Source organism: Schistocerca americana, chromosome 7, assembly GCF_021461395.2.
Source record: "Schistocerca americana isolate TAMUIC-IGC-003095 chromosome 7, iqSchAmer2.1, whole genome shotgun sequence".
NCBI classification, from domain to species: domain Eukaryota; kingdom Metazoa; phylum Arthropoda; class Insecta; order Orthoptera; family Acrididae; genus Schistocerca; species Schistocerca americana.
Window position 1 is genome coordinate 157,468,654 of NC_060125.1, and position 72,089 is coordinate 157,540,742.

Sequence of the window (72,089 nt, forward strand, 5' to 3'; positions counted from 1 at the left end):
CGTATTACCCTCCTGAACCCACCGATTCCATAGTCATTGGATCTCGACCAACGCGAGCAGCAATGTCGCGAAACGATAAACCGCAATCGCGATAGGCTACAATCCGACCTTTGTCAGTCGGAAACGTGATGGTACGCATTTCTTCTCCTTACACGAGGCATCACAACAACGTTTCAGCAGGCAACGCCGGTCGACTGCTGTTTGTCTATGAGAAACTTTCCTCATGTCAGCACGTTGTATGTGTCACCACCGGCTCCAAGCTTGTGTGAATGCTCTGAAAAGCTAATCATTTGCATATCACAGTGTGTTCTTCCTGTCGGTTAAACTTCGCGTCTGTAGCACATCATCTTCATGGTGTAGCAATTTTAATGGCCAGAATGGCCAGTAGTGTACAACCAAAAGTCTGTCACAGAGAAACGACTTCACGTGCTCACTATGCCGAGAGCAAAACTTCTCGAAATGTAGTCGCCAGATTCTCCACTGTGGTTCTCGTCAGTGAAGTATGTACCTCGATCTCCAGAGAGAGAAAACTGTTTTCAGCATTTGACGATGCCACTATGGTTCCTGTATATTAGGACATGTTTTTTATTAAAAAACGTATGCCTCTTCATATTTAAAGAGCACAAATGCTCGTTCATGTTAGTAATACTTTTCATTAGGGTCTATTTTATTGTTTTAAGCTGTAGACAATCTGCTAGCGTGATTGTGTTTTTCCCATATTGTGCTGCACATCTGAAGATGGTCATTATAGATCGAAACCGGTAGACTGATGAGAAAAAGATTTGTGACCATACACGTGAAGTAAAGGAAATCTATTCTATATTCAGGTCACTGTTCAATTCGCGACCATGTCGCAACTTGTGAAATTGTCTTCGATTGATCCAGGCAAGGACGTGCCCTTGATCGATCCCCAGAGGAGAGCCGCACTCACGCTGTAGTCCGCTCTCTCCTGGACACGCAACTTCTATGTTTGCGATCACGTGACGAATCAAAGCGATAGCGACTTCTGAGGAATGCGAGTTCCACTTCGCCTTTTCTGTCAGTGCTCAGCCCTAATTAACTCTCAGACGTGCAGCACTACAGAAACTGTCAGTATGTGGTGGTAGTCAGTGTGAGCCAATGAAATGATTAATAATCCGACAGTGAATCGTAGACAGTGATTTAATATATATAAAAGTCTACGAATACTAACCGGCCAGGTTAGCCGAGCGCGCTGACGCGCTGCTTCCTGGACTCGGGTAGGCGCACCGGCCCCGGATCGAATCCGCCTGGCGGATTAACGACGAGGGTCAGTGTGCCGGCCAGCCTTGATGTGGTTTTTAGGCGGTTTTCCACATCCCGCTAGGTGAATACCGGGCTGGTCCCTACGTTCCGCCTCAGTTACACGCGTCCCAGACATCTACAACACGTCCGCACTATTTCACGATTTACACTAGCGCAGACAGTTGGGGTACACTGATTCCGTCCTGGGGGGTGGTATGGGGTGGTGGCAGGAAGGGCATCCGGCCATCCCTACCACAAACACTGCCAAATCCGTTGTAACCACGCCGACCCTGCGATCGCTGCGGGACTAGGGCGTAAGCGAAAGGAATAAGTTTACGACTATTCAATGTATGATGGCGAAAGCTTGCGCCTTACACACTTTTCGTTGGTGTAATACCTCTAGCTGTAAAGAACTAAATATGTAGTGTCTTTTTGAAACTGAGAGTAAGATCATTCACAAACAACGAAAGAATATTAATTTTAAGAACATTATTTACAATTTCCTCTGTTGCTCTATGTATATTGAGGCTGATCACAATACTAGTTTTCATCCGCAAAAAATTTAATTCTGCTTTTTGTATGCTAGATAGAAGATTGTTTCGTATATGACAAACCATAGAGGGCCTAAGATTAAACCTTTTGAAACTCCATAGCTGATTCCTCCCCCCCCCCCCCCCCCCCCTCGCCACAGGAGCGTCATCTGCTGAGACCACTGGCTTTGCGTATACCAGCTTTGTGCAGCATTATAGTAATAATATACTGGACTTTTTCGTAAATTATCTGTGTTTCCTTGAGACTTTTTCTTCTCAATTCATGTAAAACAGGGCCCAAAAGTACATGTGTCCCTCCAACCTTCCATTTAAGACGTCTTGTCGAGCGGTAATTAAATGCAGATTTTGTTCATCTAGATTAGAACGTATCAGAGGCCTCTGTTTTTTGTGGCAGTAGCTGATCCTCGGTTTGGCCCTGCCGGCCAACGTGCAGGGCCAGGACTACACGGTGGGCGCGACCATGAAGATCGACTACGACCTGCCCAGCAATGCGACACAGCTGTTCGGTCAGGCGGCGGAGCGGGCCCTGGGCAGGCTCACGCGGTGGCAGCTGTACGCCACCGCCGAGGCTGCACTGTCCAGGTGAGGAGAGTCATGTCTAGCGTCACAAAGTCTTCTACCTTTATTATATTATGTTTATACTGTGTCGTGTCTTGGACGTTCGCTGAGTTTTTCTAATCTGACGTAGTGTACACTGCCCGACAAAAAAGAAGTACGCAGAAGACATGCTCTGGTGTCTTCGTACAAGTACGCACCTCCAATGGTTGTCTTTATGATTAGAGTTTCAACGTTCTGTGAGAGGTAGAATGGCCACGGAGTATATTAGTGTCGTTAGGGTTTAGTGTCATCAGAGTGATAGTGTCGTTACTAGAGCCGGAAGACTGTTAACAATGTTAGACATTGAGTAATCATTGTGAAGGACGTGAAGATCACACATACTCGCGTGAGACAGCGTTATCAGCAACTGACATACTTTGAAACGGATCTCCTTCTGGGTCTCCATTTGGCTATATGGTCGAATGGGAGAACATGCAGATTCGTCGGACATTTGGATGTGACAGTGGTCCGATGTTCAGGGGACGTGGAGCAGGCGTACTCGCCCTCAAGTTCGACCATGTCTGACCTCGACAACGGAGGACAGCCGTATTGTGCACCAATATTATTGTAACCCTTTCACATCTGCACGTGCCAAAGGAAAACAAGTAATGGATCCCCTGCACCATTCTGTGTTGTCCCACACCACTGGTCAGAAATGGAGAAGCAGGACTAGAGAATTATCGTCCCATGCATAGGCTGCTGTTAACACAAACTACTGCGTTTTGAGTGGTGCCATAGCCGGGCAGTGTGGACTGCCGACGGATAACGTCGCATTGCGTTCAGCGATAAGTTGTGGTTCTACACTATCTCGGATGACCATCTGCAGCGCCTATGGCGGTGACCTATGGAGACGTCCCCATTCTTCCAATGTTTTGGAGAGGCGTAGCGTTGTACTCCTGGTGTCACGATATGAGCAACCCTCGGGAATGACTTCAGGTCACGGCTGTTGGTTTTTCAACAGGGCAACGCTCGTCCACTCATGGTACTTGTCTCTATAACCTGTCTGCGTGATACTGAAGAACTTCCGTGGCTAGCAAGACACCCCGATCTGTCCCCAAAAGAACATATGAGAGACCAGCTCGAATGTCAACTCCGTCCATAGTGCCAGTAACGGGGGTGTCGAGGATTATCTGCAATTGTTGTAGGTCAGATTGCCCCAGTAAACGATACAAAGGCTTTATGACGATCTGCAATTGAATCAATCGAGAGAGGAAGCAGTGACGTAAGTGGGCCCTGCAAATATGACTTTATTTAGTAATCACTTAAATAACCTCACAACCCCACTTATCTCATGAAGTTTCGTTTCCTCCTCTCCTTCTGGGACCTTCACTTTTCTTTTAGCAGACAATGTAATCACAAGAGTTACGAAATCTTTGTTGCCTCACGTCCAATGTACAAGATTAAACGGAAATCCACGGGCTAAATTTCCAGCTGTCGTTCAGGAATGTTCTCTTATTGTTCCGGTGTAAGGAACTCGTGGTCTCCGGGTCTCGTTAGCAAAGTAATAGGATAACTACGATTTACACCCTTTGTTACATCAATTCCCTTCTGGTGACAAACAGACCCGAACTATTTGAAACAGTTAACGCAGAACAGGGAAACAGCGATCATAAAGCGGTTACTGCATCGATGATTTCAGCCCTAAACAGTAATATTAAAAAAGGTAGGAAGATTTTTCTGTTTAGCAAAAGTGACAAAAAGCAGATTTCAGAGTACTTGACGGCTCAACACAAAAGTTTCGTCTCAAGTAGAGATAGTGTTGAGGATCAGTGGACAAAGTTCAAAACCATCATACAATATGCATTAGATGAGTACGTGCCAAGGAAGATCGTAAGATATGGAAAAGAGCCACCGTGGTACAACAACCGAGTTAGAAAACTGATGCGGAAGCAAAGGGAACTTCACAGCAAACATAAACATAGCCAAAGACTTGCAGACAAACAAAAATTAAGCGAAGCGAAATGTAGTGGGAGGAGGGCTATGCGAGAAGCGTTCAATGAATTCGAAAGTAAAGTTCTATGTACTGACTTGGCAGAAAATCCTAAGAAATGTCAATGCGGTAGGTGGATCAAAACAAAATGTCCAGACACACTGTGACCAAAATGGTACTGAAACAGAGGATGACAGACTAAAGGCCGAAATACTAAATGTCTTTTTCCAAAGCTGTTTCACAGAGGAAGATTGCACTGTAGTTCCTTCTCTAGGTTGTCGCACAGATGACAAAATGGTAGATATCGAAATAGACGACAGAGGGATAGAGAAACAATTAAAATCGCTCAAAAGAGAAAAGGCCGCTGGACCTGATGGGATACCAGTTCGATTTTAGACAGAGTACGTGAAGGAACTTGCCCCCTTCTTGCAGCTGTGTACCGTAGGTCTCTAGAAGAGCGTAGCGTTCCAAGGGATTGGAAAAGGGCACAGGTCATCCCAGTTTTCAAGAAGGGACGTCGAACAGATGTGCACAACATTAGACCTATATCTCTAACGTCGATCAGTTGTAGAATTTTGGAACACGTATTATGTTCAGGTATAATGACTTTTCTGGAGACTAGAAATCTACTCTGTAGGAATCAGCATGGGTTTAGAAAAAGACGAAACCCAGCTCGCGCTATTCGTCCACGAGACTCAGAGGGCCATAGACACGGGTTCCCAGGTGGATGCCGTGTTTCTTGACTTCCACTAGGCGTTCAATACGGTTCCCCACAGTCGTTTAATGAACAAAGTAAGAGCATATGGACTATCAGACCAATTGTGTGATTGGATTGAAGAGTTCCTAGATAACAGAGCGCAGCATGTCATTCTCAATGGAGAGAAGTCTTCCGAAGTAAGAGTAATTTCAGGTGTGCCGCAGTGGAGTGTCGTAGGACCGTTGCTGTTCGCAATATACATAAATGACCTTGTGGATAACATCGGAAGTTCACTGAGGCTTTTTGCGGATGATGCTGTGGTATATCGAGAGGTTGTAACAATGGAAAATTGTACTGAAATGCAGGAGGATCTGCAACGGGTTGACGCATGGTGCAGGGAATGGCAATTGAATTTCAATGTAGACAAGCGTAATGTGCTGCGAATACACAAAAGGAAAGATCCTTTATCATTTAGCTGCAATATAGCAGGTCAGCAACTGGAAGCAGTTAATTCCATAAATTATCTGGGAGTAGGCATTTGGAGTGATTTAAAATGGAATGATCATATAAAGTTGATCGTCGATAAAGCGGATGCCAGACTGAGATTCATTGGAAGAATCCTAAGGAAATGCAATCCGAAAACAAAGGAAGTACCTTCCAGTACACTTGTTCGCCCACTGCTTGAATATTGCGCACCGATGTGGGATCCGTACCAGATAGGGTTGATAGAAGAGACAGAGAAGATCCAACGGAGAGTAGCGCGCTTCGGTACAGGATCATTTAGTAATCGCGAAAGTGTTACGGAGATGATAGATAAATTCCAGTGGACGACTCTGCAGTAGAGACGCTCAGTAGCTCGGTACAGGCTTTTGTTGAAGTTTCGAGAACATACCTTCACCGAGGAGTCAAGCAGTATATTGCTCCCTCCTACGTATATCTTGCGAAGAGACCATTAGGATAAAATCAGAGAGATTAGAGCCCACACAGAGGCATACCGACAATCCTTCTTTCCACGATCAATACGAGACTGGAATAGAAGGGAGAACCGATCGAGATACTCAAGGTACCTTCCGCCACACACCGTCAGGTGGCTTGCGGAGTACGGATGTAGATGTAGATGGAGATGGTTCTGTGAAAATACCTTCACAACAGTGAGAAAGCCTACTGTATGCAATCAGTGTAACATGGATCGCGTGTCCCGTAGGCGTCCATGTACAGGTGCAAAACTTATGATGTGACTGCAGTCGCAGCTTAATGTCGTTTTACTGCTCTTCCACTGTAGTCAGTGACCCCGCACCCGAGGTGTACATCAGTCAAATTATCATCAGTGAATCTGTCCGCACTGTTCCGCATGACAGTTAACGTACAACATTGCCGCGAAAACAAATCTGACACGGAAACCGTGGTGAAGAGAATGAAAACGTAAGGGTGAAGAATAAAGTGACGTTCCTATCGTCAACAGCAAGTACTTCGAATGGAAGGATCAAGTTTCTTTCCAAACAAGACACACACGACATATAGTCAGTATCTGCACTGTTCTACAGACATTTTCGCTCAAATACAGTTACAAAAAAAAGTGGCGGTAAGAAGAATAGGAAATACAGTTACTCTAAAAGGAGCAGACGGAGACCACGCTCTCCTTACACCAAAACACTTAGAAAATATCACTGAAAAAAATATCAGTGTACTTCCTTCCAAACGCAAGTGTAAAATAAAAATGTTTTCTTTGAGTGATAAGTATCAAAACAATCATCTTGCCCTAAAACGTTGCAGTGGTCACTTTCAAGAAGAACCTTATACATAAGTACATGGAGATCGCAGAGGCAGATTAACACCGATATTTTCGTTACTCACCTGTGTAATGCTTCAGTGTGGATGCTTCCGTTCTCAGAAATCTTAACGTCTGCCACATCAAAGTATACTAAATTTTACTAAAAACGAAAATGTGTTCCGAAACCTCGCTTTACAGCCAAATAGTTAAGGTCAATTTCCTTCAGCTTCTTGAACATAACAGAGGTGACATATTAGAAATATTATTTCAGTTCCAGTAGCACAAATGAAATGTAATTAGTTTGACGTATCTTGGTGGTGGTGTTTCGGGTTCCGCTAAATAGCTCAGGAGTCCATTGCTACACGGGCAGCGAGGTCTGCGTGGCGTGGCACTGGGCGATTTTTTAGGTTAGAAGGTCCCACAGAAACATAAAAACGGCTTCAGTCTCAAAAGACGCAAGACCAACACAGGAAGAAAGTAGATCTAGGAACCATCAGTACAGCAACTGTAAAATGTCGTAGCTGCATTGGGACAAAACCAGAGCACCAAGGGCTAACAGAAAACACTGGTGCTCAAATCATTACACGCACTGTCAGCTGACTGAAACCAGAGAAAAAGTCAGCCGAAATTTTTGACAAGGACCTAACAGTGTTCATAAAGGATAGGACAAATACAGTTGGCGGTGGCGTGTTTGTTGCTATTTGAAGTAGTTTATCGTGTAGCGAAACTGGATAGTTCCTGTGAGTTAAAATGGGTAAAGGCCATTCTTGGCAACCGGAATAAAATGACAGTTCCATCCTTTTACCGACCTCCCAACTCAGACGATACAATTGCTGAAAGGTTCAAAGGAAACTTGTATCTCATTTCAAACACATACCTGACTCGTACAATTACAGTTCTACACCTACCTGTATATCTGTAGTGTGCAAACTACCGTGAAATGAATGGCAGAGGGTACGTCCTACTGTCCGAGCTACTAGGATTCCTTCCCGTTCCATCGATGTATGGAGCGCGGAAAGCATGATTGTCTAAATGCCTCTGACGTGCTGTAATTATTCTAATCTCATCCTCAGGATCCATAAGTGAGCGATATGAAGCGGACTGTAGTATATTCCTAGTGTCATCATTTAGAGCTGGTTCTTGAAGCTTTTTTCGAAGACTTTCTCGGGATAATTTACTTCTGTCTTCAAGAGTCTGCCAGTTCAGTTTCTTCAGTATCTCTGTGATACTTTCCCACAGATCAAACAAAGCTGTGATCATTCGTGCTGCCCTCCTCCGTATACGTTCAATATCCCCTGTTAGTCCTGTTTGGTATGGGCCCCACACACTTGAGCAATATTCTTGAATCGGTCGCACAAGTGATTCTTAAACAATCTCTTTTGTAGACTCACTGCTCTTCCCCAGTATTTTACCAATAAACCGAAGTCTACCACCCGCCTTACCCCCGACTGAGTCTATATGGTCATTCCGTTTCACATCCTTACAAAGTGATGCACCCAGGTATTTGTATGAATTGGCCGATTCCACCAATGACTCACTAATATTGAAGTTATAGGATTGTACGCTTTTTCGTTCTGTGAAGAGTACAGTTTTACATTTCTGAACATTTAAAACAAGCTGCCAATCTCTGCACCACTTCGACATCTTATCAAGATCTGACTGAATATTTATGCAGCTTCTTTCAGACAGTAATTCATTACAGAGAACTGCATCATCTGCAAAAAATTACTATTAATATCGTCCCTCTACATCCAAGATAACATCTGCGTCCTTCTACCAAAAAATCTTCAATCTATTCACAAATCTCACTTGATAACCCATATGATCGTACTTTTGACAGTAAGAATAGGTGTGGTACTGTGTCAAATGCTTTTCGGAAATCATGAAGTACTGCATCTACCTGAATGCCTTAATTCAAAGCTTTCAGTATGTCATATTGGAAACTTGAGAGTTGAGTTTCACATGATCGATGATTTCGAAATCCATGCTGGTTGGCATGGGAGGGATCATTCGTTCGAGATACCTCATTATGTTTAAGCTCAGAATATGTTCTGCCGGTGAGATTCTACAACAAATCGATGTCGAGGATGGACGGTAGTTTTGTGGATCACTTCTACTATGCTTCTTGTAGACGGGTGTGACCTGCCCTTTTCTCCAATAACTGCGCATGGATATTTGTTCCAGGGATCTACAATATATTATAGTCAGAAAATGGGCTAACTCAGCCGCAAAATTCAGTATAGAATCAGATAAGGATTTCGTCAGGTCCCGAAGCTTTATTCAGTTTTAACGATTTCTGCTATTTCTGAACACTTATTTCGCTCATCTTTTCGATGATACGAGCTTTACATTCAGGCAATTCTCCTGGGTTTTCCTCTGTAAAGGAACATTTGAAAACGGAGTTAAACATTTCAGCTTTTGCTTTGCTACTCTCAATTTCAGTTCCTGTCTCATTCGCCAGGGACTAAACACTAAGTTTGGTTGCACAAACAGCTTTCACATACGACCAGAATTTCCCTGGGTTTTGAGAAAGATCATATGACAATGTTCTGCTACGGTAGTCGCTGAAGATTTCACACATCACTATCTTGACAGTCAAACGCGTTCCAGTTAGCATGTCTATATCTATAGCCTTACGCTTTGTTTTATACTGTATAATACAGTAATCTCTGTTTCTTTAGAAGTTTCTTTACAGTGACTGTACGCCATGGTGGATCCCTCCCATTTAGAACTGTTCTAATGGGTACGTAGCTATCCAGCGCATGTAAATTACTCTTTTAAACTTCAGCCATAATTCCTATACATGCTCCTGCTGTGCTGAAATTTTCACGTTCCTCACTGAGATATGACACTACTGATTTTTTATCTAGTTTATTGAACATCTATTCCTTTCTGCTTGTTTTATTTGTCCCTTGCACTTTCGTAATCATTGTTCCCACTACTACTGGTACTCAAAGAAGTTAGGACTATTTGTTGCCATTAGAACCAATATATTTCCTACATGGGTGTGGTTCCGAACTATCTGGTCTAGGTAGTTTTCAGAGAAGGTATTTAGTAATGTCTCAGATGATGTCTTATCGCGGCCACCACTAAAAGAACTGTAATTTTCCCAATTGACTGTTGGGTAAATAAAATCTCCACCGTTTATTACATAATAATTTGGGAACTTGAGTGTAAGTGAAGTGAGGTTTTCTCTGTTACATCAGGACAAGTATGTGGAGGGCGACATGACTATCCAGTCATCATATTACGCCCACCCTCGATACTGAGTCTTGCCGAATGTCACACGCAGCTTCAGTTTCTGTCTCGGTGTATTTGAGTTTCTTGCCTACTGCAACAAATACATCACCTTCATTTCCCATTTGACTATCTTTCAATATACACTTAAATTTTCCCGAAAAATTTCAGCGCTGTCAGTTTCAGGTTTCAACCAGTTTTTTGTACCTAGTATTATGCGAAGTTCACTGGTTTTCAGGAGCGCTTCAAACCCTGGCACTTTGTTGCTTGGGCAGTTAACAATTAGGATTTTAATAGTCTCACTTGTTGGTGGTATTTCTTTTGATCTTACCGATACCTCTGGGTTTCTTACAGCTATCATTATCTGGACCAGATGGAGAGTCGTCTAATCTGAACTACCCTCATGTGCACTCCGAGCACATTCAGCTGCCGGATTAGCAGCCTCTGATGTATAATGTACACCTCACCCATTTAGGGGGACCCTATAGTCCTCAACTTGCAGCCTAGCTTGTCACGGAACCTTCGAAGCCTCTGGTTCAGTCTTTCCACTCATTTCTGGAGACAATGCCGCAAATTATGAGGTTCGCTAAAACACCATGTGTAAGGCTGATCTTCTCAACCATCTCTGACAGTCGCTGGCATGGCACAGGTATGACCCTGGGACCCATACAATGGGCAGCATTTGTTCCAACGTGTGCCACAACCTGCAGCTAGTTGCACCCTGCTCCCTCAATGGCTGCCGGAACAGCCGCTTCACACTGAGCGCGCCTGGTGTCCTTTCCTGTCCCTTGCTGCCATTTGCCTAAGGGTACCATCATTCACTTTACGTTCGAACTGCCGACGACTAATAGATCCCTACCCTTCTGCGTTTGCCTCCTCTTGACACGGCCAAAACAAGTATACCCAGAACAACTGAAGTGAGTCCCACTTGCACAGTTTCAGTGAAAGACAGCACCTCAAACGTATCGGTTAGGGGGATCGATACAACACTTTGAGTCCTCTCTGGTCCACGTCCATCCTGCACAGGACGCCTAGCTCTACCACTGACACGTCACCCGTTGTCAAGTGGACGCGTAATGACAGATCCTGTACTTTCTGCAGAGGAAACATTATCCACAGCAGCAGATAGTATTTGAGGTACCTTTGGTATCGGTAACATGTGTGCACGACTTTCAGGAGCTCTTCCAGTGCAGCAGCCGCCAATCGTTTGACACTAGTCAGGGCGATTTCCAGCTGGTTATGAATTCAACAAACTCATTCTGTGTTCGATAACAGCATTCAGGTGGGGGGGGGGGGGGGGGCGCTACATTTTAGCTAGTGCGATGTATTACAGGACAGTGAACCAATAAATAACTTTAAATTAAGCCCGCTGGTTATCTTTTAATCTCTTGAGCTACGAAGTTGCTAATTCCCTATAAGTATTGAAGCAAACACACAAAGGAGATTTCTAAAGGGAACAGAAAAACCTGTAGTAAAAATTACTGATTTCCTGAAACTTCTTGAGTTAAATTATAGTTATTAGCAAACTCGAAAATAGAATTAATTTACGGTAAATGTATATTATATATACTCCACTTTAAGGAAAAACTAGATGTAACACGATTTGTCAGTTGAAATATGTTCTACGGTAACTAAATTACAAACGCCGACTTACTACAAAATTATAGATTATGCACAAAAAAATGTCAGCTTCCGAAAATTCTCAAAACTGCATCTTTATTTGCGTTTATATACTTGAAATTCGATTGTGATCTGCTTTTTGGGAGTAACTGTGACCCACAATCCCTGATTTTCTACAAATTAAATTACGTACCCAAAACACTCGTGCCGATAGCTTACGAAAATATGTTTTTGCAAGCGTCCGAAAATTCTCAAAAATAACCTATTTCTCACGTAATAATCCAATGGAATTAGAGAACTATTGTTTTGAACGAGGATAGGCCTACTATTCTCCAAAATTTTAAAAGAGCGCAAATAAGTTGAAGCTTTCAATTAACGATAACAGAACGAATTTATCATGGCATTCGCGAATGTTCGAAATATCACAATAAAACCGGTATTGATACAGTCAACGAAAGATTATGCAGAAGCAACGGGAACAGTAAAATATGCGAATATGACTTCAATTTACCCTCGATATGTTGGCAAAAACAAATGTCTAAATCCTGAGGTAGCATAAAACATCACCCTAAATTGGGCTAAAGGCATTCTCTAAAAATTATTTCGAGCATTTAGTTCATCAACTCAATCGTATAGTAAACGGTTGTGTAAACATACTTGGCTTCTTAGCAACAAATAAACCTTAGCTAATAACGAGCATCAAAACGGATACAGGGATTGGAGAAAACAGGGCAGTCGTAGCGAGAGTCAATACCCTAACTCACAAATCCACCAAAAATGAACGAAATACATATCTATTCACAAAAGCAGAGAAAATTCGTTTGACCCCATCTTGGGAGACAATTTCCACTCGTTACAAATTAAAAACGTACGTATAGAACGGGTGTGGCCTGAAGTCAAAGAAACACGGGGTGTTCAAAAAGTCTCTCCGCACTGTCGTATGATTGTTAGCCGCGCGTGCTGTATGATTGTTCGCCTGCTGGGTTACTTCCCTTCAAGTGGACTCTCCCAACATTCCTCTGTTTCGTTTATATCAGCCAGCGTCAGTAGTATGGTTGACGTGTGTCGTTACGTGTTGGCGCGAACGTTTTAGTTCCTCTGTTCGTTTGTTTCGTTTTTGTCACTGTTAAAATGCTAACCACTGAAGAACGTGTGTTTTTAGTCGAACAAGTGTTCAAAGCTGGCGGTGAATACACAGTTTAAGTTCGTCAAACATTTAATTCGGTTTTCCCGGAGACAACCCTTCCACATCGCGATACTGTGCGAGATTTGATTAACATATTTCGAAGTACGGGTTCAGTGACAGATGCACCGAGAAGTGGTCGTCATAGCGTTTTGTCTGAGGATAAACTACTAGATTTTTCCGATAAATTGCCATGAGTCCCAACAAGTCAGTAAGAAAACTCTCCCAGGCAATCGATGTTAATGTCGGACCGACCCACACAGCTGCAAGGAAAAAATTAGAACTTTTCCCATACAAACTGATAGTCGTGGAAGAACTGAAACATACTGATCATGCCAACAGACTGCATTATTGTCAATGGTTCAAACATTTCTTTCAACAAAATGGAAGGGATATTCTTAATGAAACGTTTTTCACTGATGAGGCGTCGTTTCATTTATCCGGGTACATGAACTCGCAAAATCCTCGTATGTGGAGTACTGCAAATCCATCGTGTATTCATGAGGAACCACTTCATTCTGTGAAAATAGGAGTTTGGGTTGCAATTTTTAGACGTCGGATTGTGGGTTCCATATTTTTCAACGAAACAATAAACGCACAACGATACTGCAGTGATATTCTGTATCCATTCATAGGAGAACTTGTGTTAAGTGAAACACTGAACGATTATTTTCAACAAGATGGTGCAACCGCGCATACAGCTCACGTTTCAATGTCACTGCTTGCTGATGTTTTTTGTGATCGCATAATTTCACGGGGACTTTGGCCTCCACGATCGCCTGACCTAACACCACCTGTCTTTTTCTTCTGGGGTGCAGCGAAAGCAACTGTCTATAAAAACCGTCCAAAATCCATCGATGAATTGAAAACTGCAGTATCCACTTTTAGTGCTTCTGTCACAGAAGAGATGTTACAGCTTGTGTTTGAAAACATGATTAGACGAATTGAATTGTGTACTCAACAACAGAGGGGACACTTTTAACATTAGATGTGAAAATTTGAAAGTAAAAATGAATAGTCAATAAATTAATAACTTGTATTTCACTGAGTTTCATTTCGGTATATTCACTGCGGCATTCAACACGCGCGGCTAACAGTCATACGGCACTGCGGAGACAATTTTTGAACACCGCATAGTATCGACAGCAATTGAGAGATTTGCACCAGACAAATTAACAGAAGGCCGAGGCGATCCCCCACGATACGCAGAATAAAGACAGAACATTGTTGCAGAAACAACGAAAAAAGCATGTAAAAATTCAACTAAAGCAAAATCCCCAAGAGTGGTGATTTTTTACGGAAGCTCGAAGTTTAGCGTGTACTTCAGTGCGAGGTGGTTATAATAGTTTCCACAACGACACTTTGTCTCGAAAGCTGGCAGAAAATACAAAGAGGTTCTGGTCGTATGTGAAGTATGCTAGCGATGTGAGACAATCGCCTTCTCTGCGCCATAGCGATGGAAATACTATCGATGACAGAGTTACTTAACACAGCCTTCCGAAATTCCTTCACCAAAGAAGACGAATTAAGAATAGTTGCCAACATGAATAACTTAGAAGTAGATATCTTCGGAGTAGTGAATTAACGTAAATCACTTAATAAAAGCATGTCTTCCGGTCCGAATTGTATACCAACTATGTTCATTTCAGAGTATACTGATGCAATAGCTCCATACTTAATTATAACCGCTCGCTCGACAAAGATCCGTACCCAAAGACTGGAAAGTTGCGCAGCTTACATCAATATTCAAGAAAGGCAATAGGAGTAAACCACTAAATTACTAGTCCAAATCATTAACGTCAATATGCAGCAGGAGTCTGGGACATACATTCTGTTCGAACATTATAAATTACCTCGAAGAGAATGGTCTATTGACACATAGTGAACACGGATTTAGAAAACATCGTTCTTGAGAGACACAACTAGCTCTTTACTCACACAAAGTGTTGAATGCTATCACCAAAGGATTTTAAATTTATTCGGGTATTTCTAGATTTCCAGAACGTTTTCGACACCGTACCTCACAAGCGGCTTGTAATCAAATTGTGTGCTTATGGTTTCGTGATTTCCTGTCAGACAGGTCACAGTTCGTAGTAACTAACGGAAAATTATCGAGTAAAACAAAAGTAATATCTGTCGTTCCACAAGTAAGTGTTATAGGCCCTCTGCTGTTCTTTATCTACATAAACGATTTAGGTGATAATCTGAGGAGCCGTCTTAGGTTGTTTGCAAATGATGCTGTCGTTTATCATTTAGTAAAGCCATCAGAAGATCAAAACTAATTGCAAAACGATTTAGATATCTGCATGGTGCGCAAACTGGCAATTGACCTTAGGTAATGAAAAGTGTGAGGCATCTGCATGAATACCGAAAGCTATCAGTTAAACTTCAGTTTCACGACAAATCAATCAAATCTGAAGGCCGCAAATTCAACTAAATACCTTGGAATTAGAGTTACGAACAGTTTAAATTGGAAAGAGCACACAGAAAACGTTGTCCGGATGGCAAAACAAAGTCTGCGTTTTATTGGCAGAACACTTAGAAGGTGCAACGGATCTATTAATGAGACTGCCTGTACTACGCTTACCGGTCCTCTTTTGGAGTACCATTGCGCGGAGTGGTATCCCTATCAGATAGCATTAACGTAGTACATCGAGAAACATCAAAGAAGAGCAGCACTTTTTGTAGTATCGAGAAATAGGTTTTTTGTATATCGAGAAATAGGGGAGAGATTATCACGGACATGATACAGGATATCCGATGAACATTAAAACAAAGGCTCTTGTCGTTGCGTTGGGATCTTCTCACGAAATTCGAGGCACCAACTTTCTCCTCCGGATACGAAAACATTTTGTTGACTCCGACCTTCATAGAGAGAAACGATCATCAGTATGAAGTAATCGAAACCAGAGCTCGAACGGAAGTGTGTATGTGTTCGTTTTACCCGTTCGCTGTTAGAGAGTGGAATAATAGAGAATTAGAGTGAAGGTGGTTTGATGAAACCTCTGCCAGGCATTTAAGTGTGATTTGCAGGGTAGCCATGTAGATGGAGATGTTTCTTAAAGTTCTTTACGTTTTCTTCATATTGTTCAAATGGTTCAAATGGCTCTGAGCACTATGCGACTTAACTTCTGAGGTCATCAGTCGCCTAGAACTTAGAACTAATTAAACCTAACTAACCTAAGGACATCACACACATCCATGCCCGAGGCGGGATTCGAACCTGCGCCTAGAACCGCACGGCCACTCCGGCCGGCTCTTCATATTGTCATCACAGCAGTCTTTAGGTGTTTAAGAATCCTGGTGGATGCAGAAAGATATTTGGGTCCTTTAATGTTGAGTATTAGTACGAAAAATGAAAGTCGCAGGTGTTCATACTGTTGACACATTTATTGCATATTTCCAAATGATCATCCCTCCAATACACAATTGCAGACACAATTCGACATGTGTGTAATACAGAATCAGTTCTGAGGTCTCACTTCCCCTCCAACACACGAGTTCCAACTACTAGGCAAGAAGTATAAAGATGATACAGTCAGGGTGTATATGCTCCGGGACATCCCGGAAATCCGGGGAAAACCCGGGAATTTTTTAATCAGGGAGAAAACCGAGAAAAGTTCGGGAATTTTTTAGATTTCCGAGAATTTTTCGTTGTTTTAGACTTCAGTAAAACTTTTAATTTTGACTGGTAAGAGCTGATGAACAGCGATATGTGTGAACGGCTTTAAGACGAAGACTATGGAATACTTCATAGCAATAAACAGCTGCCGAAGAGGGTGACGTCTCAACTGTTTACATTAAGTTCGTGTGAGTTGTTTTTCCCGCGGGCTCACGCGCATGCGCAGTTGAGTTGCATATGAGCTAACAGTAGCAACAAGCAAGGGGATGCTACCAGGAAAAACTTTTCTGGAGCGCCCAAGCTGGCAGATAGCCGCATGTGCAGAGCAGTCTGGGTTGTAGTGGGCAGTCTCCACGTAAGCCGTGTTTATGTTTAGTGATTTTGCTGATTCCTCTTCGGTTAAACTTCTCACATCAAATGAAAACATAATGGATTTCTGTGGTTGGGAGGTACTAAGTGATAATTCACATTCACATAATTAAGGAAGGCTAACATGTTATTAGTTTCAGTATTCTGATTTTATTTTACGTCCACGTTTTTGGCAGTCAGCCGCCTTTCAGAACAATGAAGTTATTTTTGTCCGTTTGCTAAATAAATGTACCTTTTATTAATCTTTTTCCCATGGGCAGTCAATTTATTAGAAACGAAGTGTTTCATTCCGCGCTATTGGCTAGTTTCAACTTTTCACTGAATTTCAAGTGCACATTTTCATCTTCTGGTATCTTATGGCATTATGCTATAATAAAGAACCTAATATGAGATAATACATTTTGGGTACTCAAGAAAATTTGCATCCCGAAAACCGCAGTTAAATCTTAATATCAGATTGGGGCCTACTTCATTGTGAATCTAGACATTTGAATGTTCACTTTATGCCGAACTATGCATTTTAGTATGGTGTACGAAATTCCGCTGCTCTTGGAGTATCTTATTGCTTTTATGACGTCATGTAAGACCTCTTAATACGATGTACCTACGAACGTATGGGCTTTCTATGTCTTCCTAGCTGCCCACGCCTAGTGACGCCTGTTTCCTGGCGCCTCTGGCAACTGCTGTAACGAAGCTATTTCTAACAGGTTGCTGGAACATACTGTGAATGGTGCTTTGAAAAGCGCTGGTTTCAAAGTAAATTTCTTTTTACGCAAGATGAATGATGTTACTTGTGCGAATGTGCAATGAATTCCTTAAATTACAGTGTGTTTGACTCTCATTTAAAGCTTAACACACTGAGGACTAGCCTCTTAGAAGAATTTCTAACCTAGAAGACCAGACTGAAATCTGGTTTCGCAGTACAGAGCAGATAGGTTGTGGGAAGGGGCCAAGATCAGTTACTGTTAGTTATACAAGAACACAACTTTATTCTTCGAAAACCAGTGCACGGTTTTCGCTTTAAAACAACAGGGATCAATTCACGGCTGAGGGCCCAAGTAACTTAATAATAATGTTTAAATAATTCCTTTCAAAACACAAGGATTTAGAGCAACGGCTGAAGGCCTCACTTAAGTAAAATTAAAATATCTTCTCAGCTAAAGACTCAAATAATATTTCAGATCAGCAAAGGAAATACTTTAAAAGGCAAGAATTTACCAATTTCGGCTAAAAACCATAGTAAGGAAAATTTAAATTAATATCTCGGCTGAAAGCTCAATAATATTTCAACATAAAAAATGGGAACCTTTAAAGACAAGCATTTACCCAGTACAACAGAAAACCATCTTAAGAAAACTTGAAATATCTTGATGGCTGAAGGCCCCAAACAATTATTCAAAATAATTAAAGACAAACCTTAAATAAGCATTTACACAGTACAGCTGAAGGCCATATACTGAACATAGAACAGACAAAATTAAAACACGGCTGAAGGCCCGGCACAGTACTTGCGAAAAAAAAAAAAAATCACAATCCCAAACACTAGAACAGTGGTGCTCAGAAATGTTCCAAGGGTCGGCCTGGGGAGGAAACTCTAACAACAGTTTAGGTGAGACAGACAGCCAGGCATAACACTAAATAATCGGAAGGCAGCACGACCTACGGACGGCTGAAGAACCAACCAACAACCTAATCAGTTCCCTTCCACCTGAACAACGACATGACAACCTAAATATCAGCAAGGACGAGGATCGCAGCAGTACTATGTCTCAATAATTGGCATCTAAACACAGTCAAGGCACAATAACCACTCAACGAAAAAGGGGGAACAACATCAAACTTTGGAACTAAATGCCGTGCCAGACAGCATCAACACGGCGAGAAAAACACACTGCCGGAAAACTACGCCAACGACCAGGGCAGGCAACCGGAATGTTAACGGGCACGAGGCAGAAGATACTGCTGGTGCACTTCACTTCAGGAAGACGACTGCAAAATTTTGCCAAATCCAGCACGCCACCACGTTGCTGCTTGCGGGAGCAGCACAGGAAGCAACAACCAGCAATCAACAAAGAGATGTCACAGCAGCTGGCCGGTGTGGCCGTGCGGTTAAAGGCGCTTCAGTCTGGAACCGCGTGACCGCTACGGTCGCAGGATCGAATCCTGCCTCGGGCATGGATGTGTGTGATGTCCTTAGGTTAGTTAGGTTTAATTAGTTCTAACAAGGCAACCTCCCCATCGCACCCCCCTCAGATTTAATTACAAGTTGGCACAGTGGATAGGCCTTGAAAAACTGAACACAGATCAATCGAGAAAACAGGAAGAAGTTGTGTGGAACTATGAAAAAAATAAGCAAAATATACAGACTGAGTAGTGCATGTGCAAGATAAGCAGCATCAAGGGCGCTGTAAACTCCGAAGCGCCGTTGTCATGTGGTTAGCGTGAGCAGCTGCGAAACGAAGGGTCTTTGGTTTAAGCCTACCTCGAGTGAAAAATTTTATATTTTCAGACTGTTATCAAAGTTGAGGCACTCAAACATAATCAACTTCGCTCTCCAAAATTCCAGGACATGTTCAGATTTGCTTGGACACATGCAGGATTTGACGGTCTACACACGGAAAAATTTGAAAACGTTAAAAACATATGTTTTGACAGAGCACAGGGAAAAATGTGCGACTGTGAAACTGTTGCATTCATTTGTTGCAGTTCATGTGACAAACTCTTATGTTTTCATCACTTTTTTGGGAGTGATTATCATATCCACAAGAAAACCTAAATCGACAAGGTAGAAGAATCTTTTTACCCATTCGCCAAGTGTACAAGTTAGATGGGTCGACAACATATTCCTGTCAGGTGACGCACATGTCGTCAACAGTGTCGTATAGAATATATTAGACGTGTTGTCCTGTGGAGGAATCGGTTGACCTATAACCTTGCGAGGAAATGTTTTCGGTGCCCATTGGAGAGGCACGTCATTTCGTCTACTAATCGCACGGTTTTGCGGTGCGGTGGCAAAACACAGACACTAAACTTATTACAGTGAACAGAGACGTCAATGAACGAACGGACGGATCATAACTTTGCGAGAATAAAGAAAGTAAAATTTTCACTCGATAGATGACTTGAACCAAGGACCTCTCACTCCGGAGCTGCTCACGCTACCCACGGGACCATGGCGCTTCTGAGCCCACAATATCCTTAATGTTGTTTATGTTGCGCATGGACTACTCAGTTCGTATATTTTGCTTATTTTTTTCGTAGTTCCACACAACTTCTTCCTGTTTTCTCGATTGATCTGTGTTCAGTTTTTCAAGGCCTATCCACTGTGCCAACTTGTAATTAAATCTGAGAGGGGTGCGATGGGGAGGTTCCCTTGTAAGTTCTAGGCGACTGATGACCTCAGAAGTTAAGTCGCATAGTACTCAGAGCCATTTGAACCATGTCACAGCAGTTGAGATTTAATAACAGGTTCACTGATTACTGAACTCCAGTATGCAGGTTCAGTGGGCGACGAACTTTGCAACTCTCGCAGCTAGTGCCACACAACTCTGACCGCACGTGCACGCGACCAGCAGCCGTGGCCTGACGTCACGCCGTAGAGACTTCGACGCTGCTCCGTCGCAACCGAGCAGCTGCCTACTCCAGCACGTAGACAGCATTCATCCACTCGGTGGAAATCACAGTTCCATGTAACCACTTGCACCAATAACTCCAAAATCCTAAAACAAATCAACATGTAACAACAAGAAGAAATGACAAGTCCCACACACGCGGAGTTTCCATATGCGGTCGGCGACCACATACACGTCGTCTGATGAGAGAGCGACCGAGCGACCAACCAAGGTCGTCCCCATTCAAGCTGGGAGTGTCGGCAACGGTCGGGAGAGTCTTGGCTGTCCGGAGCTCACTGCAGCTCCAACCCGACTCAATTCGATGTCCGTTTGGAACTCGGAGAGACGACGACCCGGGCACACTGGCTCGGACCCAGCCATGCAGAGGTAACTCTTGCCCATGCAGAGGTAACTCTTGTCCATTGGCCATGACATCTCTGCAGAAGGAAGGAACCGACTCATGTCCGGCAAGATGACCAACTGACAAGGCCCAGAAACGGTCAAAAGACCAAATACACGTCGCCCAATGAGACGAGCAAACGAACGACCAACCGACGGTCGCTCGGTCGCTACCGCTCCAGTCTCCTTCCGTCGGACAGTTCATGTGCATGGCCAGCGGTCGGCAAGTATTGGCTGTCCGCGCCTCACTGGCGCTGCGACCCCCGACTGAACTCCCGACAGACGACGACCCGGAAATACTAACGGTGGCTCCAAAGATAGTACGACAGTGCACTTATCGATAAGCACTGCTGCTGCCACTCACGGTCAAGCAAAAATGGTTCAAATGGCTCTGAGCACTATGGGACTCAACATCTTAGGTCATAAGTCCCCTAGAACTTAGAACTACTTAAACCTAACTAACCTAAGGACATCACACACACCCATGCCCGAGGCAGGATTCGAACCTGCGACCGTAGCAGTACCGCGGTTCCGGACTGCAGCGCCAGAACCGCTAGACCACCGCGGTCGGCGGTCAAGCAAACCACCAACTTAGTAACGCCAAAAAAATTGAATAAGAATAAGGCGACAGAACAATAAAAACAAGTTGACGAACAATAAACGGCATGACCGCGGGCCACGCTCGGCTCACAGACATTATGTCATTATTTAAAATTTTACTGTCATATTTGTGTGATGTATCCTAAAGTGTAGGACACGCAAAGAAGACCAATATTACATGTGAAAGCTTATGTTTTCTCGTAGCTTATTAATCTTCAATACCAATATTATATCTGAAAGCTTGATTTTTCTTGTAGTTACTCTATGTACATCAATTTAAACTTTTGCTGTCTGCGCGTTCACACCAATTAACAGTGATGTTGCTATTGGCTGACTACGTCACGCGTCCCATGCTCAAATATCTGCATTCATTGGCTAGCGAGATCACGTGACATAAGCTGTGACTGCCTTACACAAGCGCATTTCAATCTCGATTTCAATGCTTTGGAAACTAACGTACTGTTTCGAATCTGTTGTTGTTGTGGTCTTCAGTCCTGAGACTGGTTTGATGCAGCTCTCCATGCTACTCTATCCTGTGCAAGCTCCTTCATCTCCCAGTATTTACTGCAACCTACATCCTACTGAATCTGCATTGTGTATTCGTCTCCCTCCACGATTTTTACCCTCCACGCTGCCCTCCAATACTAAATTGGTGATCCCTTGATGCCTCAGAACATGTCCTATCAACCAATACCTTCTTCTAGTCAAGTTGTACCACAAAATTCTCTTCTCCCCAATCCTATTCAATACCTCCTCATTAGTTATGTGATCTACTCATCTAATGTTCAGCATTCTTCTGTAGCACCACACTTCGAAAGCTTCTATTCTCTTCTTGTCCAAACTATTTATCATCCATATTTCACTTCCATACATGGCTACACTCCATACAAATACTTTCAGAAAATACTTCCTGACACTTAAATCTATACTCGATGTTAACAAATTTCTCTTCTTCAGAAACGCTTTCCTTGCCATTGCCAGTCTGCATTTTATATCCTCTCTACTTCGACCATCATCAGTTACTTTGCTCCCCAAAAAGAAAACTCCTTTACTACTTTAAGTGTCTCATTTCCTAATCTAATTCCCTCAGCATCACCCGACTTAATTCCACTACCTTCCATTATCCTCGTTTTGCTTTTGTTGATGATCATCTTATATCCTCCTTTCAAGACACTATCCATTCCGTTCAACTGCTCTTCGAAGTCCTTTGCTGTCTCTGACAGAATTACAATGTCATCGGCGAATCTCAAAGTTTTTATGTCTTCTCCATAGATTTTAATACCTACTCCGAATTTTTCCTTTGTTTCCTTCACTGCTTGCTCAATATACAGATTGAATAACATCGGGGAGAGGCTACAACCCTGTCTCACTCCCTTCCCAACCACTGCTTCCCTTTCATACCCCTCGACTCTTATAACTGCCATCTGGTTTCTGTACAAATTGTAAATAGCCTTTCGCTCTCTGTATTTTATCCCTGCCACCTTCAGAATTTGAAAGAGAGTATTCCAATCAACATTGTCAAAAGCTTTCTCTAAGTCTACAAATGCTAGAAACGTAGGTTTGCCTTTCCTTAATCTATTTTCTAAGATAAGTCGTAGGGTCAGTGTTGCCTCACGTGTTCCAGTATTTCTACGGAATACAAACTGATCTTCCCCAAGGCCGGCTTCTACCAGTTTTTCCATTCGTCTGTAAAGAATTCGTGTTAGTATTTTGCAGCTACGACTTATTAAACTGATGGTTCGGTAATTTTCACATCTGTCAACGCCTGCTTTCTTTAGGTTTGGAATTATTACGTTCTTCTTGTAGTCTGAGGGAATTTCGCCTGTCTCATACATCTTGCTCACCAGATGGTAGAGTTTTGTCATGACTGGCTCTCCCAAGGCTGTCAGTAGTTCTAATGGAATGTTGTCTACTCCGAGGGCCTTGTTTCGACTCAGGTCTTTCAGTGCTCTGTCTAACTCTTCACGCAGTATCTTATCTCCGATTTCATCTTCATCTACATACTCTTCCATTTCCATAATATTGTCCTCAAGTACATCGTCATTGTATAGACCCTCTATATACTCCTTCCACCTATCTGCTTTCCCTTCTTTGCTTAGAAGCGGGTTTCCATCTGAGCTCTTGATATTCATACAAGTGTTTCTCTTTTCTCCAAAGGTCTCTTTAATTTTCCTGTAGGCATTATCTATCTTACTCCTAATGAGATAACCCTCTACGTCCTTACATTTGTCCTCCAGCCATCCCTGTTTAGTCATTTTGCACTTCCTGTCGATCTCATTTTTGAGACGTTTTGTTGTGTACATAGTTCCGCGTAGTCAGCGCGTACACAACTTTCCCACTAGAACGCGCCCCGCCAAGCTCAACGGCACAGGCGTCTCCGCACTACGAGATGGCGCTGTCTTAGAGACGGATTAAATTCTGCTTCCGCTGATCCACGTATTAATATGTAATGCAGCCAATGAGTTTGCTGCCTACGTAGAACCTTTTCTCCTCGCGGATCGCGCTCGCGCAGTTATACCTGAACGCTCGAGGTATTATAACGAGTGTACAGACCTCCGATCGGTCAGTCTGCATTAGTCTGCATTTGTCTATAGTCAAGTTTCAGTCTGCGCCTAATATTACCATATGCCTGTACATAGCCATGAAGATAAATGACTAGACACTTTGTCAAGTATCAGAGATTAACGTACCAAGACCAAAGGAGCTTCAGATTGTCAATTGTAAACAGCCTCCAGAATCAAGTTACGTAATATCTATGCTTTTTATTATTTTAATAAATGTGTGTGAAAATTAATCAAGTTCTGTTTAAAGTTGGTCACCGTCAATTTGCTACTCTAAACGTGCAAGTGGCATTTCTATCGTCTGACCTAATGGCAGAAGATAAACACGCCTCGATAAGACCACACGACATATTGCTGACACTCGCCTACTTCGTTAGAACGACAAGTCAAATAATCTGATGGTGTGTGTACCGAAGGTCTTTCAGTACGCACACCATACGTTTGTATTCCTTTTTGCCTGCTTCATTTACTGCATTTTTATATTTTCTCCTTTCATCAATTAAAATCAGTATTTCTTCTGTTACCCAAGGATTTCTATTAGCCCTCGTCTTTTTACCTACTTGATCCTCTGCTGCCTCCTCTAATTTATCCCTCAAAGCTACCCATTCTTCTTCTGTTGTATTTCTTTCCCCCATTCCTGTCAATTGTTCCCTTACGCTCTCCCTGAAACTCTGTACAACCTCTGGTTTAGTCAGTTTATCCAGGTCCCATCTCCTTAAATTCCCACCTTTTTGCAGTTCCTTCAGTTTTAATCTACAGTTCATAACCAATAGATTGTGGTCAGGGTCAACATCTGTCCTTGGAAATGTCTTACAATTTAAAATGGTTCCTAAATCTCTGTCTTACCATTATATAGTCTATCTGAAACCTGTCAGTATCTCCAGGTTTCTTCCATGTATACAACTTCCTTTTATGATTCTTGAACCAAGTGTTAGCTATGATTAAGTTGTGCTCTGTGCAAAATTCTACCAGGCGGCTTCCTCTTTAATTTCTTAGCCCAAATCCATATTCACCTACTGCGTTTCCTTCTCTTCCTTTTCCTACTGTTGAATTCCAGTCACTCATGACAAATTTTCGTCTCTCTTCACTACCTGAATAATTTCTTTTATCTCATCATACATTTCATCAATTTCTTCGTCATCTGCAGAGCTAGTTGGCATATAAACTTGTACTGTAGTAGGCGTGGGGTTCGTGTCTATCTTGGCCACAATAATGCGTTCACTATGCTGTTTGTAGTAGCTTTTTTCCGCACTCCTATTTTCTTATTCATTATTAAACCTACTCCTGCATTACTCCTATTTGATTTTGTATTTATAACCCTGTATTCGCCTGACCAAAAGTCTTGTTCCTCCTGCCACCGAACTTCACTAATTCCCACTATATCTAACTTGAACCTATCCATTTCCCTTTTTAACTTTTTTTACCTACCTGCCCGATTAAGGGATCTGACATTCCACGCTCCGATTCGTAGAACGCAAGTTTTCTTTCTCCTGATAACGACTTACTCTTGAGTAGTCCCCGCCCGGAGATCCGAATGGGGGACTATTTTACCACCGGAATATTTTACCCAAGAGGACGCCATTATCATTTAATCATACAGTAAAGCTGCATGCCCTCGGGAAAAATTACGGCTGTAGTTTCCCCTTGCTTTCAGCCGTTCATGGTACCAGCACAGCAAGGCCATTTTGGTTAGAGTTACGAGGCCAGATCAGTCCATCATCCAGACTGTTGCCCCTGCAACTACTGAAAAGGCTGCCGCCTTTCTTCAGAAACCACGCGTTTGTCTGGCCTCTCAACAGATACCCCTCCGTTGTGGTTACACCTACGGCAAGGCTATCTGTATCGCTGAGGCACGCAAGTCTCCCCACCAACGGCAAGGTCCATGGTTCATATATGCCATACTTTCATAATACGAAATCAAAAATATGCAGCTTATCGTAATATGAAGATACGCAGCGCAAACGTTTCTGCACATCACGGGTCTTACCAACGCATTTTTTCCGGGTTTCTCCGTTCTATGAAGTACCACGTTGGTGTATAAAGTTCCACACTGGTGTATAAAGTTCCACGCTGGTGTATAAAACCTTTACCATTCAAAGGATTGATATTTTTACAGTCCAAGGGAAAAATTAAATGAAATGTCGTGTGGCTAAGGTCTATCGGGTAGACCTGTCGCCTGGTGCAAGTCTTTTGTTGACGCCATTTCGGCGACTTGCGTGTAGACAGTGTATGATATGATGATGAAGACAACACAACAACCATTCCCTGAGAGGGGAAAAATTCCCAACCCATCCGGGAATCGAAACCGGGCCCCCTTGCACAACATTCTGCCGCGCTGACCATTGTGCTGTCGAGGCGGACAGTCCAAGGGAAAATGTACTGTCACTTATCGCAGAAAAAGTGTATTTTTCACCTTGGAAGAAGTGTATTTTCGTGTGGGAAAAGTGTGTTTTTACCCAGGAAATCTGAGAATAATTCGGGATTTTTTTTTCTTGTCCGCGTATACACCCTTTACAGTACGTGCCTCAAAGACACTCTTTTACATAACAAACTGGTTATTTAATAATAATTTTTTCTGGAGTTATTTTGAAAGTTTATAATTAACAATTTTACTGTCATTGTTTTAAATGAAATTAAAAGATGGCTAACCAAATTTTGAAATTAATCCAATATACGAAAAATAATTAAGTTTAATCAAATAATAAAATAATTATTATTATTTACGTCAGATTCATGTTTGAGAACGTGTCCTGCATGTGAATGTATAAAATTATGTTATTGATGTTAAAACTATATGAAATGCGAGAGCACAGTCTTTTGTCTTGTCTACATCGTATGGTAAATTGATGGAGTGTATTGAATAATTATTTTCTTTAAATGTATCGAAAATACAACACATTGCGAGGACTGCCGTGTCAATACTTACAACCGAGCTATGTACCAGTATAACTCACCTTAAGATTTTTCAACTGTCAGTTTGTTATATTTAAGAGCTGTTACCAGTCCCAATAGGACGAGTGTACACTTTCTGCTTTAATTCATAGTTTATTAGTGTTTTATTTCCCGTGGCTTTTCTATTTTTTCACAAAGCAAGACGATGAGAAAAGCAGTAGCACCATACCTTCGTATCAGTACCAGGTGTCTGTCCTCACTGCAAAATTAGCTAAGTCCTAAGTATTACTAAAACGACTGAATCAGTTCGAGATCTCCGCACACATCATTTGAGAAGAAGCATTTATGAAGTAGAAATTTTTCCTTTTACTAAAATATTTAAATGTACAGCAGTGTAGTTTGTGGCTCATTCAGTTTATTACACACAGTAACATAATAAGACTTTGACCTTCGTTGTCTGATTCCAATTTCATAGTACGATGGGACATGTGTTAAGACATCCAGAAGAAACTCCCATGGTACTACTGGGAGCTGTAGAGGATTAAACTAGTAGGGGAAGACAGGAGATTGAAATACACACAGTAAATAATGAAGAACATTTGGTGCAAGTGGTACGCTGAGATGAAGAGGTTTGTACATGAGAGGAATTGACCGCGTCCAAGCAGTGAGAAGACCGGTCAACACAGTTCGGCAACTATTGCCAGATCGTGAAGTGAGCTTCAAAATGGCCTGCTTACACCGTTATTCTTCAATCCGAACTATCTGAAACAATATTGGTCTGGTTTTCATTGCTTCGTACCATTGACACCGTCTGAAGCTGACTCACTTCGATGGTGGCTTTCACATTCACCAAGATTCAAAGCGCCAAAATCATCGGTACTTCACCTGTCCTGCAGCAGAACCGTCTTTTTGCCTTAGAGAAATATCAGCCTGTATGCTTAGACAATTTAAAATTAGTAAACAGTTGAGATCCACTTTCATAACAACTTTCACCACATTTCTTTTATAGAAAAAAAAGCCAATTCAAATGCTATTAATGCAATCAGTCACATACATAATATACTATAGATAGTCGCATGGAAAAATTTTACGGATGATATTGCTTATAAGAATAGAATACATCACTGTATAAGTGTATGTGGTGTTGTTACCTTGGAAGTATGGGTCGTGGGTGACAAGTGAACTGTGCGACCGCATTATAATGCCTGCTAGCCTGTGCCGGCCACTTTAGCAATGGCGGCAAAACTGAGCGATGTACTCACTCCTAATACGCACTGAAAACACAGGGAGAGACCACAACAGAAACCAAGCTGCGCACATTCCTCCTAGAGTGGTGTGCATATACATTAGTGTGACCCTAAGGAACATTCTTGTTCTTAGTTACGTTCTTATTTTGAAAGCGAACTTCTTGTTGCTCCCAGTCCGCTACCCCCTTCCAAACAATTAAAAAAAAAGAGTTCTGTAAAATTTCTGCTCAATTCGGTCACCAAACGTCTTGAAGTTGAAAAATAACCGACCCCTTTATGTATCGTTTAATTCCGTTAGAAACTGATACAGTCTTTGAAATTTTTTTCTTATTCTCGTCAAAAAAACATTTTGAGCCTAATTTTCCATTACTAATTTCCAAAAATTCCTGAAAAAATGTGAAAAACTTATCAAAATCACATTTTCGTTAATAATGAATACAACTTGTATTAGAAAAACTCATTTAATGCACAATGTATATAGAAGCAAAATATGATGTAGATGAACAGCAGTCGGAAATTTTTTACGCTGGCCGTCGAAGAACTGCAAAGCAAATTGTTTAATCATTTGTGAGACTGTATTTTATATTTCATGGCTTATACATTTTTCTGAAAACAACTGTCTTCCTACTTTTTTCAGTTTTCCTTTTGAGACGAGGATCATCCTATGTGACTATGTAGACTTTCAGGAGTATTAGCAGATCAAATTCTTGAGCGGCTTAGCTTTTCTCGCCTGATAACGGTGGCTAGGTGGACTGCAGAAATATTGTGTACAGATGACAGTTTCATCCGGCTCAAGATCTGACAAGAATTTAGTCAAGATTATCCTTTCATGTTGATGGATCTTTGTTACTGATAGAAAATCTGAGGAAAGTTTTACCAAGCGCTACAAGATACACACCTTGATGTTAATAACGGAAAGAAAACCAACTTCGGCGCAGACTGTACCTTTGGCCTTGTTTTTCTTCCCTTCTGCGTTTTCGTCATCTTTATTTGCTTACTGGATACCGTGTGTGATAGTTTTCAATACTTGTGAGTGCTGTGGAAGTAGGTTACCGTGGTAGTTCAACACTAAATTTCCCTCGTTTCCCCAACATTTTTCTTGGGAGAATAGATAATAGAGCATGCGTTAAGGTATCAGGGAGTAACTTCCACGCTGCTAGGGAGAACTGTATAGGATAAAAACCGTAGGAGAAGACAAGGATTGGACACATTGAACAAATAATTGAAGACGAACAGTGTAACTGCTTCTCCGAGATGAAGAAGATGGCACGAGACAGGAATTATCAGATGCTATTGTAACCATCCCACTTGTTAATACATTTCGTTCTTTTAGTTTTCAGAAACCGAATTATAGTTTTCCTTATGGATAACATATTCTATACATTACTGTTGGCACTCTGCGTGACCCTTTTTCCATGTTCTGATCAAAACTGCCCTTCCTTATATTTAGCAGCAAGCGTAATGGAACATGCACTGCACACATTCGCTTGTTTCATTGTTACAAGTCTTTACCACACCACTTTTTGGATAATGACTATTAGTTTCCTTTCTTAGTTTCAAAACAGTATGTTATCCCTGGATTACGAAACTGGTCTGTGGAAGTCCACACTTTGCAGTTAATGCTGTGTCGTTCCCTTTTATGTGTATTCCTTTGTTTTGGGAGTAGTGCCAACAACAGTGTTCTTAAGAAAAACATTTTATATGTCTGCAATGATCGAAATACATGTTAATGTTTACAGTATAACCACTTAAGATACCCTTTCGGCAGTTGTTGATTAATGATGTTTAGTTTGCAGTCAGGGCCTGGATGTGCTATTGGTAACTGAGCCTCTAATCATAGTTACAAAAATTGGAATAAAGCTCATTGGCTCATACATTCAGTATTCTTGACTTTGATGGCAACCTGTGCTCCTCACTTCTGCACCCACTCCAGAAACGCATTGGCTATGGAAATGTTTTCTTCCGCCCACTAGGATAATATAGACTTGGTAACAGTGCAGAATATGTTTGATAACTCTGTGATCATCTAGTTACTTCCCAGATGGCACAGAACTATCCTACCAAATTCGTCTGATACTTTCTTGTCATTTCCATTGAATGTTCTGAGCGATTTTCACGTAACTAGTGACATCTGGTTATTAGTTCATGGTTTTGGGTCAGGAAAACCATTGCACACAGAAACTACAATTAGTTTCATCATTTACGTTGTGAGTATCTATATTAGTCACCACTGGGACAATGACAGAGAGATAAATGACCCAATTCTTCGCTAGCTACATGTTCGCGCCATACAGTGAAGATACGAGGGTCACTCCAAAAGAAATGCATATCTTTTATTATACATATTTGAAAGTTTTACAGTGTGTAGATACATCCTTTAGGAACAATATTTTCATTTCTCCACATAATTTCCATTCCTCTCAACTGCCTTACGCCATCTTGGAACCAGCGCCTGTATACCTGCACGGTAAAATTCTGGACCAACCTGTTGGAGCCACTGCTTGGCAGCGTGCACAAGGGAGTCATCATCTTCAAAACTTGTTCCACGAAGAGAGTCTTTCAGTTTCCCAAAGAGATGATAGTCACATGGAGCCAGGTCAAGGTTGTAAGGAGGGTGTTTCAGTGTTGTTCATCCGAGTTTTGTGATTGCTTCCATGCTTTTTTGACTAACATGTGGCCATGCATTGTCGTGCAACAGCAAAATATCCTCCTTTTGCCGATGTGGTCGAACATGACTCAGTCGAGCTTGAAGTTCCTTCAGTGTCGTCACATATGCATCAGAATTTATGGTGGTTCCACGGCATGCTGTCCACAAGCAAGAGTCCTTCGGACTCGAAAAACACCAAAGCCATAACTTTTCCAGCAGAAGGTGTGGTTTTGAATCTTTTTTTTCTTGGGTGAATTTGCATGATGCCACACCATTGATTGCCTCTTCGTCTCTGGTGAAAAATGATGGGGCCATGTTTCATCACCTGTCACAATTCTTCCAAGAAATTCATCTCCGCCATTCTCGTACTGTTCCAAAAGTTCGCTGCATACCGTTTTTCTTGTTTCTTTGTGAGCCACTGTCAACATCCTGGGAACCCACCTGGCACAAACCTTTTTTAACGCCAACTCTTTCAGTATTCTGCAAACACTTCCTTCCCCTATCCCAGAGAAGCGTGACAATTCATTCACTGTGATGCGTATGTCAGCAGTCACCAATTCGTTAAACCTCTGCACATTGTCTGGAGTGTGTGCAGTACGAGGCCTGCCGCCGCGAGGACAATCCTCAATATTGCCGTGCCCGCTTTCATCATGTAACCTGTACTTCGATCGACAGCAGCATCTCCATACACCTTTTTCAACCTGTTGTGGATGTTTCCCACTGTCTCGTTTTCACAGCACAGGAATTCTATGACAGCACGTTGCTTCTGACGAACTTCAAGTGTAGCAGCCATCTTGAAGACATGCTGTGACGGCGCCACTCACGGGAACAGGTTGAACTAAGTTTGAAAACAAGCGGGAAGGATGTATCTACACACTGGAAAACGTTCACACATGCAGATTGAAAACTGTATTTTTACAAAAATAGTGTGCATTTATTTTAGAGTGACTCCTGTACCAACAGCTCCCTCTTCCAATATTGATGGAGCCAAGCTTTTTCCCTTTTCTAAACGGAGCCATAGGCAGCAAGATGGAAAATTAATAAGGAAAAACTTCAGAAAATTCTCCACCGTGAGTCTACCCGCTATTTTCAGCATGTCGTATGTGTGGCTGAAAAACATACAGTATTGCATGCTTCTTAATGGCTGTAGTTTTCGCTTCTGCAAGGATGATTTTAGGTTTTTTGTGAATAGACAGTTATAGCACAATAATTTGTTCTGCTAGATATCCATTCTGTCTGATTCAGGACAGCACCTAGATATAGAGTGGTTTCAATGGTCAAAGTGCACAATGTCTTATTAATTTGTGACGATTTAGGCACTTTGTCCTTAATTTATTATGCTACTTTGCTACTCATTTCTATCAGTGCAATGTCTAAATTTATTAAACACAACAATGAACACAAGAGAGTAATTAACCATAAAAACAATATTTTTCTCACATTTTTTTAAACAGGCTCTCAATGCTCAGGTATATTATACTGTCCACACTTGTAGAACGCTATTGATATTGTGGTATCACGTATGGACACCACCCTATCAGCATATCACAGTTGGTAACAGAATTACAAGGTTCTGTCCATTGCCTGTAGCAATCGTGTAAGATCCGGAGGACCCAATGCTGCACTCCCACTGAGCCACGCCTCCAGTAGCTCTAGACTTTGAGCGCCCTCTCTTGCCACAATATAGGATGGCCTGCAGGAGCGACTCAGTCCATTCCTGCTTGGAGGCTCTTCCTGTTGACATTGGTAACAGGACTCTATTTCTCGTTGCATCATTTGTAAAGAGTCTTCGTACATTTTGGGAATACAACTTAAGTAAATATTCTGTCTATTATGTTACTTTTTCTCTGATCATTTCTGCTTCTGTCCAGCTTTCCTAAAACGACAGTTGCTGCATCACTGTGTAGCCCATAATTTACCTTTGAGTACAAAGTGGTACACACCATATTCAGAGTGAACACTGTCATATTCAGAGTGACTCTTTGTCATGAAACCTTTCTCCTTGACAGGTCCTTTTGTGAAATCAGCTGATTGCAGGCGAGCGTTAACGCGCAGTAGCAACACTCGTTGCACTGTTTTTGGTCCTTTTTCTTACACTGCCACCGAAAGGTGTCTCAGTCATTGGCAATAAGAGACAGCTTCCATGGACACTCCCCTGGGGAGCAGTTCAAAGTACACAACAACCTTATTGAGTCACGAGAACCAGAACATTGTATATTCAGACTTCCCGTTTGTTAGAGTTTAGCCATCAATTTCTTCTTATGAGGTTAACATTGTAGTATCCTGCCCACTCGTCTAATATACGTTGCCTAGGAAGCTGTTTTCATGGATCACTAGACAACAATTCAAGCAGATCACATTAATGGAGTTTATTATAGTAAGTTAAATTGACAATACACTACTGGCCATTAAAATTGCTACACCACGAAGATGACATGCTACAAACGCGAAATTTAACCGACAGGAAGAAGATGCTGTGATATGCAAATAATTACCTTTTCAGAGCATTCACGCAAGGTTCGCGCCGGTGGCGACACTTACAACGTGCTGACATGAGGAAAGATTCCAACCGATTTCCCATACACAAACAGCAGTTGACCGGCGTAGCCTGGTGAAACGTTGTTGCGATGACCCGTGTAAGGAGGAGAAATGCATACCATCACGTTTCCGACTTTGATAAACGTCGGATTGTAGCCTATCGCGATTGCGGTTTATCGTATCGCGACATTGCTGCTCGCGTTGGTCGAGATCCAATGACTGTTAGTAGAATATGGAGTCGGTGGCTTCAGGAGGATAATACGGAACGCCGTGCTGGATCCCAACGGCCTCGTATCACTAGCAGTCGAGATGACAGGCATCTTATCCGCATGGCTGTAACGGATCGTGCAGCCACGTCTCGATCCCTGAGTCAACAGATGCGGACGTTTGCAAGACAACACTATTTGCACGAACAGTTCGACGACGTTTGCAGCAGCATGGACTATCAGCTCGGAGACCATGGCTGCGGTTACACTTGACGCTGCATCACAGACAGGAGCGCCTGCGATGGTGTACTCAACGACGAACCTGGGTGCATAAATCGCAAAACGTCATTTTTTCGGATGAATCCAGGTTCTGTTTACAGCATCATGATGTTGGCATCCGTGTTTGGCGACATCGCGGTGAAGGCACATTGGAAGCGTCATCGCCATACTGGCATATCACCCGGCGTGATGGAATGGGGTGCCATTGGTTACACGTCTCGGCCACCTCTTGTTCGCATTGACGGCACTTTGAACAGTGGACGTTACTCTTCAGATGTGTTACGACCCGTGCCTCTACCATTCATTCGAACCCTGCGAAACCCTTCATTTCAGCAGGATAATGCACGACCGCATGTTGCAGGTCCTGTATGAGCCATTCTGGTTACAGAGAATGTTCGACTGCTGCCCTTGACAGCACATTCTCCAGATCTCTCACCAATTGAAAACGTCTGGTCAACGGTGGGCGAACAACTGGCTCATCAAAATACACCAGTCACTACTCTTGATGAACTGTGGTATCGTGTTGAAGCTGCGTGGGCAGCTGTACCTGTACACGCCATCCAAGCTCTGACTCAATGCCCTGGCGTGTCAAGGCCGTTATTACGGCCAGAGGTGGTTGTTCTGGGTACCGATTTCTCAGGATCTATGCACCCAAATTGCGTGAAAATGTAATCACTTGTCAGTTCTAGTATAATATATTAGTCCAATGAATACCCGTTTATCATCTGCATTTCTTCTTGGTGTAGCAATTTTAATGGCCACTAGTGTAGGTACAGTATTACAACAACATTGGAAGAAAACACTTCCTCCAGAAACTTCTGCATCCAGCGATACTGCCAGACTGTATAAATGGCTTGACTTCTGAAGAATCCTCAGGGACGGCCTGTACTATTGGTACTTTAAGAGAGCGACTCAGCTATAGTAACTGTAGTGACCAGCCGGCAGCCAAGGTTCGTGTCAAAACACTATACCACCACCTTTCAGTCAAAGCGACTTTTTTAACAAATTTTGTATGCACGGGTTGTATGATTGATGTACGATTGTTAGCCACGCTTACCGTATGCCACAGTGAATATACCGAAATAAAACTCAGTGAAATACAAGTTATTAATTTATTGAATATTCATTTTTACTTACAAATTTTCTCATTAAATGTTAAAAGTGTCCCCCTGTTGTTGAATACACAATTCAATTCGTCTAATTATGTTTCCAAACACAAGCTGTAACATTTCTTCTGTAACAGAAGCAATGAAAGTGGATACTGCAGTTTTCAATTCATCCATGGATTTTGGACGGTTTTTATAGACAGTTGCTTTCGCTGCACCCCAGAAGAAAAAGTCAGGTGATGTTAGGTCAGGCGATCGTAGAGGCCAAAATCCCCGTGAAATTACGCGATCACAAAAAACATCAGCAAGCAGTGACATTGAAAAGCGAGCTGTATGCGCGGTTGCACCATCTTGTTGAAAATAACCGTTCAGTATTTCACTTAACACACGTTCTCCTATGAATGGATACAGAATATCACTGCACTATCGTTGTGCGCTTATTGTTTCGTTCAAAAATATGGGACCCACAATCCGACGTCTTGAAATTGCAATCCTGACTCCTATTTTCTCAGAATGAAGTGGTTCCTCATGAATACACAATGGATTTGCAGTACTCCACATTCGATAATTTTGCCAGTTCATGTACCCGGATAAATGAAACCACGCCTCATCAGTGAAAAACGTTTAATTGAGAATATCCTTTCCCTTTTGCTGAACGAAATTTTTGAACCATTGGCAATAATGCAATCTGTTTCCATGATCAGTATTTTTCAGTTCTTGCACGACTGTATGGGAAAAGTTCTACTTGAAGGGAAGTAACCCAGGCAGGCGAACAGTCATACGGCACGCGCGGCTAACAATCATACGGCACTGCGGAGAGACTTTTTGAACACCCCGACAAATGGATTTACTTTGTTTATTTGAAGAACCTGTATGACATGGACAAAAAAAAGCGTGTGAAATCTTATGGGACTTAACTGCTAAGGTCATCAGTCCCTAAGCTTACTCACTACTTAACCTAAATTATCCTAAGGACAAACACACACACCCATGCTCGAGGGAGGACTCGAACCTGCGCCGGGATCAGCCGCACAGTCCATGACTGCAGCGCCCAGAGACCGCTCGGCTAATCACGCGCGGATATGACGTGGACGCTTTAGTGTCCTATTTCAAGGGAAATATCATCTGTGATGTGGCTGCCCAAACGTGATTTTCGTCCCTCATACTGCTACTGAATAACCGTTTTCATTCGTTTTCATCTAATTTTTGACTGATGACCTCAGAAGTTAAGTCCCATAGTGCTCAGAGCCATCTCTTTACAGTCTAGTAATGTGTAGCTCCCGCATTCGATATATGATGACTGCTATGATTCTTGTAACTTTACCGACGTGCTCGTTTACAGCATGGGAGTGGACGGACGAGCGTGTGTGCTGCGCGCCATATGTGAGGCCGCCGAGACGCCACTCCGCCAGGACTCGCTGCTCGCCGAGCTCAGCCACCTGCTGCTCACGTGAGTCCCTCCTCGCCCTGCTGAACTCGCTACGCTGTCACTAAAGTGGTGTTTTACATTAGATGTAATTAGTCTTCTACTTGTATTTTACAACATTCAAATCAAAAACTGAAATTTGTAGCGCAGTGCCATATAAAAGAAGACAACATAACTGCACATGAAATATTCCGTTCTACTGAGAAAGATCCCAAATATCTCCTCCTGCCAACCTGTCAGATATATCTCAATGTTCAGCAAGAGCTTCGAAAACTCTTCCAACAACATTTCTGTAAATACCTAACTTTGCACATACCCCTCCCTGTCAATCAGTATGTCCCGGCTTCGCCTTTTCCATCCTGCCACAATTGTGACTCAGTTCCCATTCCACGATTTCAACAATTGAAAAATGCCATCTTTGTGTCCCTCGACCGTTGAAGAGTATATGACTGTGTGTAACACTCCGATCTCCTTTTCAAATTATAGACCTGTGAACTTCCAATAAAAAATTTCTTCATCAATGGATCCTCCATATCACCCAATCATACCATGTAACCACAAAACCACCTACTCCCGCGTTTTACACATCACTGCGGGTGTGGAAGTAGGCCCTGTCTTTTCTTTACTCCTGTACGTATCTTCTAGAGGAAGAAAGCATGAAGTGGTTGTATCAGCAGAGACTCACACCGGAATTGCAAATAGTTGAAACTAAAGACAATATTGAAGAAGAGTGGGAAGATTAAAAACGGCAATGTTGAAAATAGCTAACGAGGTACTAGGGAAAAGTAAAGTATCAAACTGGAATAGGGGTCTGAAAAAAATGGAACACTGAAAAGATTAAAAACAGCAATGCTGAAAATATGCAATGAGATACTAGGGAAAAGTAAAGTATCAAACTGGAATAGGGACCTGAAAAAATTGAATACAGAAATAGCTAATAATATGAAAGAAAAAATGTTTATAACACTTATTCACAAGCACCAACAAATGAAGCCTGGGAAAAATACGAACATATACGAAATAAAACAAAGAATGTTAAAGAAAAGATACCATAGTGAATCCTAGGAAAGATTCATTGCTAACATCGAACATAACATTCGCAGAAGATAGAATATAGTGTTTAAACTCAGGAAGCATACAAGTAAAATGGAAAAAGATGCTGCAAATACTAACATAATAACAGAAAATCAATGGACACAGTGTTACAAAAATTTATGGCATGATGAAGATAATGAAGAAAGTTATTCCATGAACATTAATGATAACTCTGTAGATCAGATAGACACAACAGAATTAAAAGTAACCTTAAATTAACAAAAAAATAGGAAAGCTACTGGCCTAGATGGCTATAACACTGAATTAACCAAATACAGGGGAACAATTTTAGAATTTTGCTTCCTCCATTTTTTAAATCTGGGTTGGAAGAACTGTTCTGTGCCTCAAGAATGGAATACAGGTTGATAAGGTAACAAGACCTCTTTTGTGAAAAATATTGCAAATAAAAGGTTTTCCAAAACAACTTATTAATACCATAAAGACTCTATACGTAAAACATAAATAGCTATGAGTTCACATTAGAAAATGTCAGATGAAATATTAATAAATCAAGATGTTCGACAAGGCGCAGTCTCTAACCTACTTTATTTAATTTATATATTGACGAGCAAGTTATGAAGTGGAAGGATGAAATACACTTAGGAATTAAAATAATATTTAGTGTACCACTAAATACTCTGTTGGATGGTGGTGACCAGATAATTATACAGGAAACAGAAGATTATTTACAAAGAGCAGTATATAGATTGAGCCAAAACGCAGTATATTACGACTTAACTACATCCGCATATAAAAGAAAAATAATGACTTTCAAAGGAAAGAATCCACCCAGATCGAAAATAACAATAAATGAGAAAATCTTAGAACAGATATCCCGCTTCAGTTATCTAGGATGTAATATTAGTTTTAACCATGAAGTAGAGACTGACAAAAAGATTAATAAATACAAGGATATCTTCGGATCAATTGGAAGAACTCTGGGAAGAAAAACAAGGAAAAAACACAAACGAAATTGTATAAGGTTATGGTTGTACCTATTCTTGTGTATAGTTCCAAGCCATGCACAGTAACAAAAAAAGAAAAATCACGTATGCGAGCAGCAGAGATGAAGCTCATGACATGTTTAAGAAGCTGTAATAAAGTTCATAAAACAAAGAATGCAACAATAAGATCAGATTTAAAAATGACCAGATAGAAGAGATGGATGGATGGATGATAGAGATCGGAAAAGATGATTACAGCGCCTAATCTTTGGAAGGAATTGATGATGATTCATGAAAAGAAAGTTACATAGCGACATAAGTTACTTAGGGGTGAAATAAACAGGAAGCGCAGGGGAGATATGGCGAGATATCTGAAGGAAAAATGCGAAGAAATCGAAAAGAAACGATCGTCACCACTACTCACTCAACAAACAGAGACATCGAGGCGACCTTCAGTGAAATTAAAAGGAAGGGAGTCAACATTGAGAGTGCTGTGGGAATTCTACTGCTAAACACATTGAAGAAAGCGGATAGGCGGAAAAAGTATACTAAAGTCTTTACAGAGCCCTGTATACCGACTATTACATGAGGCAGAAGGCATAAGGTAACACACCTTCGAAATTTCTAAAATCTATTGAGGCAAATACCAACCAAACCACAATTCAATTTGACTTGTAGTACATCTGAGTCTCGAGACTTTTGCAAAAAATACCATGAACAACATCCTAAAAATAGCACGGAGAGATAACTGCGAGAACTGTGGCACAATCAGATTAATATCCCATGGGTCCAAGCTACTGAGTATTACTAAACGACTATTGCAGAACCCAGTACCAGTTGCAGGTGGCCCACATGACGGCTTCCAGGGGTCACAAAAATTTGGTTATCAGTATTTCGCCTAATTATTGACCGACTTTAAAAATTTTAGAGCTGTCATAATCTGCTTGCTGAGAGATGTATTCTTACTTTAAAAGTTTAACACAATAACACAAGTATTACAGTGAAAAATGAAACAATTGCATGGCATTGATGGCCGGAGTCTCCAGCCGAGAAAGTTCGGCCGCCGAGTTGCGAGTCTTTGACGCCACGTTGAGCAACTTGCATATAGAAGACGATGAAATCATGGTGAGGCCAATACAACATTCACTCCCCGCGCGGAGAAAATCTGCGGCCCCACCGAGTATCGAACCCGTGCCCGCTGCATGACACTCAGGTAAAGGGGCCGATAGTATTTCACTAAGAAACTGTATCCTAGTCTTAAGTGAGTATAACTAACGCCACGCAGAGACGCGGATTTTATACATCCAGTGTTTGAGAATAAGAGCTCATAGGGAATTCCAACAAACTTTTATACATCATATCAAACCATTACCAAGTTTTTTCCTCGCTGACATCCCTCACGAAATGAAGAAAGTAGAGAAGTTTGTCGCCTTTTTTTTTTAGATATTTGGTCGTAGCGTACATCACATGACATCCGTAGAAGTTAGTTGTTGATCCTTTCACTCAGTTTTTTATTACACAGGCCAGCCAGCTCTCTGATCGAACACGCTGTTACCGTGCCGGCATCGCTTAATCCCTATCTGCTGCTCACGCAGTGAATCTTCAGCATCAGACATGAAGTTCTAACTTATTACTTCATTCCTAGCGACTCTGTTCGCAACACAGTTTTCAAACAGTATCTACATATAGCACTGAATGTACTTGCAAAATTAAAGCATTTCACGACAGATAATTCAGGCGATATGGTGTCAAACATTGAGATGAGCGAGAAACTAGCTTTTGCGTAAAATGGAACGCAAATTACACACTCTGTGTTCATCCACTGTTTCGCAATTAGAGAATTTAGTGATTTCAAACAAACATTAAGCATAATTTTACACATTTGCTAAACTTTTCTTGTTTACGTGCGTAAGGTTCGAATATTTAACGCTTCAACTACACTATTGGCCATTAAAACTGCTACACCAAGAAGAAATGCAGATGATAAACGGGTATTCATTGGACAAATATATTATACTAGAACTGATATGTGATTACATTTTCACACAATTTGGGTGCATAGATCCGGGAAATCAGTACCCAGAACAACTACCTCTGACCGTAATAACGGCCTTGATACGCCTGGGCATTGAGTCAAACAGAGCTTGGATGGCGTGTACAGGTACAGCTGCCCATGCAGCTTCAACACGATACCACAGTTCATCAAGAGTAGTGACTGGTGTATTTTGATGAGCCAGTTGCTCGGCCACCATTGACCAGACGTTTTCAATTGGTGAGAGATCTGGAGAATGTGCTGGTCAGGGCAGCAGTCGAACATTTTCTGTATCCAGAAAGGCCCGTACAGGACCTGCAACATGCGGTCGTGCATTAACCTGCTGAAATTTAGGGTTTCGCAGGGTCGTAACACATATGAAATGTAACGTCCACTGTTCAAAGTACCGTCAATGCGAACAAGAGGTGACCGAGACGTGTAACCAATGGCACCCCATACCATCACGCCGGCTGATACGCCAGTATGGCGATGACGAATACACACTTCCAATGTGCGTTCATCGCGATGTCGCCAAACACGGATGCGACCATCATGATGCTGTTAACAGAACCTGGATGCATCCGAAAATGACGTTTTGACATTCGTGCACCCAGGTTCGTCGTTGAGTACACCATCCCTCGCAGGCGCTCCTGTCTGTGATGCAGCGTCAAGGGTAATCGCGGCCATGGTCTCCGAGCTGATAGTCCATGCTGCAGCAAACGTCGTCGAACTGTTCGTGCAGATGGTTGTTGTCTTGCAAACGTCCCCATCTGTTGACTCAGAGATGTAGACGTGGCTGCACGATCCGTTACAGCCATGAGGATAAGGAGCCTGTCATCTCGACTCCTAGTGATACGAGGCCGTTGGGATCCAGCACGGCGTTCCGTATTACGCTCCTGAACCCACCGATTCCATATTCTGGTAACAGTCATTGGATCTCGACCAACGCGAGCAGCAATGTCGCGATACGATAAACCGCAATCGCGATAGGCTACAATCCGACCTTTATCAAAGTCGGAAACGTGATGGTACGCATTTCTCCTCCTTACACGAGGCATCACAATAACGTTTCACCAGGGAACGCCGGTCAACTCCTGTTTGTGTATGAGAAATCGGTTGGAAACTTTCCTCATGTCGGCACGTTGTAGGTGTCGCCACCTCCTGTTTGTGTATGAGAAATCGGTTGGAAACTTTTCTCATGTCAGCACGTTGTAGGTGTCGCCACCAGCGTCAACCTTGTCTGAATGCTCTAAAAGGCTAATAATTTGCATATCACAGCTTCTACTTCCTGTCGGTTAAATTTCGCGTCTGTAGCACGTCATCGTCGTGGTGTAGCAATTTTAATGGCCAGTAGTGTAATTTGTAAAGTAATCAGCCGTTTGAAGTTGTTTTACACATGGGCATTTGATTCTTTAAACAATTGAGGCTGTGTTGGTGTCTATTAAAATAACAGTTATGAAAGGATTTTTGTTATACACGCTCTCCATACCCTATTGTAATTAAGTTCTTTCATGACCTACATCTTTATTTTCAAAGTCTTTAGTTGGTGCAGTGTACCTAAAATTATCTCTTTCGGAACCCGCTATGTCACGTTTCTACATCTGTAGATACATTTTTATGTGATACTATTCTATTACTATTATTATTTCTTTCCTTTCTCAGACGTTATGTCTAATTAAAAATGGAAAGTGACGTGGACCTTGATCATGCGTGACTTCCTTTTAACTGTACGGTATATGTTACATTGCATTTAGGAACTTTCAGGTTGTTGAACATGTATCAATAGTTACAGATTTCTGTAGTTGTATATATATGTTTGGAAGTAGCTGTATTGCGTTGATGTACTGGTGGATAATGTGTAGTATGACTCCTGCAGTTGATAGTATAATTGGTATAATGTCAACTTTATCCTGATGCCACATGTCCTTGACTTCCTCAGCCAGTTGGATGTATTTTTCAATTTTTTCTCCTGTTTTCTTCTGTCTATTTGTTGTATTGGGTATGGATATTACGATTATTTGTGTTAATTTCTTCTTGGTTTGTTATGTGGTGTTGTTTTATCTGTTATAATGGTTCTGCTCCAGTATAATTTGTATTTATCATTCTCCAGTACATTTTGTGGTGCATACTTGTATGTGGAAACGTATTGTTTTATTAGTTTATGTTGTATGCAAGTAGTTGTTGATGTATTATTTTCGCTACATTGTCATGTCTTCTGGTGTATTCTGTATTTGCTAGTATTGAACATCCGCTTGTGATGTGATCTACTGTTTCTATTTTTTGTTTGCAAAGTCTGCATTTATCTGTTGTGGTATTGGGATCTTTAATAATATGCTTGCTGTAATATCTGGTGTTTATTGTTTGATCCTGTATTGCAATCATGAATCCTTGCGTCTCACTGTATATATTGCCTATTCTTAGGCATGTGATGGATGCGTCTTGATCGATGTGTGGCTGTGTTAGATGATATGGGTGCTTGCCATGTATTATTATTATTACTATTATTATTAACAGCAGTTGTAGTAGCAGCACCGCTAGTATTAACGTTATTACTTCTTACGCCAGTACTGTAATTCACATACACACATTCAAATCATTTGTAATTCTACAAATATCATTGTCTTACTATTTATCTTACTAAAATTATCATCATTCCTCAAATAACTGTGATGTAAAAAGTATTGTACTTGAACCAATGTAAGATAGGGCATAAAGGACAAAATCTGATCAAGTTAAAAATTGTATTGTTGTCCTACAAGTCTCATTTCATATATCAGCCTCCTTTACGCTGCTGCAGTAGCGTGTGTCATCATTTAAGTGTCCAGAAGTAGCAAATAAACGAGTTAAAGGGCAGTATTCTTACACTGTGTGTTTCAGACCGTCGACGACGGATTCGGGCAGCAGTGAGGGGCGGCGCTACCTGGCGGCGGAGCACGCGGGGGCGGCTGCCGGGGGTGGGGGTGGAGGTGGAGGCGAAGGCTGCGCCGCGCTGTACAGGGAGTGCGCTGCTAGCCCGCTCCACTACCTCACCGTGCTGACGTCATCGTAGGCTAGTCTCGTGCAGAAGTGCGAAGGGCAGTCAAGCTGAAGCTGCTGGTGCCTCGTCTTGCACCCTGCCTCATACCAGCCTCCAGTGATAATGTAGCTGTGTAATTAAGAAAACAGATGTAATTAAAACGTACACAGAAATATCATGTTGCAGTTCCTCATTACCTCGTAGATACTGCATGTTTCAATGCCAAGAATACTTAACCAAAACAATAAATAACGTTGTAGGTATTTCTACGGTTTGACAATGTTTAACAAAAATACTATCGAGATGTCTGCATAAATTAACTTTTTCTTTGTGCAGATGAACTGAAAGAAAGCAGTGTGGTAAAAAAGTGTGTTTAACTTTCTACGGAACACAGCACTCAAAATTCCGTAAGCACCATGTAAGCACATCAGAAAAAAAAATTTCCACTCCCAGAAGACATCGCTACTGTCACGTAAAAATGCCATAGCCTTGAGAATGAACTCAGCTCGGCAAGGAAGAGAATTCACGACATTTCTCATGTAGGCAACACCCTGGTCAACAGATCCCGTACGGCTACCAAATGCTACGTTTCACCCACTGTTTCACATGGTTCCAGATAATTTCAGTCGTATTCAGATCGAGTGATTTAGTGGACCAGCCGACATGATTCCAGAGTGATCGTGAAACGAAGAAAGTACGGGTATCCATAGCTCACTCTTCATGAAGACGTAGAAGAAAGAGTAACACTTGATCATCGAGAACGTTAAACTAAGTTGTTGACGTTTTAAAATATTACTATATAAGCCATCAATAGTGCAAATCTTGTGCAAGATAATAATTTCAGATACTTTTCGTGTCCAAATCTCTTCAGTTATTCACTTGAAACATCACATATATTAATATTACACATGGAATGTACAAACTTTAGATCACTAAGCCTGGGAAGAATATCTGGCGTAGTTAAATACATGATAATTTTGTTGTGTGATGTTTAGGAACGGTGCTATTGCAATTTACTTTAATAAACTTTACACCAAGCACTCTGTGCAACCGAAGTGTGGTTTCTATATTGCTTGACCATGAACCAACAAATCTCAGATTCTGTTGCCGCTGAAATACAACAGAGCGTTTCCTTGCACTAAATTATTCAATGCAGATTAAGTCAAATGATTAAATCGAATGCCATTTCACAATATTCTTGATAGTGCGAAGCGCAGCACACGTAAGTATGAGCATAAAGTGCTCTTAAGCGCCTGCGGTCAGAGATCATGCAGGGTGTTTCAAAATTAATATACGGGTTTAAGGCTTTGTAGCACATATTACATTCGTCTTACAATTATAAATAATACACCAAATGAAAGAGAAACACAAACAGTTTTTCTTACAATTATTCAGTGTGAACACCAGTTACACATCGAGTCGATACGCGAGTTGTTCCGAAACCTTGATTAATGTGTCAGGAGTAACTGTTGCAATACCACTGTTTCTAAAGTTGGATACATCAGCTGGCATCGGAGGCACATGTACATGATCGCGTCAGATCGCGTGTGAACGTGGAGGTTATGCATAAAATTCCGTGTCAACCGGCCCCTTGCGCCCAATCCACCCGTCGGATCAAACGTCGTTTAACCAGTCGCGTACTGAGTTACACCAGTGAGGCGTCGCACCATATTGCTTCCAAATAAAGATGTGTTGTTCAGCTTCTTGCAATTGAGGCGCGGGCCACAGCTGTAGCACTTCAAGATAAGAAACATCGGTTACAGGTGATTCACCGAAGAGGAAAGGCCCATAAACTTTCCGCGGCGATATTTCTTGGGGCTAAGCGTGAAAGACGCGCACTCGTTCAACACGTATTTCAGTCACTCTTTGTCATTCCATGCTCTTCCCATCGCGCACAGGTATACAAACAAAACTGTTTGCGTTGCTCTTTAATTTGGTGTATTATTTCCAATTGTAAGTTAAACATAATAATGCTACAACGCCTTAAAACCAGTATGTTCATTTTGAAACACATTATATTTTGCAGTCGCGCCAAAGCCTTAGGACATTTCCTTGGTCGTTACCGCCGTGATATCCAATATTACAAATTTACTGTCTCTGATGGACACACGTCCAGATCGTCCACTCTCAAAATTCCGCCATCTCTCTCCCCACATCCACCACTGCTGGCGGTTCACCTCCAACTGCGCAGCACTACGCGCTTTTAACAGCCAACTGCCCAACACTACAATAGCGAATATTACAACAATGCCACCCAGCCACAGACTGCACACAGCACAGCCAGTGATTTTCATACAGTGCGCTACGTGGCGTTACCAATATAAAAACCTAAACAGCCTACTTACAAGTGAGACAGTTCGAGGCAAACCATTCAATAATAGTTTCTTTTATTTCTGTACGTATGTTTGGATTGTTACAATGCTACTGTCGGCAGCAAAAGAAATTCTGCTTGGTTATACAAACACAGAACATATAATTTTCAGAAGGAGAAGTGGTGAGACACTCATATGACAGAATTTTATGAGAGCTGCTTTTTCAACATGCTGCTTTGACTTTTCTCTTGAACTGTTTGTCTCTATACTTTATGTTGCATTAAATAAATGATTATTAAATATATCTGCTGCCTGTGAATGATTCATTTAAATCAATAGTGATGTTATCCTGTTATGTGGCTCGTTGTCCTGTCTCATGTTTCACTACATTCGATAAAAAATTAAATTCGTTATCGGAATTACTGACTTCTGATATAATGCACATGTTCCTTGATTATTTAATAAGTTTTCTTAGTAATTCTGAGCGATTATTGTTGTGTGGAAATACTGTAGGATCTTCGATTGTTCTTGCCAACAGATACATTTCCCTTTTCTTTTTACAAGGTAGTAATCCCTGGATTTTTGCATGAGTATTTAATGTCTTTTCTGATTAGCTTATGTAGGAATAAATTTTCAAATACTAACTTGAATTTAGCATGGAATAGATTAAATTGTATGCCAGCGTTTGGTTCCTTATAAATTTCACCCCCGCTCATCTATTGTAACTTATTGTTGAAAACATTTGTCCTGGAGTCGTTAATTATTCTAATTTCCACTGGACAGTATCTACACTGTATGACACCGCCTTATTTATACTAGATGTGCGTCATGATCAGAGAGAGCATTTATTACTGGATATACAGTTTTTTCTTCCTTTGAACTTCATCAAAGAAAACATTTTGAGTTGCACTTTTATAGCTTTTACTCGCCCATGTTGGAAATTCTGTTTCTGAGATCAAATGGTAGGCTCAAAATAAAGTTCCCAGATCTTTTTCCTATCACAGCACTTAGAAAGTCTGCATTGCAGTCGCCACAGACTATTAACTGCTTGCTGTTGTCTGACAGAAGGCATTGTAAGGAATCCATACACTTCACAAAAATTTCAAAATTCCTAGTGCAGATACTGTTAAAATTAAAAGTGAACAGTTTTTAAGTATTAATTCAGTAACACATGCCGCGTATTTATTACTACCAAATCTATCTGCTCCATTGTTTTTGAACTTGTGTTCCATCGTAATATGCAGCCTAAACCACCTATAACTCTCACCGCAAATATTACGGACATGGAAAGTGATATTGATGTGTAGGTTTCACAGAATGAATTGGTAGTCAAGGGCTCGTACTGTTAGTCAATAAAGACGTAAATGAAAGTAAATGTCGTGTGACTAGGGCCTCCCGTCGGATAGACTGTTCAAATGGTTCAAATGGCTCTGAGCACTATGGGACTCAACTGCTGTGGTCATAAGTCCCCTAGAACTTAGAACTACTTAAACCTAACTAACCTAAGGACAGCACACAACACCCAGCCATCACGAGGCAGAGAAAATCTCTGACCCCGCCGGGAATCGAACCCGGGAACCCGGGCATGGGAAGCAAGAACGCTACCGCACGACCACGAGAGATAGACTGTTCGCCAGGTGGAAGTCTTTCGATTTAACGCCACTTCGGTGACTTGCGCGCCGATGGGGATGAAATGATGATGATTAGGACAACACAACACCCAGTCCCCGAACGGAGAAAATCTCCGACCCAGCCGGGAATCGAACCAGGGTCCTTAGGATTGACAATCTGTCGCGCTGACCACTTTTTTTATATTCTTTGTTGATCTCATTTTCTTCTATTCTGCTCATTGTATATGTTCGGGGCGGACGTTCATGACACCCGTTCAGGTTGTTCGTTGGTCCGTTCACTCAGGTTTTTTTTATTACAGGGGGTTGCTAACCCCCTGACCGAACACGCTGAGTTACCGTGCCGGCTACCACTGAGCTACCGGGGGCGGACTAATAAACAGCTTGCAATAATGCTTAGAAAGTGTATTTTTTGTGCAAATACAAACTTTTTTAGATGTAATAATGCCTAGTGACATTAACAAACTATAAGTTATGTAAATTAGAATTCAGTGGTGTTTATTGCAGGATTCTAGTGAAAGACGTTTACGAGATATCATATTTTGAAAAGTTTCGACACCGACGCTTGTTTGTGCCATTCAACCTGCGTAACTGCTAGATACGGTGTTATGTTTGCTTACAGTGAGCTTGTGTGTTCCTCGAGTGCTTCACGACTTGTTGATCAGTTGGTGTGTGATAGTCGATGCAGTTGGTCGTGAGTGGACGATAGGATTAACTAACGCAGAAAAAGTAGACATGCTCATGGTGTATGGGGAGTATTCGTGAGTGGACGATAGGATTAACTAACGCAGAAAAAGTAGACATGCTCATGGCGTATGGAGAGTATAGAAAGAATGCAGTTCGTTGTTGTACGGTGTATGCGGCAGGATATCCCTACAGATATCAAACATAGGGGCAGTTATTTATCAACCTCATCAATCAGTAACATGGTTCAAATGGTTCAAATGGCTCTGAGCACTATGGGACTTAACATCTATGGTCATCAGTCTCCTAGAACTTAGAACTACTTAAACCTAACTAACCTAAGGATATCACACAACACCCAGCCATCACGAGGCAGAGAAAATCCCTGTCCCCGCCGGGAATCGAACCCGGGAACCCGGGCGTGGGAAGCGAGAACGCTACCGCACGACCACTAGATGCGGGCAATCAGTAACATGAAACAGGTGTTGTGACACCTTGACAACGTAACAGAACGAAACAAGTGATGACGCAATAGGCAGAAATTAATGTTCCTGCTGCTGTAGCAGTTCATCCATACGTTAGCCTCTGCGCAATAGCATGAGGAAGCGGCATGAGTCAGGCAAGTGTCCAGCGCGTTTTCCATTGACATAGGTTCCATCCCTATTACATCTCTCTCCATCAAATTCTGAGTCGAAATGATTATGAGCATCATGTTACCTTTTGTACATGGGTCTTAAGACAGGCTGCTCCAGATGTATCATGTTTAGTGATGAAGCCACATTTAAACCGCCGAAACATGCGCTATTAGTCTGTTGACAACCCCTCGACTTCGTAGGGTGGAACGTCGGCGTCCATGGAATGTAAATGTCTGATGTTGGATAGCGAACCATCAGCTCATAGACGGAGCACAGGTATCGCAAGCTTCTAACAGACCGTCTTCCACGGATTCTAGAAGAAGTTTTGTCTGTAGACTGGGAGGAACCTTTGGTACCAACATGATGCCTGTCCAGCCACTAGCACGAAGTATTACAGCATGTCTTCAATAATTGTTTCAAGTCGGTGGATTGGACGCAGGGGACCTGTACCTTGGACGGCTCGTTCCCCAGATTTGACGCCTGTAGACTTTTTTTTCTGTGGGGAGGCTGAAAGACGCTATCTACAAGGACATACAAACTACACCCGATGATATGCAGCGACGTATTGCTGCAGACTGCTCGGACATCTCCGTTGAAATGCCAGCACGTGTGCAGCAGTCGTTCTTTACAAGACTCGAAGCTTGTATTGAGGCTGCTAGTGGTTATTTTGAACACAACCTATGATGGTCAGCTGTCTCGTTACTGTTCATAATCCACATAACTAGCATATGCACTTGTGTTGTTCTTTAGTCTTTGCTACGACAGGTGTTGCACAAGTGTCGGTGTGGGAACGGTGCAAAATACGATATCTCGTAAACGATTCGCACTAGAATCCAGTAATAAACACCACTGACATTCTAATTTACCCCACTTTCAATCTGTTAGTGTCAATAGGCATTGCTCAATTTAAAAAAATGTATGTTTCCAAAAAATGTACACTTTCTATGTATTATTACAATTTGTTTATTGGTTAACAATACGAACCCCTGACTACCAAACTATTCTTTGAAAACAGCAGAGCAATATCATTTTCCATTTCCACAATATTTGCGGTTCAATTTTTAGGTCATTCACCCTGTGTATAACTATTCCCTTTCACATATTTCTTCTACTTGTGTAATATTCTAGACAGGAGTCTTTTACATTTAACTTACGTAAACTTGTTGTTATGTTGTGCACAGATAGGACAGTAAAGCGATTTCCGACGTTGTTGTCTGATGGCAGCTGACCGATCGACCTAACTAAATTTTTTACGTAAAAAATACACACTAGAGCCTTAAAGAAACGATCTGCAAATCGATCACAGGGAGGTTTTGCCAGCATTGGTGTACAAATAACGAAAAGACACGTAATGTATTCCGTCGTCACATCACCGAACAACTCGCCACGAACCCATTCTTTACGGCCTCTGAAAAAATACGGGATTAGGTACAAATTATCTTTATCACCATGACAATTAATCATCTCCAGTATTATGGAACTGATCCAGCATACATACTCATTAGGATACGCTCTACTTAAGCTAAAGTGAAATGACATAGAAAAATACGTTTCGTTACAAGAGCAGAACGATAAAAGGCGCAAAATTTCGGTGAGAAAAAGTGAAGTACAATTTTTCATGTGTCTTTAACAAAAAGTTTTTTTCACTTCTCTAAGCTTGGCCTATAAGCAGAACTCTTTGGCCTCAAAGCTATACTTTGCTTTTAATAACATTAAGTGTCTCACAAATAAAGCAGAACACAAACTTGCATAGCACAGCAATAATTGCACAGTTTCCTCAGTACACATTTAGTTTATTTTTATATGTTTTCCTAGTTTTATTCGTGATGCATAAGTATATTTCATGGCTAACATATACAGCGCTATAAACTCCAACCCACTATCTTCACAATTTGCTTCTCGTCCTACTATCATACGGCAACAATTACATTTACCACACATCGCAAAGCAGATCAAACACTTAAAAATAAAGATAAATCAATTAACACACTTAACACTACATGCATTTTCGTTATTTACGACCCATAAAATTTAGGCCTACAGGTAGTGCTTCCAGTGTATGATTAAAGTAAAAAGTTAATTATTTCTGGTTAAAATAAGAACACAGAACTCACTTAACTGCAATAAGTGTTAATTAGCTTATTCACAATAACATGTAACTTTTAATGACTACTTATCACGAATAGTATTTCGTATTAGACAATGTTTGGTAAAATACGGCCTACTATGCGTGATGCGACTTTACATTGTAATTTAAATACAAAACCTCGTTTCATGAAATCTTCGATAGCCCAGATGAAGCTGATACAAAGGAACATCTTACGTATAAAATATGCTTCAGACAAACAATCTTCCCTATGAAAATTGTCTGTTTTCTTCTAGCAACCCGGGAGCAACTACAAACGGAAACCAGTGCCAGGACAAGTATTCCAACACAGATTTTTCGGTATGAGGAATATTCCTGACTTTGTGAGTGTGCTCCTTTTTCCCTTGCCGATCTGACACTCTTTGGGCTTCCTGGCGTTTGCGCAGAATGCGGCCGATTCTGCTCTTCACCCAGAACATGTACGGCAAAAAGACCGTACACGACCTTTTTTTCTTCCGAATTGTCTCTTCGTCGAATATTAGGTTTTGTGACTGTAGAGTACCCATTGTTCCTAAGAATGCATCCCATGTGTTGCAACTCGTGAGGTACTGCGGCTCACGTATTCCGCCTTGCGCGCCTTACAAGTGTTTTAACCGTTCCTCTTTCTGGCTCAGGGGATGATATGGTGTTTTGAACAGATAGCGGTCCGTGTTTTTGATACACGCTGCGATCCAAGTTCTTATCTTTCCTTAAGAACAGAACATCTAGAAAGCGCAACTGTTGATACTTTCGTACCTCCATGGTAATTTTCATGTTGGGATGAAAGTTGTTCCTCACAATGGCTTCACACAACGAAGGTGTCGTCGACGTATCTTTACCACACCTTAGGTTGACAAGGAGCCAGGTCTAGCGCCTGTGGAACGGCTATATCTACGAACAGCTGGGAGGTGCCACCATAGGTAACCCACTTAGTCCAGCGGTCGCAATTTCTTCGTGGAAAAAGGCGGGCACTGTACTTGGGTACTTTGTAACGCTGAAGTATGTTAAAGATAAGACGACGATACCTTCGTCGTGTGGAGTCATGGTGATAAACAGCTAAGACATCCAAAAAGCCTCCACGCGGACATTAATTTACTATGGAGGTAGGCAAAAGACAATAGCTACCTTTTCTCCTTTTCTAGATGTTCTGGTTCGGAGAAACGGTGGGAGTCTGTGCCGTAGCGTGTGTCAGAAACCGATACACATGGACCAGTGGCTGCAGAAACTATCAAATCATTACCCGAACCAGAAAAGAGGTATGATTAATACACCTGTAAGGTGCGCAAGATGGATATGTGAGCCGCAGCACCTCGCACACGAAATACTAAACATGGAAAAGCGTTCTGTAGAATTGTGGGTAGTCTACTGAATGCATAAAAAGAAGCACTAAACCTCACACTTGGCGACGTGGCACAAAGGAAGAAGAAATGTCGGGTATGGCCTTTCTGCCATTCACCCCCAGTGTGACGAGCAGAATATGCCATATATTGCGCAACACACACAGTCTAAAGACTATTTACAAACAGATCAAGAAGATTAAAGAGTGTCTCCGATTGGCAAAGAGCAAAAGGAATTCATTCCCAGTGTCGGTAATATGCTTCATATCGGCTACATGCGGAAAAGTCTATGTTGAAATCACTGGACGATCCATCAATACCAGAATTGTAGGTCGGTACAGGTGGAGAAATCAACGATGGCAGAGCACCACACAATAAAATTCGCTGACACGGAGTATCTGACCGTGGAGAAGAGCTACCATACCCGCTTGTTCAACCAAGCCAAAGAAATTCGCTAACATGACAAGAGTTTCAACAATTAAGAAGAAAGCCCAATTTTAACGTATACTGAATTTCAATCTTGCTGCGAACGATCATTAGATGTAGCAAGGGGAAGGCTCTTAGACGTTGGCGCGGCTGGTATAGGTAATATCGGGCCTGGGGCCGGACTGCTGTGTGCAGATGGTCGACATCGTGCAGGAAGAACACATCCGCCGTGACGAAGAGCAGCTGTCCACCTACCTGTCAGCCAGGGCGGAAGAAGACACGTTCGAACCCATCACCAAGGAAGAGGTCGCCTGACACCAGTTCGACACTAACTACAGCGCTCCAAAGCGACTGTTCTTTCAAGGGGGTGATTAATATATTGTTCAGTGAGCTTATTTTTACAAACAGAAACGGGATGTCACGGGGTCTTCATTAAGCTATCGTTAACGGAAAACACAGTGCTTAGTGCAAAGACAACGTCAGACCTAATATGCCGTAACCTTTATCGTATTACCGTCCCCAGATCTTCTCTAACAAGTGAACACTTTCAGCCTTGTTTTTGATTTGAGCCTCACCACTATAACAAAAATGGTTCAAATGGCTTTGAGCACTATGGGACTTAACATCTGAGATCATCAGTCCCCTAGAACTTAGAACTACTTAAACCTAACTAACCTATGGACATCACACACATCCATGCCCGATGCAGGATTCGAACCTGCGACCGTAGCGGTCGCGCGGTTCCAAACTGAAGCGCCTAGAACCGCTCGGCCACACAGGCCGGCCCCGCTATAACAGGCGGCTACGGTAATTCTCCTGTGGCTGCTACGCAAGCTGAATTTTATAGAAATATATAGACTTGTGTAACTTCTATATACTCGTACAACTGGAAATGTCCTGAGTGACTCTCATCATCGTGCAGGCCAAAAAGCAAAGGATATAAATTTGAAATTTAGAGAGGGTGTTCATCGTACTGTAGGCATCGCTTAAGAAGGGATTTTTGAAATTCCACCCGTAAGGGGTGAAATAAATAGGGGGATGCAAAGTTTTTTTTGAAAATTTTTCGTTATTAAACCAACTGTGTAGCTATAGCTACAAAAACTGATATTTGGTTCCTTGGACATAAGTACGTGTTTCAGCAGTTTTGGAAATTTAACATCTATGGGGGTATAAATAGTGTGTGAAAGTTTTTTTCAATAAATCATTGTTAACTACTAAACCATTTTCCAGTTAAATCTATCACAACTGATATTTGACCCCTAAAATAGTGAAATAGGGGATGAAATGTTTTATAAGACTACTTCATTATGGAATCATTTGTAAAGCTGAATCTACTGAAAAGTTGAATTTGGCTTCTCGCTTGAAAATTAAAAAATACGTGTTCTAGTATTTTTGCAGGTTCAATCCCTAAGGGCGTGAAATAGGACCTGACTGATTCACTGTCACATCGTCACCCAGCCCAAACCGCTACGGACACAAACTTGAAATTTGGAGAGAATGTTGATCTTACGCTGTAGGCATCGTTTAGTGAGGGATCGTTCGAAATTCCACCCATAAAGGGGTGAAATAGGTGGTAAAAATTTTTTTTTTAAATATGTCACTTTAAGGCAATTTTGAAGGTAGATGTACGAAAACTGGTATTTGGTTTCTTGGTCAGAAATAAAAAGGAATACGTACTTCGGTATTTCTGGAAACTCATGCAATAAGGGAGTAAAATAGTAGATGAAAGTTTATTTCCAAAATAAATCATTAACCAAATACTACTATAGTATTTTAAAGGTACATTTATGAAAATTGGTATTTGACTTCTCGGTTAGAAATTAAAAAAACACGTGTTCCAGTGTTTATGGACATTCAGCCCAAAGGAGGGTGAGACAGGAGACGAAAATATCTAAAATTTCATTATGTTGGCGTTTTCAAAGATAAATTAAAGAAATTTTGGTATCTCCATTAGAAATAAAAGAATATGTATTTCATTGTTTTTGGATTTCATCCCCTAAGGCGGTAAAATAAAGAATGAAAGTTTTGTGAAAATATTTCATTACGAAAGCATTTTTGAAACTAAATCTCCAAAAGTTTGTATTTATCTTTACTGTTATAAATAAAAACAATACGTTCTTCAGTGTGTCTTTTTGTAAATTCAGCTCCTAAGGGGGTAAAATAGGGGATGAAAATTTTTACGAAAATATTTCGTTGGATTAAAACCTTTTTAAATCCAAATCTACGAAAACTGGTATTTGTTTTCTGAAGAAATATGTGTTAGGGCATCAAAGTTGCTACGTAAATGTCACCACAAGAACTTAAAAGGGAGGATTAATAACTCCGACTCCAGCTACCTGGATAGCTTTTTGGTCAGAAGTACATTCGGAAACGACTATGTTTCCGTGGCCTTAATAAGCGTGAAGAGTGTATAAGTTTGCGAACAACATAAAAATTCGATTAAAGACAAACAAAAAAGTCTTCGTAAACCGTGCAGGTTACACAAACGAAGCAGCAGGCACTAAGTTACTTCTTTGATATAGCTGACCCTTTAGCAATCTTAACAAAGATCTCATTGAACGTTACCAAAATTAATGAGAGCGCACCCAAAGATATCTGATTTTGATCAAGTATGGGATCCAATAAATACTGTTTTAGGTATGTTATACGTCGGTTTGTTTGTCCTAATTGATAAGTGAAGCCGAAGCGTTAGCAAAGACACACAGTCCAGTCACATTAATGTGAGCACCTGTCAGAAACCTGAATAACCACCTTTCGCAGCGCGGACGTGCGGGAAGAGGGACAATAAGGTTCTGGAAGGTACCGATCGCGATGTGGAGCCACGCCAACTCCAGTGCCCAGCTCAGCTGTGCTAGGTTTCATGGTGGTGCATCCATGGCGAGAACAGCCCCATCGAGGAGGTCCCACAGATTCTCAACTGGATTTAATTGTGGCGGTTTGGTGGTGAAGGGAGTGCGGTAAATCGTCCTAGTGCTCTTCCAACCATGCACGTACATTGCGAGCAGTGTGACATGTTGCATTGTCCTGCTGGTAGATGTCAAACTGCATTTATGGGTGGACGTGGCCTCCAAGGATAGATGCATACTTGTATTGACGCATTGTGCCTTACAGGATGACGAGAGAATGCCACGAAAACACTCTCCAAACCATAACGTTCCCTCCTCTGGCTTGGAAGCTTTCAGTGATTGTTGGAGGGCCACATACGACAAAGGCCATCTGTCCGAGGGAGCAGGAAACATGATTCATTTGGAAACTCCACCTGTCGCCATTCAGTGAACTTCCATTTGCCGTACTGGAGCTGAACGATCATTGCAGAGACACTGTTGGTAGCCTCTTGGTTCATCTAGTTGGTTAGTTGCTCAACAGTTGCACGTCCAGTCAACCGTACACATCTCTGCAGCCGTCGTTCACCCCTATGATGCATGGCCCGTACTGCACCACAGCTACCTCGGCGCCGGTTTTGGATAGGGCCATTTCACCATTCACGGGATGCTTCAACAATAGCTGAACGCGAACAGTTTAAAAACTTAGTCGTTTCGGGAACGCTTCCATCCTAGGGTCGTGTGCACCGCCGTCCCCCCCCTCCCTCCCCGCCCCCTAAAACACGCTTTATACACCCACCACTGCTACTGCCACCACTTGCCGCCTGTAAGTGGTTACCGCACGTCGAGTTAGAACACAGGCGTTGGTCACATTAATGTGACTGGACCGTGTATAATCGCCTCAAGTGAGCTGCTAATAGACTGCAAATTTCGTACAAAAAGAAACACACGTGCAGGCTGCCGTCAATTGTGCAGCTAAAGGGAGTATCATAAATAGGTACAGGTGCCGCATGACAATGAAACTGTTTCTCAATACGCGGCGTGGAGAAACTATACTAAGTAATTTTATCTTAAAAGTAAAACTCGTGTTTCCTGAAGATATAGATCTCGGGTGAACAGCGTGGTATGAGTGTTCATAGGCAATCGACCACGTTGCCATCAGCAAGTGCGCTGATGTACTGACCGGCGGTGGGCCGGCGCCGGGCATATATAGGACAATCTCCCTCCTGCTCCTCCCTCAGGCGCTTCCTATGAGTCGTTGCGGTCCGCGCCCCGCGCGCGGTCCAGGTACAGAGTCCTTTCTCCCACCGTCTTGGCACTGCGTCCTAGGTCTTCTCGTTCAGGAGGGTCTGCCGGCACCAGTCTCGTTTTTCTTCCTGCCGATGTTCTCGGCATCGGTCCTCAATGGTAAGAATGGTCTGACCTATGTATACACTCCCGCATTGGCAAGGTATCTGATAAACCCCTGATTTACGTAGACCAAGGTTGTCCTTGACAGTAGCAAGAAGGCTCTTGGTTTTGCTTGGAGGGCGGAAGATGGTTTTCACTTGGTGTTTACGTAAAATGTGTCCAATTTTTCCTGATAAGGCCTAACAAAACGGAATAATAGCCAAGGCCGCCTCCTCCTGAGGTTCATCCTCAGTTTCCGCCGGTGCTAAAGGTGTGGGATGTACAGCCTTCCGAATTTGCCCTTCCTTGTAACCGTTCCTTCGAGACACGGTCTTCAGATGGTCCAATTCTTGTTGGAGACTGTCCCTGTAGGAGATGGTGTGAGCTCTGTGTACAAGAGTTTTGAGCATGCCATTCTTTTGTGCCGGGTGGTGGCAGCTATCGGCATGTAGGTACAAATCGGTGTTCGTCTTTTTCCTATACACGCTGTGGCCCAAAGTGCCGTCAGCTCGTCTTCTAATCAAGCATCTAGGAAAGGGAACATACCATCCGTTTCGATCTCCATGGTGAACTTAATATTCTCGTGTCTGGAGTTGAGATGTGTGAGGAAGTCTGCCAGTTTACCTCTTCCATGTGGCCAGATAACGAAGGTATCATCCACATATCTAAAGAAACAGATGGGTATTAGATGTGCTGATTCAAGAGCTTCCTCCTCGAAATGTTCCATGTACATATTTGCGATAACGGGTGAGAGTAGACTCCCCATGGCTACTCCTTCTGTCTGCTCGTAGTATTCACTGTCAAATAAGAAGTAAGTTGATGCCAGAACATGTCTGAAAATGTTGGTGGTCTCTTCGTCAAATTTCTGCCTGATGAGTTCCAAGGATTCTTGTAACGGAATGAATAGAGGTACCACGTCGAAGCTCACCAGTATGACAGATTCCTTAAGCATAAAGTTGTTGATGCGTCCCAGGAAATCCACAGAGTTACGGATATGGTGTGTACCCCTCCCAAGGTAAGGGCTAAGCAGTTGTTTGAGGTACTTGGCGAGAAGGTACGTTGGGGCACCAATATTGCTGACAATGTTACGTAACGGAACCGATTCCTTGTGCACCTTCGGCAGTCCGTAAAGTCTAAGAGGAACAGCAGCCCTCGGGCATAGCTTCTTGGTAATCTCGTCAGGGAAGCCGGAATCCTTGGGAAGCGCCAGAGTCTTCCTGTTCTCCGGTTTGGCAACAATTTCACAGTGGATCAAATAAAGTAGGAAATATTGTTGAGTTATCTGTTATTGCGATGAGACAAATACTCACTCACACTTTCAGCCACCCAACAGCTAAGTGTAATTCCCCATTGCACGACCTTCTGCTGATAAGGAACTGCAGTGCGACTACACAGGAGATTCGTCTCGAAAGTGTTCCAGACTGGCAGGAAGATAATCCCAGTGGTAACGCCCTCTTATTGTACTACGTCCTATATTCATCTTTTTGGGCAACTAAATACTACGAGACACAGGAAACTCTCTAATAATGTGAGGTCCAACATTTCGGTGCTTGTCGATGGCAGCAATTTACTTCTGAGCAAAGTTGGTTCTGATGTCGAGACTGCACAGTCACTCGCGCACTGACCATAACACTAACCATCCAGACGCTTCTTTTTCACGTAATTCACTCTTGAAGTCCTCCTCCTAGTTTTCAATGACGTAATTACACTCAACCAAACTACAGAGTATCCGTATAAAACTTCCCTGACTTCCAAATGCTATTTTAAAAAATCGAAAAGTTGAGTGCAGGTTATTTTTCAATCGATTTCTTTTGTTTTGTTTCAGGCGATAAATAATTACCAGAGATGAGTAGGAAGCCTAGTGTGTGGTGTACTGTGTGGAAACGGAATCTCCTATTGTTGTCCAAAGAAATTTCCGACGTGAATTTCAAAGGGAGACAACTAAGCCTTGGTACAAATGATACAACAAGTTCCAAGCCACTGGCAATGTAAACAGACAAGTCAGTTTCTGGCACAAAACGCACATCTGATGAAACCACAGAGCAGATCAGAGAGATTTTCCAAAGCAGCCCATCAAAGTCAGTTCGCCGAGCATCACCAGAGCTAAACATCCCTCGCCCAACTTTTCACAATGTGCTACATAAACGAGTTAGCTCGCACACTTACAAAGTTGAAATTGTTCAAGCACTAAAGTGAAACGACTTTCAGCCTCGCCAGGAACTTGCTATTGAGACGTTAGATGTGATCGGGTAAAACTCAGATACATGTGAAAGTTAATCACCACAAAATTCGCATCTGTGGTTCGAAAACGTGTCAGAGTCGGCGAAAAGGTGAATGTGTGATGTGAGCTGATGAAAAACAGCATACTTGGATCATTTTTCTGTATAGAGTAAATAGTAAGAGGTACCTTTTATCTGGGCATGCTTGAACAATTTACTGTCCTTGTGCTTCTTTTAGTGCAGCCAAATGTGATCTTCCGTGGTGCACGAACGCACTAGGGGTTGAGCCACTGTGGTCTCCGGACATAACTGCTCTAGATTTCTGCCTGTGGGATTATGTGAAAGACATTGCGTGTGCCTCGCCTGTAAGTGACATTGACGATCTCCGCAGAAGGAATTTGGATGCAATAGCCCCAGACATACTTTTGAGTTACTTTACATGACGTCACAAATCACAAGCGTTTACAAACGCACAGTTTCAACTGCATTTGGAAATCATTAGTGGACAACCTATATTATAAACTGCTCAAAAAAAACACTAGTCCACCTTATGATTTGCATGTCTTTTGAAAAAAGAAAAACCGGAACCTCTTTCTAAGTACATCATTTGCATAACTGAGGTAAATAGGGATGACCAAGAATTGAGCATGCAAGCAGTGCTCCTGCATGTGTGCATAGTTCTCTCGCCTGGCTGCACGCTTCTGAGGAGGGAGAGGGGTATGAGGGAGAAACTGCAAACACGCCGCATTTAGACGGCAGCACAGTCGCACTGCATGCAACTTGGCTCGAAATTTCATGTTTCTCAACAACATATATCACAAACAAAACAAGTTTTCAGTATTACTTATTTTTGGTGCGCAGAAGACATAATAGAGCCAGCATATGGACGCATGCAGAAATTCCATAGATTTTGCAGCTCAGGTTGCCACTTAATCGTATCTTATTTAGTTTCAAAATCTAAAAAACCCTATCACACAGATATGTTGATCGAAATACGATATCACGATTGCAACGTCATTATGGAGACGTAGAAATTATCCCCAAGGAAGACAACGTATACTTCCTGAACAGAACACCAAACAATTTGTCTTTTAAATGGAATTACGTTGCAGATAAATCAGTTCTATCCACCCATATGCACAGGAGTGCTTTCCGATGAAATGTCGAATGGTCTCGAAAACAGCTCGAAAACACATGAAAGATTAGCAGTGTCCTCAAAACGGTTAGACAACTATCAATGTAATTCATCCAGGGTCCGAATGTAATCTTCAAAAGGGGAGTTTTAACGTCAGTGAGCTTAGGGAAACGGGCGGTGTTTTTTGTCAGAATTTGTCCCTTCCACAATGAGATTTTCTTTTTAAATACATTCCCATTAAATCAGAAATAAGTTGTTACTTATCTTGCAATGTCTAATTGTGAGCAGTCTGCAGTCAAGTCTACTTCAAATGCAAGTTCCGCAATCCATTCCGGGTTTTCCAGTTTTCGTTCCTGCTTTCCTTTTTCCTCCATAAATTCAACAACATCGGAGCTTATACCGAAAAATCACTTCAGGTATGCCCCCTTGACTTAACCAACCTACATACCAGTGATATATAGTTTCCACACTCTTGGTTCACTTCCATCGAAAACTGTTGCAACTGGCAGCGTACTACTTCAGAAAATTTACTGTTCGTACAACCAATTTCATCACGCGCTCCCGTGCCTGCTAGTTGGGAGAAAGCTTCTTCTTGATGTACAGAACTATGAGGGTGAGTCAAACGAAAACCTTAAACATTTTTTTAAATATTATTTGTTGTGTCGAAGTGGTACAAAGCTGTATCTCTTTTCAACATAATCTCCCCCACGCTCAATGCAAGTCCTCCAGCGTTTACAAAGTACATAAATTTCTTTAGAAAAAAAATTCTTTTGGTAGTCCGCGCAACCACTCATGCTCCGCGTGCTATACCTCTTCATCTGAACGGACCCATGACTAATCTGTAAGCAAGCTGCAATGTCATTCAGTGTCACTCGGCAGTTTTCTTTCACTATGGCTTCAATTGCTGAAATGTTCTGTGGAGTCACAACTCGTTGGGCCTGACCTGGACGAGGAGCAACTTCCAATGAAGTCACACCATTTGCGAACTTCCTACTCAATTCGTAGACTTGCTGCTGTGACAAACATGGATCACCGTACTGAACCTTCATTCATCGATGAATTACAATATGTTTCATACCTTCATTACGCAAAAACCGAATAACAGAACGCTGTTCTTCCCTGGTGCAAGTCGCAAGTGGGGCGGCCATCTTTACACTGATACTGCGAAGGTATGTGTGCATCTGCACTATGCTGCCACCTACAGGCCGTTCTGCACGCTGTTTGTAGCACGGTTACCAACTTCCAGGATAACGGCGCGATATTTCGATTTGTTATTACAAATTTAAGGTTATCATTTGACTCACCCTCGTATGAGTCTAGTCTGTCGATTATCGCTCATTTTTAGCTCTTTGAATGCCAATTAAATCTTTACATTGTTTCTATCAGTACGTAAAGTCAGTGCCGGCACACCAGTCGGGAACGACAGGGAAGAGAAGGCTGTGAGAAGAGATCAGCCAACGCCACGCTGACCGACCTCCCTCCACGACGACAATGCGACGGCAGCGGCCCCTTTGTGATGAGGACATAAGTGCCGCTCCCGATAGGTGACACCCCACTTCGATAGCAGCATCAACGTTAGCCACTTCGATAGCATTTCAAGACAGACTTTTTTCAGTTAAAGAAGAGCAGTCACTGCAGTTTATTTTGTATGACGCCCTGTACTTGCGACACATATCAAAGTTAAGTATTGTAATTGTCTATTTGTAATATTTGTTTGTCTTGCGAACCGAGTATCTTCACTTCCTGACGGCTCAACACAAAAGTTTTGTCTCAAGTACAGATAGTGTTGAGGATCAGTGGACAAAGTTCAAAACCATCGTACAATATGCTTTAGATGAGTATGTGCCAAGCAAGATCGTAAGAGATGGAAAAGAGCCACCGTGGTACAACAACCGAGTTAGAAAACTGCTGCGGAAGCAAAGGGAACTTCACAGCAAACATAAACATAGCCAAAGCCTTGCAGACGAACAAAAATTACGCGAAGCGAAATGTAGTGTGAGGAGGGCTGTGAGAGAGGCGTTCAATGAATTCGAAAGTAATGTTCTATGTACTGACTTGGCAGAAAATCCTAAGAAAATTTGGTCTTATGTCAAAGCGGTAGGTGGATCAAAACAAAATGTCCAGACACTCTGTGACCAAAATGGTACTGAAACAGAGGATGACAAGCTAAAGGCCGGAATACTAAATGTCTTTTTCCAAAGCTGTTTCACAGAGGAAGACTGCACTGTAGTTCCTTCTCTAGATTGTCGCACAGATGACAAAATGGTAGATTTCGAAATAGACGGCAGAGGGATAGAGAAACAATTAAAATCGCTCAAAAGAGGAAAGGCAGCTGGACCTGATGGGATACCAGTTCGATTTTACACAGAGTACGCGAAGGAACTTGCCCCCCTTCTAGCAGTGGTGTACCGTAGGTCCCTAGAAGAGCGTAGCGTTCCAAAGGATTGGAAAAGGGCACAGGTCATCCCAGTTTTCAAGAAGGGACGTCGAATAGATGTGCAGAAATATAGACCTATATCTTTAACGTCGATCAGTTGTAGAATTTTGGAACACGTATTATGTTCGAGTAGAATGACTTTTCTGGAGACTAGAAATCTACTCTGTAGGAATCAGCATGGGTTTCGAAAAAGACGATCGTGAGAAACCCAGCTCGCGCTATTCGTCCACAAGACTCAGAGGGCCATAGACACGGGTTCACAGGTAGATGCCGTTTTTCTTGACTTCCACAAGGCGTTCAATACAGTTGCCCACAGTCGTTTAATGAACAAAGATCATATGGGCTATCAGACCAATTGTGTGATTGGATTGAAGAGTTCCTAGATAACAGAACGCAGCATGTCATTCTCAATGGAGAGAAGTCTTCCGAAGTAAAAGTGATTTCAGGTGTGCCGCAGGGGAGTGTCGTAGGACCGTTGCTATTCACAACATACATAAAAGACCTTGTGGATGACATCGGAAGTTCACTGAGGCTTTTTGCGGATGATGCTGTGGTATATAGAGAGGTTGTAACAATGGGAAATTGTATTGAAATGCAGGAGGACCTGCGGCGCATTGACGCATGGTGCAGGGAATGGCAATTGAATCTCAATGTAGTCAAGTGTAATGTGCTGCGAGTACATAGAAAGAAAGATCCCTTACCATTTAGCTACATTATAGCAGGTCAGCAACTGAAAGCAGTTAATTCCATGAATTGTCTGGGAGTACGCATTAGGAGCGATTTAAAATGGAATGATCACATAAAGTTGATCGTCGGTAAAGCAGATGCCAGACTGAGATCCGTTGGAAGAATCCTAAGGAAATGCAATCCGAAAACAAAGGAAGTAGGTTACAGTACGCTTGTTCGCCCACTGCTTGAATACTGCTCAGCAGTGTGGGATCCGTACCAGATAGAGTTGACAGAAGAGATAGAGAGGATCCAACGGAGAGCAGCGCGCTTCGTTACAGGATCATTTAGTAATCGTGAAAGCGTTACGGAGATGATAGATAAACTCCAGTGGAAGACTCTGCAGGAGAGACGCTCAGTAGCTCGGTACGGGCTTTTGGTGAAGTTTCGAGAACATACCTCCACCGAGGGGTCAAGCAGTATATTGCTCCCTCCTACGTATATCTCACGAAGAGACCATGAGGATAAAATCAGAGAGATTAGAGCCCACACAGGGGCATATCGACAATCCTTCTTTCCACGAACAATATGAGACTGGAATAGAAGGGAGAACCGATAGAGGTATTCAAGGTACCCTCCGCCACACACCGTCAGGTAGCTTGCGGAGTATGGATGTAGATGTAGATGTATGCAAGATTCATAGATGCAGCAATTTCTCCATGGTGTTGTAGTGTCGTTCCATAGCAAATTTGCAATACCCGTCGATTTGTGAGGGCGTAATAGATATTGATAATTCTTATCCTTCCCATTCATTGTTTAAAGGCTTGTGGCTATAGGTTACTAGATAGCCTCTTTCTCTACAAATAGCCTGAACTGTTTTCTCTCTTCTGTTTCTCTGTAGTAGTTAAAATTTTCAGAGAGGTGATTCAGTTGAATTAATTTAATTAAATGGCATGTATGTAGTTGATGTAGACAATGTTCGCCACTATAGCACATCACATCCTTTACTGGTGGTGATTCTATTATCGTATGAGGTACATGCTTCGGAAACGAAGTACATGTTCAGTACAGAGTGCTGATGAGAATATTAATCCCTTTTTTATCACTATCGATTAAAATAGTACAGTGGGGCCTGTGTCTGACTGGTATTGAAGGTCGACAATGTCACTGATTGGAGGCCAATGACCGAATAATTCTCGGCACAGATTACACGAAAATTACTGCAAGATACTTTAAATGACCGATGATGTATCTCAGGGCCGCATTTTATTTTTTTCACAGGCAAATTAATGACTAAACACGGTACGTGATTGGTCATTTCATCTCCCAAGAATCTGTCGCCGACTTCGCTGTTCCAGCCATTGAATATTCTCTATAATAGTGAATAAATACATACATATGTCAAAATTAGAGAAAAGGAAATTATTCTATACATAACGAAAATAGTGTAAATTGCATACTCAAGGTTAATCGTACTTAAAAGCAGCCTAGAGTGTGTACACGAACAGACACTTACAGAATAAGTCAACTCGGCAGCGCAGAAAATAGAAGACAAGACAGGAGAGAGCCAGCATTCAAAAAACAATTGAAATGACTCTACATTTTCTTGTTTTAGCAAACGAATTCTGTGTATCTTTGAACATCTGGAAAGTTCTGATTTGAAATGCTGATCGCTGGTTTCTTCCATAGCATATCTACGTTTTAGAATATAGACTCAAACGAAATTCATATTCACGTAACTAAGAAGGAAGGTACACATATGCACTAGAGCTAGATTCTTTTCTTAATATTACCAAAAAAATTGTATTTTCGAAAGAAACATCTCTTTGACCGCATGAAGACCTGGAAATACTCGTATTCTGGATCCCTTTTTACTAATGATATGCACAAGATATAATGACATTTTTATATCAAACTGATTTATTATGACTGATGAAGTTTATTATCATTGGTACAACCTGACTTTTCTACGTAAATTTTCAATAGCCGTCTTCCTTTTTTATCACTGTGAGGTGGATTCAAGGTACTCTTGTAGCTGATTGATGACGGATTAAAGTTTTGACTTAACACAATACTGTGTAGACTCGATTATTCATGTAATGGATGATTGGTAAGTGTACTGTAAAATCTTGACTCGATACAATGCTATGTGGGCTCGATTTCTACATGGTACTGGACCAGTGGCTTCCATGGATGCTATTTTCCCCGTTGGTTTAGTTGCGAGGATTGGGTGCAATGGTATTTCGCTAGATACATTTGTAGGTTTTGCCTTCTGACAGATGAGGCAAGTTTGTAATAGATGATGTACACTACTGTGAAGGTTAGGCAGAGACAGTAAGATCAAATCCTTCACTTGCACTTCACCACCCCAAAGTGTCCCACAACATGTGTGTGTACAAGATCAGGTGGTCTTGATAGGCATTTGGTATGCATACACACCACAGTTCGGACTCGGTTTATTCTGATGGAACAGAACCTGCAAAATTTCGCTAGCCTTTGAGATGCTTGTTGTAGCCAAACCTGCTTCACCTTCCAATAGTTAGGATCCACACCCTGCAATGCTTGCATATTTTAGTACATCTCAAGATAATAATGTACTATCTCAAGATAATAATAGTGATGTACAGGATCCCTCATCAACAACACTTTATAATCAGTCACCTAATCAACTAGTTCAGTGAACTCAGGTAACCCTTGTAGCAACCTGAAAAGTTCACCCGCAACAATGTTTTCACTGTCCTTGATAAATACCATTTGTAAATCTTCCTTTAGGAGTAAACATCATGTGGCTAATCATGGATGGGGTAATTTGCAAGTTAGGAGAAAACTTAGAGCTTTGTGGTCACTGAAAACTCTGATATGTCGCCCATAAATGTAGTAATTAAATTATTTGAGCGACCAGATTGCAGCGACAGTTTCGAACTCTGCTGCCAGGTACAACTCTTCACATTCAGATAAAACTCTGCCAGTAACACTGACAATATGGATTTTGGTCTTACCGTCCTTCTCTATTGTTTGAAACATTCAGGTATTAAGCCCAGAGCAGACTGTATCTGATGCGATCCAAAAATCTTTCTCCATGCCCGGGTGGTGTAATGTATCTGAACGCACTAAGGCTTCCTTAATTTTATTGAAAGCTTTCTGACACGGAGCTCCCCAAATCCAGGCAGCGTTTTCCTCTAACAAATTAAATAGCTCAAGAGCAATTTGGAACGAATTTCCTAAAAAATGAGGCTACCCCCCAGAGGAGGAAACTTTCCAGCGTGTTTTATCTTGTCTGGGTTAGAGACAATCCCTGTCAGAAATATGAAATGATCCAAGAATTTTATTTCAGCTTTAGCAAATTAGTACTGAAGTTGGTCGAGACTAGTAAATCTAAAAATTTCTGTAATGCTCTCTCCAGTGACCTAACGTGCTCCCTTCATGTAGGCATCGCAATTAGCAACTCGTTGACGTATACAGGGACTTTGTCCAGCAAGTATGGCCTGAGAAAGGTGTCAGGGGTAGTCACAAACAAACATCAGCTGATACGAGGTTGAGTCAAATGAAAACCTTAAATTTGTAGTAACAAATCGATTTTGTGTATTCGTAGATTTTCCCGGCGAATGAGATGCCTGAAAGTCTCTCGGGCATGCAGCCGGGTTGACTGGTCGTTGTAGAACGAATTTTCGACGGCGTAACGTGCCATCATCATCAGGCTACTCCTGTTGACTGACGTCCTAGGCCTTTTTTTCTTTCTTTTTTTTTTTTTTTTTTTTTTTTTTTTTTTTTTTTTTTACTGAGAGGTGGAGCCCCTCCACGCCCACACCGGCATGATGGCCAACACAAAAGGTCTGCTGTCATCTCTGCATAAGGGTTAGCATTCACTAAAGTGAGGTGTCGCAAGATGTGGGTACTGCGATGTTTGCCTACGTCTGGTTAGGATTAACCATTAATACGCGCTCATCTGGAGATAGATTGGTCGAAATCTGACGAAGGGTAGCGGTTTGAAGGGCAGAGGAAAAAAAGTGCCAAGGCAAGGGCCAAGGGAAAAAAACCTCTGCGAAAGTTAGGTCGGGCGGCAAGAGCAGTAGCAGTTGTCTTGCTGCCTGCGATAGGTTGTGTAAGGATAGGCTTTGTTAGTAGTGTGTATCATGCATGTCGATACCTTGACGTTGTGCGTTTGTGCTGCTCGGCGGCTGGCGCTGGGTGCTGGTACAGAGTCCTCGTTCAGCGTCAGCAACCTGCAACAGTTAGGTTTGTTATCGATCTTGTGTCCGATAGGTCATATACCGGAGGCACAGTGTGAGGGAATGTTGGCAGATTGTTTGTGCGTCTGTGGGCGAGCTCGTCGGTGTCCCTGCTGTGGCCTGTTGGTCGGCACTAATAGCAGCTCGTAGTTGCCAGTCAGTGTTGCTGATATGCAGGGGCTTGCCGACGTTTGTCGCTGTTTGCGTATGTTAGTTAACCATAGGTGGCTATGCCCTAGCTAGCAGTGTCTTTGGCCGCTTGTGTTTCCACCTGTGGTTGTGATCGTAGTTTCCCAGAGTGAAGATGAAAGGATTGTTCGAGTGTCTCTAGTTCCTGTATAGTCGTGTGGCGTGTTTTTTGAATACTTCCTTGAGGGTATCAAGGCGGTATTCATGGTGAAGATCCACGGTGCGTGTGTAGCGTGGAGCATTGCTAATGATTCGTAGCACCTTGTTCTGTATGATCTGCAGTCGGCGCAGTCGTGTGGGAGCTGCATATCCCCAGACGGGAGCTGCGTACGTCATCAGAGGTCTAATCAGTGTCATGTATAAGGACCTCGACACCCTCCTATTCAGTGTGCTTTCCCTGTTGAGCATTGGGTAGAGCTGTTTGAGCCTCGCGTGCGCTCGGTTGGCAACGTATTCGATGTGGTCCCCCCATGTGTTTCCGGTCCAGCCAGACACCAAGGTACCTGACTTTCTCTCGGAAACGTATTGGGCGTGTATGTAGTGTTATTGGTCTACAGTGTTGGTGTTTGCGCAGTAGTTTCGGTCTGCGTGTGAACAGAACTGCTTCGCACTTGTCGACGTTTACTTTAATACGCCATCGCTCCAACCAAGGCTCAGCTGTTCTGAGTGCTGTCTGTATTCGTGAATTGATGTTCGACGGTTTCCAGTCTTGCGCGAGGATGGCTGTGTCATCCGCGTAGACGGCTAACGTCGTGTTTTGAGTCGCTGGGAAGTCATTAATGTACAGGTTAAACAAGATGGGCCCTAGGATGCTCCCTTGGGGTACTCCAGCTTGGATACCGTGTTGTGTTGATTGTTTATCCTGCACGTTAGTGTTGAAACATCTGTTCGTGAGATATGAGTGTATGAGACGTACGAGTCCGTCTGGGAAACCAGCTTCGCTTAGTTTGCGTATGAGTCCGTTGTGCCAGAGACGATCGAAAGCCTTTTCGATGTCTAGGAACACGGCCCCTGTGGCTTTGTTCATGTTGTAGCCGTGTGTTATATGTTCGACTACGCGGAGAAGTTGTTGTGTTGTCGAGTGGTGATTCCTAAAGCCGAATTGCTCCGGTCTTAGGGTGTCGTTGGCGATGCAATGCCTAGTGATACGTTTCAGTATTACCTTCTCAACAATCTTGCTGAGCGAACACAGCAGACTGATGGGTCGGTAATTTTGCGGGAGGGAGTGGTCTTTCCCTGGCTTCCTGAACATCAGGACCTTGGCCGCCTTCTAAAAGTCAGGGAAGTGTTGGTGTGTCAGGATGGCATTCGTTAAGTGTGTGAGGTATTCTACGGCTTTATCCGTGAACTCCTGGAGGACACGGTTTTGAATGCAATAAGGCCCAGGGGCTTTTCTAGCGTTGGTGTGCTTGATAGCCCATGTGATTTCATTTGTGCTAGTACGTCTTATTTCGTTGCGCGAGGGCTGGGCTACAAGTCGTGTAACCTCCTGGTCCGTTTCAAGTGTGAATGCTGGGTCTGTAGGAACCAGATTCGGCATGAAGGACGCTGAAAGTGTTGTGGCCATAAGCTCTGCCTTTTCCGTCGCGGAGTAGGCCGGGCCGTCTGGTCCTTGTAACGTGGGAATGTAATGTTTCTCTCTGGTGAAGTGTCTGGCCAGCTGCCACACGCCAGGACGTGTGGTATCCAGCCCAGCGAGTTTCTGTCCCCATTGCTCGTTTCTGAATGTTTGTATTTTATTCCGTATTATGCCCTGGAGTCTGTTGACGTGCAGTTTATAGAGCGGGCGCCTGGTACGCTGCCAGTATCTCCTGAGGCGGTTCCTCATTGAGATAAGGCCCAGGATTTCCTGGGGCAGGGCCGTCGAGTGTTGTCTTGGTGTTGTAAATGGAATGGCGTCAGTCATTGCGTCTTGGACGGCAGTTGTGAGAGCCTCCACAGCCTCATCGATTTGCTGTGTGTTGTTAATTTCGTGAGTGTCAGGAATGCGACTATCAAGCGTTTCCTTGAACAGCGTCCAATTCGCACGCTTGTAGTTAAGCATCCTGCGTGGTTCGATGTCCTGCAGTGTCTCTTCCATGTGCAGTATTACAGGCATGTGGTCCGAGTCCAGATCGTTTTCAACCGTTAGGTTGAGTGTGCACGTGATGCCCTTTATGAGGGCTGTGTCTAACACGTCTGGCCTATGTCCAGCCTGTGTAGGCACGAACGTGGGAACGTCCGGCCCAAGTATAATGTAGTTTCGGCCTAGTGCGTGTTCGTACAGTTTCTTGCCGTTGGAGGTTCGTATTCGTGAGTTCCAATCAGGGTGTTTTGCGTTGCGGTCTCCAGCGGCTATTACCCGCGGTGCTATGTTGAGTACTGTGCTGATATCACGTGTTACTATGTTTTTAGGAGGGTTGTATAGTGATACCAGTGTGGTGTTGGCCCCGTTGAACTTGACCCTGACGGCCGTAGCCTCTAGTCTTTCAAGTGCTGGGAGCTCGATGTTCGTGTGTTCTATGTCTCTGTGTATGATGATTGCCGTGCCGCCCCCCCCCCCCCCCCCTCCTGCCATCCGCTCGGTCGGTACGATAGACGCAATACCCTGGGAAGTTTAGTTGTTTGCGAGGCGTAACCAGTGTTTCGTTCACAAGAGCGAAACACTGCTTACGCCTTGCAAACAACTAAACTTCCCAGGGTATTGCGTCTATCGTACCGACCGAGCGGATGGCAGGAGGGGGGGCGGCACGGCAATCATCATACACGTCCTAGGCCGGCAGGTGGTGTGGTATATATACCTGTCGCCTCTCCCCTCCACTGACTCCGCGTATGGACCGAGGGATGTGCAGGCCGCGGTGGTGGGGGTAGCTTGCGCTGACGAGATGAGTGATGGGCGTCAGTACGCATGCTGCCTTCGGCGGGTGTGGTGCCCCGCTGCTCCGGCAGAACTTTTATTGCTGGATTCCACGCTTGGCTGAGTTGAAATCCGTTGTCCTTGTTAATAAGGTTCTCGTGCAGCCGGATTTCAGTTGCTTCCTTGTATACACAGTCCCAAAAGCGGGATGTGTTGTGCAGGACTTCTGTGATGATTTGTCTGGAGGCAATGTTCTGCGATGGCAGATTTTGTAGGCTGCTGGAGATCGGTGTGCCGCTTGTGTTCAGTACACCTTTCCTCGATCGTGCGAATGTTTTTGCCCTACATATGCTTTCCCACACTCGCACGGTATGAAATACACTCCAGAAATCGACATTTCGCGTCGTTATCCTGTAAGTTGGTAAGCGTGCTACAAACAGCGTGCAGAATGGCTTGTAGGTAGCAGTATAGTGCAGATGCACACATACCGTCGCAGTATCAGTATCAAGATGGCCGCCCCACTTGTCACATACACCAGGGAAGAACAGCGTTCTGTTATTCGGTTTTTGCGTAGTGAAGGTGTGAAACCTTTTGAAATTCATCGACGAATGAAGGTTCAGCACGGTGATGCATGTTTGTCACAGCAGCAAGTCTATGAATGGAGTAGGAAGTTCGCAAATGGTGTGACTTCATTGGAAGATGCTCCTCGTCCAGGTCAGGCACAACGAGTTGTGACTCCACAGAACATTTCAGCAATTGAAGCCATAGTGAAAGAAAACTGCCGAGTGACACTGAATGACATTGCAGCATGTTTACAGATTAGTCATGGGTCAGTACACCACATTGTGCATGATGTGCTCCAGTTTCACGAAGTGTCTGCAAGATGGGTACCACAGCAGCTGACTCCAGAAATGAGAGAACGACGTGTTGATGGTTGTGAAGAACTTCTTCGGTGCCTTGAACGAGAAGGTGATGGCTTCCTCGCAAGAATCGTTACTGGGGACGAAACGTGGGTTCATTCCCACCAACCGGAAACGAAGAGAGCGAGCAAGGAATGGCGCCATTCCTCATCACCAAAACCAAAGAAGTTTCGAACAGATCCATCAGCAGGGAAGGTTATGCTGCCTCTCTTTCGGGACGAAAAAGGCGTCATTTTGGAGCATTACATGCCTAGAGGAACCACTGTCACCAGTGCATCATACACAGATCTAAAAAATCATCTGTGGCCTGCCATCAAATCAAAGCGACGTGGATTGCTGTCAGCAGGTGACCTTTTGCAACACGACAATGCTAGGCCCCACACTGCCCGCACAACAGTTGCAACAATCACAGAACTGCATTTTGAGTGTCTTCTTCATCCACCATACTCACCAGATCTTGCTCCAAGTGATTTGCATATGTTTGGACCACTCAAAGACGCAATGGGAGGAAAGAAGTTCCGTTCTAATGAAGAGGTACACCACGAGGTGCATGTGTGGTTGCGTGGGCTACCAAAAGATTTTTTTTCTAATGGAATTTATGCACTTTGTAAATGCTGGAGGACTTGCATTGTGCGTGGGGGAGATTATGTTGAAAATTGAC

General features: G+C 42.5%; 1 protein-coding gene across 1 annotated transcript; it reads left to right on the forward strand.

Annotated features, from left to right (window-relative positions):
* The first annotated feature begins 2,239 nt into the window (after positions 1 to 2,239).
* LOC124622812 lies at positions 2,240 to 52,901 on the forward strand. The gene is made up of 4 exons (XM_047148603.1): positions 2,240 to 2,396; positions 36,269 to 36,376; positions 43,301 to 43,376; positions 52,782 to 52,901. Exons 1-4 carry the CDS (start codon positions 2,275 to 2,277, stop codon positions 52,899 to 52,901), a joined length of 426 nt encoding a protein of 141 aa, XP_047004559.1. The 5' UTR covers positions 2,240 to 2,274.
* Positions 52,902 to 72,089: the final 19,188 nt, after the last annotated feature.

Excerpts from the sequence above, each read along its gene's own strand:
- LOC124622812 (XM_047148603.1), top strand. The coding sequence starts at position 2,275 with ATGAAGATCGACTACGACCTGCCCAGCAATGCGACACAGCTGTTCGGT. Across the intron at positions 2,397-36,268 it reads GCCGAGGCTGCACTGTCCAG|CATGGGAGTGGACGGACGAG; the intron begins GTGAGGAGAGTC and ends GCTCGTTTACAG. Across the intron at positions 43,377-52,781 it reads ACGCGGGGGCGGCTGCCGGG|ATGGTCGACATCGTGCAGGA; the intron begins GGTGGGGGTGGA and ends TGCTGTGTGCAG.